The sequence below is a fragment of the Hippopotamus amphibius genome, chromosome 3, assembly GCF_030028045.1.
Source record: "Hippopotamus amphibius kiboko isolate mHipAmp2 chromosome 3, mHipAmp2.hap2, whole genome shotgun sequence".
NCBI classification, from domain to species: Eukaryota; Metazoa; Chordata; class Mammalia; order Artiodactyla; family Hippopotamidae; genus Hippopotamus; species Hippopotamus amphibius.
The window spans coordinates 95,237,520-95,309,608 of NC_080188.1; positions in this window are offsets into that span (position 1 = coordinate 95,237,520).

The following is a 72,089-nucleotide window of genomic DNA, read 5'->3' on the forward strand; positions in this document are numbered from 1 at the left end:
GACCTTGAAAGAGGCTATTGCACAATGCAGACAAGAAATGGTGGTGCTCCTAGTAGCAGCAGTGGTGATGGTGAGAAGTGATCAGATTTGAATAACACACACAGGATTTCCTGGTGGTGGGATGGGAGTGAGAGGCAGGAGACAAGGATGACTACAAAATTCACAAATCCTTGAGCGTGAACCCTGTGACACTTGCTCACCCACTATCTTCATGTGGCTTCTACAAAACAAATGCAAGATAGAAAAGAGCAGTGATAGCATAATGCTAACTGGCAAAAGGCTCACGCTGTAAAGAAAAAAGATGGACCTGGGCTATTTGTCTTCGAGAGGATGGGTGATTGCTATTGCTTTTATTTTATTTCATTTCATTTTCTCTACAAATTGTCTGTTTTACTTCAATAAGGTCACTATGATATTTGAGAGTTTCTCTCATGTGTAGTCCTTCAGCTTGTCTTCTTATTTACCTTATGCAAAAAATAAGAAGCCAAGGCTTCCTAGGTGGCACAGAGATTAAGAATCCGCCTGCCAATGCAGGGGACATGGGTTCGATCCCTGCTCCAGGAAGATCCCACATGCCACAGAGCAACTAAGCCCATGTGCCACAACTATTGAGCCTGTGCTTTAGAGCCCGTGAGCCACAACTATTGAGCCCATATGCCGCAACTACTGAAGCCCACGCACCTAGAGCCTGTGCTCCACAACAAGAGAAGCCACAGCAATTAGGAGCCCATGCACCACAACAAAGAGTAGCTTCCACTCTCTGCAACTAGAGAAAGCCCAAGTACAGCAACAAAGATCCAACACAGCCAATAAATAAATTTATTTATTAAAAAGTCACAAAGTTATATACAATTCTTCACAAAGATATTTTGTTTCAAAAATATTCTGGGTGAGAAAAATTCTGTCTGAATAATCTTGAGGGATGTATATGCTGTTAAGCAGAGGCATCTCTTATATTATGTCATTTTCTTATTGACCAAGCAGCTCTTGCTTGCTTTCTGGCCATTGGTAACCCAACCAGCTTCTTTTCAATGACTGAACAAAAGAACATTCCTCCCACAAAACAAAAATTTACATAAAAACTACTGACAGTATGTTTACTACCTTGATTTTGGTAATGGCTTCAAAGATGAATACATGTGTCAGAACTCATCAGGTTCTACACATTATATGTGTGCAGTTTTCGGTACCAATTATACTTCAATAAAGCTGCTAAAAAAAAAAGGAATATTAACTGGACAATAGTTTCTAAAACTGGTGGTCCAGAACCTGAGGATTCTTGGAATCATTCTTCACATATATTTTTGCAAAGGATTCCCCACTCCCATGAGGATAAATGCACAAAGAATCACAATTTCCATCTTACCTGCCATTCTCCTATATCAGGCCCAGGCTGGGTGGCCATTTTCCCAAGTACAAAAGGTCATTATGTGACCACATTTCAGAGCTTTCCCTTTAATGACTGCATGAAACATGCACTGGATACTTTTAAAAAAATTTTATGGACATACATTTGATTTATAATATTATACTAGTTTCAGATATACAACATAGTGATTCAATATTTTATACATTATACTCCATTTTGCACTGGGTATCTTTAACTCCTGGAGAATGGAGCCTTTGGAATTTCATGCTTTGAAAATAAGATTTCATGAAGATATCTCACTAGCAAGCTCTCTGGAACAATGATAATATATGGAAACTGTATTGAAAAGATATGCCAGATAGGAGAAAACTACACAAATGCAGTAGTTCTTTGATCAAAAAAATAAATAATATTAACAAAGTGCTTTCCATTTTTGCAATTCAGAGCTGCCAAATGGACAAATTTGTTGAAGGGAAGCATGTATTTTATAAACATACTGCACGTATGGCCCAGATGCATCAATCTCTCTTTCTGTATTATTATGTATGTCAAAGCAAAGAGAAGTCTCTGATACTCTCCCAGTGTCAGAGTATCCTTAAAATAAACCTTGTTATAGGCAACTTCTAACACAAAGAGCTAGATTTGCATAAGGCAGAAGATAAATGTATAAAAATAATTAAATGAAAAAAGAACAAAGATAACCAGTAATTTTGGATTTTACAGCAAATGAAAAATATGGAATAGAGAAAAGTTGTCCTTTGTAATTGCAGGATAAGCATAATTAGGTTTTAAGTAATGGAAGGTGTCAATCGTAGTCCTAGTCTCAATGAAATTCAAGAAAATATTAAAATGTTATTTGTTCAACAAATATTTAAGTTCACATTTCTTTCCAGGCACTCTTCTAAGCATGAGGATACAACAGTGGACAAAACAAGACAAAAATGTATTACCTTCTTGGACTGTACATTCCAGTAAGAAGATTATAATCCCCCAAAGTGATTTCTGATTCCAAATTATAATTTTGAATAAGAAAACGATGTAATTTTCAGTTTTTGGTGCTGAATAGTAAGAGATATCAGATAATAAGCTTCCTAAAAGCTATTAAAAGGGAAAAAGGAAATCAGATTTTCACTCAACTAATGAGGTAATGAAAAGGAAGCCACACTGAATATACACTACTTCTTAATCCAGATATAGCCCAGAAATGTTCATCTTCTGGCTGTGTAATAAAGGGCAATTTCATTTCTCTGTAACTCAGGCTCCTTATACTTATAATGAGAATGAATTATATCTACCTCTTAGAGATTATATGAGCATTTAATAAAGTGATAAAGACACAGTGACACTGAGCATGATTCCAGGGTATGAGATCACAGCTTAACTTTTCAAAAATGCAAACCCGGACTTGTAAGTACATTACATTAATGTACATGTAAGTAATGTAAAACACATTACTTCACAAGATGAAGTGGTACTTGACTAGACTTCCCAGAGTATGCAACTAAAAAACTGGACAAAATGCACAAAACAGCTGCCTTTCAGGCCTCAAACAACAGAGAGTACAAGGATGCAATCCAGGAAAGAAGTGAAGTTCACAAGACAAGGTCCACTATTCTCCCCCTGTCTGCCTGGGGACAATTTCCCAACCATAGTACAAAGAGCAACAGATATTGCCTGCTAATATTTGAGTAGCTGTCATGAAAGTTGAGTTTATTGGTCATTTATAGCCAATAAACTATGAACAACTGAGGAAGGCTTCAAAAGACAGAGTTCAGCTCAACAAAATGAAGCATCTAGCTTTGACTCTTGTCATCTAAAGACAGAATAGTCTGTTTTATAAGGCATGGAGTTCCCTGTCATTGGAAATAATCAAACAAAGGTAAGAAGCCAGTGCTGTAGGGTGGAGTGGTGAAAAATATAACATCAAAGGAGTGAGTAAACAGGGTGAGTTGCTCTTGACTCAGACTTCCCATGACCATGTCTCTGGGAAATGCATAACATGGGTCCTGAAAGTAGTTGTTACTGTGTATACCTTTAAAAGCCTACCTATTCCTTTCCACATTTCCTGCCACAAACTCTTGGTAGGTGCTAATAAATTTGCTTTAAAAAGTATGATTGTGAAGTTACACACATTAATCTTCATTCTGTTCTCCTATGTCTCCTAAAGAAATATGAGTGCATTTAGAGAAGAGATATAAAAACAGGCTTTGTAGAAAATGTCCATCCAGGATAAACTTGCACTGAACTAGACCTCTACAGTAGGCTACTCTAAAACTGGACAAAATATAAATGACAACTGTTTCAGAGAGGAAACAATAGACAGTACAAAACTGCAATCCCAGATAGAAGGGAAACTCACAAGACAAGCCCCGCTATTACCCCCACTTTCTGCCTGGGGACAATTTTGCAATCAAAGCACAAAGAGCTGGAACCCTAGCAGAGCATGACATGCCTACTAAATTGAGGAAGCAGAGAATAGAATTCAGAGTAATTGCAATGTAGGAGATCTGCAAGGAAAGACATTAAACAGGAAGGAACTGAGAAAGACAGGCACAGAAAACTATGTTGAGAGAGCCTCCTATGATTCCATGGCTGAGAGCTGAGCTGTCTGTTCAGGGAGAGGCCACACAGGGCCTAGGAAATATTGGCTGCTTTGGGAGTAGAAAAGAGTTCCCAGATGTGAAGCAGTGCCTGGGAAAGAGTGCTGTCTAGCCCCACCAGAGTGGAGAGAGTTTGTTAACAACCACCCTAGCATGCAGCTGAGATATCAGAAATACCACACCTTAGAAGAAAGCACCATGCCCTGATAATACCTGCTCTAAACATGCATAAGAAAGCATAAAACCAAGTTCCAACAAGAGCAGCAGAGGGGCAGATTTTGGAGATTGATTCTTTCTAGTTTAGAGGAAATAACTTAAGCTTTTCCCAAATATGCAATAGCTAAGCACAAATAAAGTCTAAAGAAATTCAAAGTGTTCAACAAATGAACTGGCTTATAAAATGAATCAATGTTTTTTAGAATATAACAGAAGCCAAAACTTAAAAAAAATACATTTTCCATATACTCAATATTCAATTCAAAAATCTCTGGACATAAAAAGAAAAAAAAATGTAATCTGTAGCAACTTTTTTAAAGAAGCAATCAATAGAAATGCAATCTAAGATAAGCCCATATATTAAATTTATCAAAGATTCTAAGTCAGTTATTACAAACATGTGCAAGAATGATAAGAAAACATTTTGAAAGAAGTAAAGGAAAAAGTGTTCTTAATGAATGAACAGACAAAAAAACCTCAACAGTGATGTATAAACTATAAGAATAATCAGAGTGAAATTCTGGAATTAAAATTCCAGGAAACTATTAACTGAAATAAACTATGAAGGGCAAGCAATAAAAGGTATGTTCTTTTAGAAATAAAACACTGAGAGGCATGATAAAGTACGAAAATCGTGCCTAAGGTTTCAATTAACGTCTTTCTACTTTCCTAACAAATGTAGCCTAGACTGGATACTTTTTAAAATGTTGATTTAAGATATTTCTTGATAAGACTCCAATGTAAACCCCACAATGCATTCATTTTAAGACTTTTTGGGTGGACCCAAATTTACCAGGAGAAGATGAAAATTTCCAAATGAAATGAGAAATCCTATCATAAAATAAGGTAAAATTAGTACATATATATTGAAGGTGAGAATGATAACTGATAAAATCTCCACCCCAAAATTTACAAAATGAAAGTAGTAAAAATTTTATACTTTTTGACAAGAATTATACAACCAGAAAATTATTATAAGGAATTGATTGGAGAAGTACAAAAATATTGATATCCACAATCAGAGAACTATCCCTAATTTCAGCATTATTTTTAGTCAGGAAAAAATAATAGAAGAAAAATCAAGGAACCAAGGAACCAATTAGGGTATATATATATATTGTAATACTATGTGCTACTTTTCAATGATGCTTTTTAATGGTGCTTTTTAGTGACAGAAAATATTAATTATATATGGGATTTTGTATATATGTTTTCTTAAAGACACTTTAAAAAAAATTAATATCAGATGAAGATGGCAGAATAGGAGGACATGGAGTTCAACACCCCAGTGAACACATCAAAACTGTACATACATGTGGAGCAATTTTTAATTAAAACTAACTGTAGACTGGCAGAGAGACTCCTGTATAATCAAAGCTCTAGGAAAGATTCACATGGAACTGGATAAGAAGGGAAGAGAAGCAAGTAGGTAGAGACATGTGTCCCTGGGAGGGGACACAGAAGAAGAGGGGAATTACGTGGGTGGAGAGCCTCCCTGGGGAGTAAGTGGTTTGGCATCACAACCCTGGGGTCCAACACTGAGAAGATGAGTTCACTTAGCTGGTTTAAAAACCATTGGTACTAACAGGAGGGCTGTAAGAAATCTAGACACCACTTATGGAGAGCATGCATAGACTTGCTTACTCCTGAAACAAGGCAGATGAAGGCAATTGAAACTGCCCAGGACTCTGGCTGGTTTCCCACAATTACCCCAGCATGCACCCCAGCCTAGGCTGAGTGGCTGCTTTGGTCCTACTTGTTCTGCAATGCAGCTCCACCTTAGGGTAAAGGCTGCCAAATGTGAGGTTAGCATCAGTTATGAGGGACAGAGTCACACAGAGCCAGCACAGCATCTGAAATGGGGTGGTGTGGGGAGCTAGGCAACCATTACTGCCACTGAGAAGGCAGCACATCAGAAGTTGTCTGTGACTCTGACTATGGCTGTGACCATCACAACCCACACACAGACATGCCAAGGGCCTGCTCAGCTCCTCATGCTCCAGCACTGCTCCACTCTGGGGCAAGGGTACCAGTGCTGGGACAGAGAAAAGCACAAACTTAGAGGAAACAGAGCCAGCTTAGACCTGAAACACAGGGCTCCTGCTCCAGAAACTGGGGACCTGCCCTCTCAGTAGGAAGTGACAGTCATTGAGCAGAGGAGAAGCTAGCTTCACATCTGGCTACAGCCAGAGCCCCTCCATCTACAGCCCCACCTCCTATCAAGGTGAGAGCTGCCAGCAATCCCTGAGGAAAGACATGACCTGTGCTCACATCAGATCCTGCTCTCCCACCAAAGGCATTGGGCATATGCAGACTGCATAGTGATGCTCTCATGGAGGAACACCTCTTCAAGACCACAATAGAAAATTATATCCCCAAATTTCATAGAGTCAGAGAAAGATAAGCAAAAGGAAAACACAGAGGAGTTTGTCTCAATTGAGAGAGCAAGAGAAAACTCCTGAAAAAAAAAAAAAAAAAAAACTAGTGAAACAGAAATAAACAATTTACTGGATAAAGAATTCAGAGCATTAGTAATAAGAATGTTAACTGAAATAGGAAAAATAATAGAGGAAAACAGTGATAATTTTAACAAGGAACCAGAAAATATTAAAAAGAACTCATCAAAACTGAATAATATAATAACTGAAATGAAAAACATACTAGAAGGAATTAACAGCAGACTAGGTCATACAAATGAATGCATAAGTGATCTGGAAGATAGAATGATAGAAATCACCCAATAAGAACAGAAAAAAAAAAAAAAAGAAAAATAGAAAAATAAAATTTAAAAAATGAAAACAGTTTAAGGAATCCCTGAGAAAACATTAAGAATAAAAACATGCACATTATGGAGGATCCAGTAGAGAAGAAAGACAGTAAAGTGTCAAAAAATATTCAATAAAGTTATGACTGAAGATTTCCTGAACCTGAAAGGGGAAGCAGATATCTAGGTAAAGGAAGAACAGAGAGTTCCAAACAAGATGAACCCAAATATACCCACACCAAGATATATCATAATTAAAATGGCAAATTTAAAGACAAAGAGAGAATTCTAAAGGCAGCAAGAGAAAAACAAAGAGTCATATAAAAGGGAACCTCCATTACGCTCTGAGGTAACTTTTCTGCAGAAGTTTTGCAGGCAAGAATAGAATAGCATGATATATCTAACATGCTGCAAAGGAAAAACTTGAAACCTAAGATACTCTACCCAGCAAGATTATCATTCAGAATTGAAGGAGAGATTTAAAAAACTTCTCAGACAAGTAAAAACTAAAAGAGTTCATCAGTACAAAACCTACAGTAAAGGAAATTATAAAAGATTCTTCTCTAAGAGGGAAAAAAGAGGCTATAACAAAAAGTGTCTATAAGGAAGGAAAAACACTACCAGAAAGGCAAAGATTTTGTAAAGGCAAAGGATAAATCACTTAAATTGGTTAGTTAAAAGATTAAAAGACAAATAATTGAAAAATCAACTCTAACCACAACAAACAGGGAAGGAATAAACATGAAGATGTAAAATATGACTGTAAAAGCACAAAAAAGTGGGTGAAGAAATTTAAAAAATGTAAATCTTATATGTGCTTAAACTTAAATGATCACCAATTTGAAACAAGTAGATATAGGTCAACATACTTAAACTACATGGTAACCACAAATCAAAGCCCTGCAACAGATACACAAAAAATAGAGAGAAAAAAAAACACAGCATATCACTAACGAAAATCATTAAAACCACTAGGGAATACACTAAAAAAACAAAAGAACAGAGAAGAATTACAAAAGAAACCAGAGAAGAAGTAACAAAATGGCAGTAAGTACATACCTATCAATAATCATTTTAAATGTAAATAGATAAAATGCTCCACTCAGAAGACATAGGGTAGCAGATGGGATGTTAAAACAAGGCTGCTCAATATGCTGCTTACTAGAGATTCACTTCAGCACTAAAGACACACACAGACTGAAAGCAAGGAAATAGAAAAAAATATGTTATGAAAATGGAAATGCAAGAAAGTGGGAGTAGAAATACTTATATAAGAAAAAATGGACTTTAAAACAAAGTCTATAACAAAAGACAGAGAAGGACATTTATACAATGATAAAGAAATCATTACAAGGAGAGGATATAACAGTCATTAACATAAATTCACATAATACAGGATCACCTAAATGTATAAAACAAATATTAACAGACATAAAAAAGAGAAATAGACAATAATGCAATAGTAATAGAAGACTTTAACACCCCCACTTACATCAGTGGACAGATCATCCAGAGAGAAAATCAGTAAGAAACAGTGGCCTTAAATGATACATTGTATAACAAAGAACAAACCTGACTCCATATTGGATCTATTCCTTTAGCTTTAAACTTTGGGATCAGTTGCCTCTACTTAGTCGTACTGGATCTGCACCTTTGTAAAACAATGCTGACTATAGCCTGAAATATACATGATAGCCCATTCTCAAGGCTCAGCATCCCATGCTTGCCATTTAAAGATATAACAGTTTTTCATTTCATATAGAAATAAAAAGATGCAGAACAGAAAATAACAATTGTCTTGTTGTAGGTGTATAGCAACATTATGACCAGACCTACATGGACAGTGGCAACAAGAAAGGATTCCACCACCAAGAAGTTTGCAAAAACCAGTCATACCTTTTAGTATAACAGAAGCCTGATTCCAATTCATGTGAGATGGTTCTCTGAGACACTAGTCCATGATCTTCCTGGTCTACTGACTTTCTAAATAAAGTCACTATTCCTTGTCCCAATACCTTATCTCTTGATTTCTTGGCCAGTAATGCAGCAAATGGCATGATCTTGGACTTGGTAACAATTAGACTAGCTGTACTTAATAGATATGTACAGGATATTCCATCCAAAAACACCAGGATATGTTCAAGTGCACATGGAACAATCTCCAGGAGAGATCACATGCTAGGCCACAAAAGAAGTCTCAACAAACTTAAGGATATATAAATTATATAAAGCATTAATCAGTTACAGGAAGAAAATGAGAAAAACACAGACATGTGGAGGTTAAACAATATGCTACTAAAAAAAAAAAATGGGTCAATGAAGAAAATAAAGTGGAAATCAGAAAATACCTCAAGACAAAGGAAAATAGAAACACAAGTTTGCAAAATCCATAGGATGTAGCAAAAGCTTTCCTAAGAGGCAAGTTTATAGTGATACAGGCCTACCTCAAGAAACAAAATCACTGTTAACACTTATTCTTCTCAAAGTATTCCAAACAATTGAACAGGATGGAACACTCCAAAATTTATTTTGTGGGGCCATGATTACCCTGATAGCAAAAACAAAGACACTACAAACAAACAAACAAAACAAAAACAACAAAAAAGTTAAAAAAGAAAATTACAGGTCAATACCTCAGATTAATATAGATGCAAAAATCCTCAACAAAATATCAGTAAACTGAATTCAACAATATATAAAAGAAACATGCACCCCAATGTTCAATTCAACACTATTTACAATAGCCAAAACAAGGAAGCAACCTAAATGTTCATTGACAGAGGAATGGATAAAGAAGATGTGGTACATATATACCATGGAATATTACTCAGCCATAAAAAACAACAAAATAATGCCATTTTCAGCCACATGAATGAACCTAGAGATAGTAATAGTAAGTGAAGTAAGTCACACAGAGAAAGACAAATATATATTATCACTCATATGTGGAATCTAATTTTTTAAAAAATAATACAAATGAACTTATTTACAAAACAGAAATGGGCTTGCAGATATCAAAAACAAAACTTATGGTTACCAAAGGGGAAATGTGGGAGAGAGGTATAAATCAGGAGCTTGGGATTAACATGCACTCACTATTTTTATAAGATAGATAACCAACAAGGACCTACTGTATAGTACAGGGAACTATACTTAATATTCTGTAATAACTTATATGAGAAAAGAATCTGAAAAAAATGAATATATGTTTATGTATAACTGAATCGTTTTGCTATACACTTGAAAATAACACAACACTGTAAATCAACTATATGCCAAGAAAGTTAAATATATATATATATATATATACACATATATATACACATATACATATAAATTATATACCATGATCAAGTATGATTTATTCCAGGGTTAGAAGGATAGTTTGATATCTGCAAATTAATCAACATGATAAACCACATCAATAAAAGGAAGGAAAAAATGACGTGATTATCACAATAGACACAAAAAAGACATTTGACACTATTGAATATATATATATATATGATAAAGACTCTCCTCAAATAAGTATAGAGAAACCATATATCCACATAATAAAGGGAATTTATGAAAAACCCATAGCTAACATTGTACTCAATGATGAAAAGCTGAAAGCATTTCCTCTAAGATCAGGAACAAGACAAGGATGCCTACTCTCACCACCTCATTCAACATAGTATTGGAAGTCCTGGACACAACAATCAGATAAGAAAAAGAAATAAAAAGAGTCCAAATGAGAAAGGAATAAGTAAAACTGTCACTGTTGGCAAATGATATAATATTATATATAGAAAATCCTAAAGATGCCACTAAAAACTACTGGAACTTATCAATGAATACAGTAAAATTTCAGGATACAAAATTCTTATACAGAAATCTGTGTCTTTTCTATACGCTAATAATAAACTATCAGGAAGAGAAGCAAGAAAGTAATCCCATTTAAAATGGCATCAAAATGAATAAAACACCTAGAAATAAACTTAACCAAGGAGGTGAAAGACATACTCTGAAAACTGTGACATATTGAAGAGGATTATGCAAAAAATAGAAAGATATCCTATGTTCATGGATGGGAAGAATTAATATTGTTAAAATGGCCATGCTACCCAAAACAACTTATGGATTTAATGCAATCTCTATCAAAATACCCAGGACATTTTTACAGAACTAGAACAAATAATCCTAACATTTATGTGGAACCACAAAACACCCCAAATAGCCAGAGCAACCTTGAGGAAAAAGAAACAAAGCTGAAGATATCACACTTCCTGACTTCAGTCTATACTTCAAAGCTATAGCAATCAAAAGAGTATAGTACTGGCACAAAAAGAGACACACACATCAATGGAAAAGTATAGGTAGCCTAGAAATTAACCCACACACTCATGATCAATTAATCCATGATAAAGAGGTAAAAATATGCGAAGGAGAAAAGACAGTCTTTTCCCAATAAGTGGTGCTGGGAAAACTGGACAGCTACATGTAAAAGAATGAAATTAGAACATTCCCTCACACCATATAAAAACATAAACAAAAAACGGTTTAAAGATCTAAATATAAGACATGAAACCATAAAACTTCTAGAAGAGAACATAGGCAGAACACTTGACATAAATCATAGTGATATTTTCTTGGAACAGTCTCCTAAGACAAAATACATAAAAGCAAAATTAGACATATGGGACCTAGTTAAACTTAAAAGCTTTTGCACAGCAAAGAAAACCATAGATAAAATGAAAAAACCTACAGAATGGGAGAAAATATTTGCAAATAATACGACTAATAATGGGTTAATATCCAAAATATATAAACATCTTATACAACTCAATGACAAAAAGACAAACAACCTGTTTAAAAATGGGCAGAAGACCTGAATAAACATTTTTCCAAAGAAGATATACAGATGATCAACAGGCATATGAAAAGACACTCAGTGTTGTGAACCATCAGAGAAATGCAAATCAAAACCACAATGAGATATCACTTCACACCTGTCAGAATGACTATCATCAAAAAGTCTATAAATAACAAATGTTTATGAGGATGTAGAGAAAACAGATCCCTAGTGCATTATTGGTGGGAATGTAAATTGGTGCAGCCACTATGGAAAACAGTATGAAAACTAAAAATAGGACTACCTTATTACCCAGAAATTCCACTCCTGAGTACAAATCAAACAAACAAAAAAACAAAACAAAAACACTAATTTGAAAAGATACACTTACCCCTATGTTCATAGCAGCATTATTTACAATAGCAAAGATATGGAAGCAAACTAAGTGTCCATCAACCATCAACAGATGAATGGATAAAGAAGATGTGGTACATATATTGTGGTATGGGTATAAATATAAGGACAATGGAATATTTCTCAGTCATAAAAAAGAATAAAAATTTGCCATTTACAATAACATGAATGGATTTAAAGGTATTATGCTAAGTACAATAAAATAAGTTAGAGAAGAAAAATACTGTTGATATCACTTAAAAGTGGAATCTAAAAAAGTAAAATACATGAATATAATGAAACAGAAACATACTAGCAAATATGGAGAACAAACTAAGGGTTACCAATGAGGAGAAGGAAAGGGGGGAGGGGCAAGATGTGGGAAGGGAATTAAGAGATATAAACTACCATGTATAAAATAAATAAGAAAGGGACTTCCCTGGTGGTGCAGTGGTTAAGAACCTGTCTGCCAATGCAGGGAACGTGGGTTTGATCCCTGGAGTGGGAAGATCCCACATATCATGGAGCCACTAAGCCTGTGTGCCACAACTACTGAGCCCATGTGCTGAAACTGCAGAAGTCCATGCCTAGAAGCCAGTGCTCTGCAACAAGAGAAGCCACCACACTAAGAAGCCCATGTACCACAATGAAGAGTAGCCCCCACTTGCGACAACTAGAGAAAGCCCATGCACAGCAACAAAGACCCAATGCAGACAGAAAAAAAAATTAAATTAAAAAAAATTTTTTAAATAAATAAGAAAGGATATATTTTATAGCACAGGAAATTATAGCCATTATTTTATAATAACTTTAAGTGGAATATAAGTTATAAAATATTTAATTACTATGTTGTACACCTGAAACTAATATAATATTATAAATTAACTATGCATCAATACATACATACTACATACATACATATGCACATAATTTAACATCTCTGAAATTGAGATTTTTAAAAATTGAAGTATAATTGATTTACAATGTTGTGTTATGGGGCTTCCTAGGTGGCGCAGTGGTTAAGAATCCGCCTGCCAATGCAGAGGTCACGGGTTCAATCCCAGCTCCAGGAAGATCCCACATGCCGCGGAGCAACCAAGCCCGTGTGCCAAAAAAAAAAAAAAAAAAAAAAAAGTTAAAATGTTACAATGTTGTGTTAGTTTCTGGTGAAGAAACTAGCAAAGATTCAGTTTATATTATTTTTCATATTGTTTTTTCATTCTGGTTTATCACAGGATACTGAATATAGTTCCCTGGGCTATACAGTAGGGCCTTGTTTTCTGTTTTATATGTGATAGTTTGTATCTGCTAATCCTCAACTCTTAATTTGTCTCTACTCCCTGGCCCTCCCCCTTGCTTTCCCCTTTGGTAACCATAAGTTTGTTTTCTATATCTGTGAGTCTGTTTCTGTTTTGGAAATAAATTCATTTGTTTATATGTTAGATGTCACCTGTGATATTATATGCTATTTGTTTTCTTTTTCTGACTTACTTCACTTAGTGTGATATTCTCTAGGTGGATCTGTATTGCTGCAAATGGCATTATTTCATTCTTTTTTATGGCTGAGTAGTAATCCACTTTTCTTTATCCATTCATCTGTTGTTGGACATTTAGGATGCTTCCATGTCTTGGCTGTTGTAAATAGTTCTGCAATGAACATTGGTGTGCCTATATCTTTTTGAATTATAGTTTTCTCTGGATATATGCCTATGAGTGAGATTGCTGGACCATACCGCAACTCTGTTTTTAGCTTTTTTAAGGAACATCCATACTTAGCGGCTGCTTCAATTTACATTCCCACCAATAGTGTAGGAGGATTCCCTTTTCCCCAAACCCTCTCCAGCATTTGTTATTTGTAGACTTTTTAATGATGGTCTGACTGGTGTGAGGTGTTACCTCGTAGTTTTGATTTGCATTTCTCTAATAATTAGCAATGTTGAGCATCATTTGCATTTCTCTAATAATTAGCAATGTTGAGCCTTTTGGCCATCTGTATGTCTTCTTTGGAGAAATGTCTATTTAGGTCTTCTGCCCATTTTTTAATTGGGTTGTTTGTTTTTATGTTATTGAATTGTATGAGCTGTTTGTATATTCTGATAATTAAGCCCTTGTGGCTTGCATCATTTGCAAATATTTTCTCCCATTTTGTAGGTTGTCTTTTTGTTTTGTTTATGGTTTTGTGTTGTGCAGGAGCTTATAAGTTTAATTAGGTCATATTTGTTTAGCTTTGCCTTTATTTCTATTGCCTTAGGAAACTTTAAGAAAACATTGCTAAGATTTATGTTAGAGAACGTTTTGCCTGTGTTCTCTTCTACGGAGTTTTATGGTGTCTTGTCTCATATTTAAGTCTTTAAGACATTTTGAGTTTATTTTTGTGTGTGGTGTAAGGGAGTGTTCTAACTTCATTGATTTACATGTGGCTGTCCAGTTTCCCCAACACCACTTGCTGAAGAGACTGACTTTTCTCCATAGTATATTTTTGCCTCCTTCGTTGAAACTTAGTAGACTGCAGGTGTGTGGGTTTATTTTGGGCTCTCTATTCTGTTGCATTGATCCATATGTGTGTTGTTGTGCCAGTACCCACCTGTTTTAGTTACTGTAGCTCTGTAGTATTGTCTGAAGTCTAGGAGGGTTATGCCTCCTGCATTGTTCTTTTTCCTCAGGATTACTTTGGCAGCTCTGGGTGTTCTACAGTACCATATCAGTTTTAGGAGAGATGTGTGTTTTAATCCATGGTGTCTTACAATTATAATTGGTAGCTCTTTTTCTTCCTTAGTGACACATAAAATAGTGGTGCAACTCACAGTAGATAATGCCTTAGATTAAAAGAAATATAGTGGTGTGAAATTTTAAAAGTTTATCTCTAAATTATCACAATGAGGGAGAGACAATATCGTCTCAGGAATGAGAGTATAATCCATGCAGCAGATGCCTGGATTCAAACCCCACCTCTACTATTACTAGCTGTGTAATCTTTGGCAAGTTTCTTAACCTAATGTGCATCTGTTTTCACAAAACAAATGGGAATTATAATAATATCCATTTCTTAGGGCTGTTCTAAGCATTAAAAGTTTTTAGAATAGTGTTTGGTACATAGGACACATTCCATAAATGAGATCTATTGCACACAAACACATATATACATGTGAAAAACTGTAAGGAAAAGTGTTGGCTATGCTTATCTAAGGTGGTATGATTACCAGTCATTTTTATTTGCTTCTCAGGATTTTCCAAATTTTCTAACTTGGAAATTAGAAATTTCTAACTAATAAATGTATATTAGTTATAAATTAAAAAAACATATTATTCTAAGACAAACTAAAACCCATTGGCAATAAAGTGCAAGACTGAGAATTCCAGCCCTGAGAAAGTCTATAAAAAGTCATCTTCATGTTTTAGAAAAATGATATTTGACAAGCCCTTGTCAGCTTGAACTGCATGTCCATGAATGTGGCCAAAGTGTGGTTTAAATATGGCAAACTGTGGGAGCAGTGGCCCTCATCAAAGGGCCTGAAAACTCAAGCAGACAGACTGCACCACTAGCCAGGTATATTGCACCACAAAGTGTGCCTTTTACCTTTATTTAAACTTATAGTGAGAACAGAAGTGATTTTGAAAACCTGCTCTATTATGGAAATGTATGCTGAAGAGGCTAGGGAGAGGTGATGATCTGATCTTGACCTGTAGCTGTTCCCCTTTAATGAAGAACAACTCTCAAAATGGACTTATTTATCAGACAATATTTTTAAAGTAAACATCTCATTTCAGGATTGCAAAGAATAAATGAATGCCTTCAATACATATGGCTTGATCACTTTAATGAAAATAAGTTTAAACATTCAATGAGAGGACGCTGTGAAAATACAGTCCTCATTTTGTTCTGGTACATGTGGATTAAAAACTACTATAGCATTATTATTTAAATAATTAGTATCTTATCTTTCTTCCCTATAAAAATTCCTTGCCAAGTTCATTGATGATTCTGGAACAGTGCCTGTCACATGAAAAAAATATTTATTGAGGTAAAGGAATAAAGGATTTCCCTAAGAGCAATAAAACAGTACAAAGGTTTTTTTAATCCAGCAAATGACAAGAAGATACACTTATCAAAATTTCCACCAAAGTGGGCTGAAAGCATTGCACCCTGCTGCCTTTTTGGCAGCTTCAGAATATCTCTCCCAAATGTGGCAAAGCTTGAAAAGCAATTAAAAAACTAATACCTTTGGTTCATATGAAACTGGGTTCTCAAAACTGTCAGGACTCTGAGCCTATTAGATGAGGTTGCTTTTATTCAGTTCAGCACCATGTTCTGAAATTGTTTAACTTATTGCAATAGCATATTTCTGGCAAACTACTTGAAATTTTCTTTTTATTTGAAAACAAACATGGCCATAATAGGGGCTGAGATGCTTTTGATTTCTTTTTCAAAGTAAAACAGGATCTTTCAAAGAATTTTTAAACTTTCACCTTGACGTGTGAGAAGGTCACAATGCTCTGGACTCTCCCAGGCTACATGTTTGCTCCTCTACACTCTCCTTAGAGGTACACAAACAGGAAGCTTGGGAAGCCCTCCAGCCAGTGGTACAAAAATCTGCCTCTGTCTCTGCCTCTGTCTGTCTTTGTCTTTCTGTCTCTGTCTCTCTGTCTCTGTGTCTCTCTCATGCACATACCCATCTTCCACAGTCTCACCTGTAAAGAAACCCACGTGCATGCCTGTCTCACTGATCCTGCCAGTTCTGTAGCCCCTCTCTTCCAAAGACTGTTGGTAATTCTAACAATGGGAGCAAAATTGGGTGACATTTTTTGCACAAGCATTAATTGAAAGAGAAACTATGTGTCATAACGTTATTCCTTTCAAAATAAATACATTTTCATTGTGTTCATGACAGGAAGAGAAGAGAGAAACTGTACTCTCGAATTTTAGAGCATCATTAATGAATAGAAGTTTTATTTTCTTTCAGTTTTTTTAAATTGAGATATAATTAACATGCCGCAATGAGTTCAAGGTGTACAACATTATAACTTGACTTACATATGTTATGAATCATTACCACAATAAGTTTAGAGAATATCCATCATCTCATATATGCACAAAATAAAAGAAATAGAAAAAATTTTCCTTGTGTTGAGAACTCTTAGGGTTTACTCTCTTAACAACTTTCATATATAACATACTGCAGTGTTAATTATACTAATGATGTACATTAAATCCTAATGCTTATCTTATAACTGGAAATTTGTATCTTTTGGTTTCCTTCCTCCAGTTCCCCCTCCCTACAACGCCCATCTCTGGTAACCACAAATCTGATCTCTTTTTCTATGAGTCTGCTTGTTTTGTTGTTATTTGTTTCTAAGGTATAATTGACCTTCAACACTATGTTATTTCCCGGTGCACAGTATAGTAATTTGATCTTTCTATACATTTCAAATTGATAACCGTGATAAGTCTAGTTACTGTCTGTCACCACACAAAGATATTAACTAATTATTGAATATATACCTCACACTCAACATTTCATACCCATGACTCATTTATTTTGCAACTGGAGTTTGAATCTTTTAATATCCCTCACCTATTTCCACCTTCCTTCTTTCTGGTAACCACCTATTATTTCTCTGTATCTATGACTCTGTTTCTATTTTGTTGTATTTGTTCATGTGTTTTGATTTTTAGATTCCACATAGAAGTGAGATCATATGGTATTTGTGGTTCACTGTATGATTTATTTCACTTAGCATAATACCCTCTAGTTCCATCTATGTTGTTGCAGATGACAAGATTTTATTCTTTTTTATGACTGAGTAGTATTTCATTGTGTATATTGTGTGTATGTTTGTATATTTTCTAGACAGAATATACAAATTTGTACATATATATACACACACACACACACATAAATCACTTCTTCTTTATCCATTCATCTATAATGGACTCTTAGGTGACATCTATATCCTGGCTATTGTAAATAATGCTTCAGTGAACATAGAGGTGTATATATCTTTTTGGGTTAGTGTTCTCATTTTCTTTGGGTGAATGCCCAGTAGTGGAATTGCTGGATCATATGGTAGTTCTATTTTTAGGTTTTTGAGAAACCTCCATACTGTTTTCCATTGTGGCTGCACCAATATACATTTCCACCAACAGTGGATGGGGGTTTACTTTTCTCCAAATTCTCACCAAGACTTGTTACTTGTTCTCTTTTTAATAGTACCTAATTTGACAGGTGTGAGGTGTTATCTTATTGTGGTTTTGATTTGCATTTCACTAGTGATTAGTGATGCTGAGCATTTTCTTCATGTGTCTGTTGGCTATCTGTAAGTCTTCTTTGGAAAAATGTCTATTCAGATCCTGTGCCAATTCTTTCATTGAATTGTTTGTTTTTTTGATGTTGAGTTGTATCAGTTCTTTATTTTGGATATTAATATTTTTGGATATATAATTTGCAAATATCTTTTCCCATTCAGTAGGTGCTTTCTGTTTTGCTGATAGTTTCCTTCACTGTGCAGAAGCTTTTTAGTTTGACGTATTCCCATTTGCCTATTTTTGCTTTTGCTTCTTTTGTCTGAGGAGACATATCCAAAACAATATTATTGACTGATCTGAAAGAACTTACCTCTTATGTTTTCTTCTAGAAGGCTTATTGTTTCAGGTCTTACAAATATATTGAGTTTATTTTTGTATATGGTGTGAGAAAGTAGTCCAGTTTGATTATTTTTTCATGGAGCTGTCCCATTTTCCCAATGTCACTTACTTAAGGCTGCCTTTTCCTCATTGTATATTTTTGCCTCCTTTGTCATAGATTACTGACCATATAAGTGTGGTTTTATTTCTGGACTGTCTATTCTGTTCCATTGATCTATGTATCTGTTTTTGTGGCAGTACCATAATGTTTTGATTATTAGCTTTGCAGTAATGTTTAAAATCAGGGGGAATGATACTTCCAGCTTTGTTCTTTCTTGATTGTCTTATCTATTCAAGGTCTTTTGTATTTCCATACATATTTTAGAATTACTTGTTTCAATTCTGTGAAAAATGCTATTGGTATTTTGATAGGGATTGCATTGAATCTGTAGATTGTCTTTGACAGGGTCATCATTTTAAATATATTAATTCTTCCAATATATGAGGATGGTATATCTTTTCATTTGTTTGTGTTATCTTCAACTTTTTTCATCAGCATCTTGTAGCTTTCAGTACAGGTCTTTTACCTCTTTGGTTAGATTTATTCCTGGGTTTTTTATTCTTTTTTGATGTGATTGTAAATGGGATTGTTTTCTTAATTTCTATTTCTACTTGTTCATTGTTAATGTATAGAAACATGATAGATTTCTGTATATTAATTTTGTATCCTACAACCAAATTCACTGGTGAGCTCTAATTGTTTTTGGTGGTGTCTTAGGATTTCCTATGATTACTCTGTATCATCTGCAAACAGTGACAGTTTTACCTCTTACTTTCCAATTTGGATTCCTTTTATTATTTTTTCCTGTCTAACTGCTGTGGTTAAGACTTCCAATTGTATAATGAATACAAGTGGTGAGATTGGGCATCCTGATCTTGTTCCTGATCTTAGAGGAAATGTTTTAAGCTGTTCACAGTTGAATATGATGTTGGCTGTGGGTTTGTCATATATGTCCTTTATTATGTTGAGGTATATCTCTCCATACACACTTTATAGAGTTTTCATTATAAGGAAATATTAAATTTGCTTTATGTTAAAATTGTTTTTTGTCATCTATTGAGATGATCATATGTTTTTATTTCTTCAATTTTTAATGTGTTGCATCACGTGGATTTATTTGTAAATATTGAACTATCCTTGCATCCCTGAGATAAGTCCCATTTGATCATGGTATATGATCCTTTTAATGTATTATTGTATTCATTTTGTTAATATTTTCTTGATGACTTTTCCATCTATTAATATATTCATTGGTGATATTGAACTGTAATTTTCTTTTTTGGTGGTTTCTTTGTTTCTGAAATCAAGATGATGCTGGCCTTATAGAATGTTTGGAAGCATTCCTTTCTCTATACTTTTTTGGAATAGGTTGAGAAGAATAGGTATTAACTATTCTCAAAATATTTGGTAGAATTCACCTGTGAAGTTATCCAATCCTAGGCTTTTGCTGAATTTTTTTTTTACATTACTGATTCAATTTCATTACTGGTAATTACTGGTAACTGGTCTGTTCATATTTTCTATATCTTCTTGATTTACTCTTTGGAGACTGTATGTTTCTAGGCTTTTCCCTTTCTTCTAGGTTGTCCCTTTTATTTAAGTGTAATTGTTTATATTAATCTTATGATTCTTTGTATTTCTGTGGTTTCATTTGTAATCTCTTTTCCACTTCTGATTTTATTTATTTAGGCCATCTCTCTTTTTCTTGATGACTCTGGCTAAGAGGTTGCCAATTTTGTTTATATTTTCAAAAAACTAGTCCTTAGTTTCATTGACCTTTTCTGTTTTTTTCTAGTCTCTATTTTATTTATTTCTGCTATTTATGTTTTCTTTCCTTCTACTAACCTTGCATTTTGTTTGTTCTTCTTTTGCTAGTACCTTTTGGTGTTTATTTGAGATTTTTCTTTTTCCTGTGATAGGCTTGTATCGCTGTAAATTTCCCTCTTAGAACTTCTGTTGCTGCATCCCCTAGGTTTAACATAATTTAGTTTTCATCTTCATTTGTCTCTAGGTATTTTTAATTTCCTCTATGATATCTTTGGTGATCCATTGGTTGTTTAGTAGAAAATTGTTTAGCCTGTACATGTTTTGTGTTTTTTTCTTGTAGTTTGTTTTTAGTTTCATACCTTTGTGGTCAGAAAAGATACTTGATATGATTCAATATTCATGAAATTACTGAGATTTATTTTGTAGTCTAGTATGTGATCTACTCTGAAGAATATTCATGTGCACTTGAAAAAAATGTGTATTCTGTTGTTTTTGAATGGAATATTATATATACATGTATGTGTATGTGCGTATATATATGTACACACATACATATATATACTGATATGTGTGTGTGTGTGTGTGTTTGGATGGAAAAGGTATTTTGTGCAAATGAAAAAAAATAAAAAGGCTGGGCTACCAATACTTATATCAGAAAAAAAAAATAGACTTTAAAACAAAGATTGTAACAAAGGACATAGAAGGACATTACATCATGACAAAGGGATCAATCCAAGAAGAAGTATAACAGTTGTAAATATATATGTACCCAACATAGAAGCACATAAATATAAAACAACTATTACAAAACTAAAGGGAGAAAATTATAGTAACACAATAATAGTAGTGGACAATTTTAATTACATTGTGCCCTGGTGTGGACCGCTTTGGGTTAATCTTGTTTCAGACTCTCTGTGCTTCCTGGACCTAGATATGTATTTTCTTTCCCAGGTTAGAGAAGTTTTCAGATGTGATGTCTTCAGATATGTTCTCTGCCCATTTCTCTCTCTAATCTCCTTCTGGGACCCCCTATAATGTGAATGTTAGTATGCTTGATGTTATTCCAGAGTTCTTATAAACTGTTCTCTTTTTTTAAATTCTTTTTTATTTTTCTGTTCACCTTCCATGATTTTCACTACTCTGTCTTCCACTTTGCCAATTTATGCCTCTATATCACCTAATGTATCATCTAATTTTGATTCCTTCCAGTGTATTTTTAACTTATTGATTGTATTCTTCAGCTTTTTTTGTTCTCTTTATATTTTCTAATTCTTTGTTAAACGTCTCACAGTGTTCAACCATTCTTCTCCCAAGTTCTTTGAGCAACTTTATGATCACTCTCCTAATCTCTTTAATGTGTAGATTGCTTATTTCCAATTTGCTTAGTTCTTCTTCTCAGGTTTTATCTTGTTCTTTCATTTGTAACACATTGATGTGTCACATCATTTTGCCTAATTCTGGTTTTATTTCTATCTTAGACAAGTTGGTTACTTTTCTCAATCTTGAAGAAGTAGCTTTCTGTAGGAAACATCCTATGGGGCCCAGCAGTGCACTTCCCTCTGATCACCAGAGGGAATGTATGCTCCAGGGATGCCCTCTATGTGGGCTGCATGGGCTTTTTTGTTATGGCAGAGCTAACTACTATGGGTGGCCTGGTAGGCTTGGCTGGCCCCCAGCCTGGTTGGTAGCCAGGCCCTGACTATTGCAGAGGCTGCCAACTGCTGGTAAGTGTGTCTGAGTCTTCATACAGCTAGCTGCATGGCCCAGGGAGCACCAGTCCTGGTGCTGGGCCACCTGTGGGTGGGAGCAGATCCCTGGGCAGCTGGCTGAGCGGTCCAAGGTGTTTCATACCTGGTATTACTCTGTGGTAGATGGGGCTATGGCCCAAATGGTCCCGAAGCTAGTGTTGGCCTGATGGTAGGTCAAGGGCTAGCTCTGAACAACTTGTGGGTGGATCTGGTCCCTGAAGTCTCTGTCTGCAGGGCCCAAAGGGCCCCTGAACTAGTGTTGGCATGCTGGTATATAGACCTGGTTCCCCTTTTGGCTGTTTGCAGGATGCCAGTGGGTCCCAGGGCTAGTGCTGGCCCACTGTTTGGTGGGTCTGGGTTCTAGGTCCTCTGGTGAGCAGGGCTAGATACTAGGGCACCTCAGGGGATTGGGGAGGGGTGGCTATAGTGATCTGCTGGTGGCTGTTGCTGTGTTTCCATGAAGCTAGGTGCTTGGCCTGGAAGGTCTCAGGACTGGTGCAACCAGCTGGTGGGAAGAGCAGGTCTTGGGTTCCAATAAGTTAGAGGGAGGATTCCAGAATGACTTTTGCCAGCATCAGTGTTCACATGGTAGAACAACCTCCCAAAAATGCTGCTGCCAGCCTCTATCCTCAAGATGATTCCCAGCTGCCTGCTGCCTTCCCAGGAGGCTCTCTCAAATCAGTAAGTGGGTCTGACCCAGGGTCTTTTTAAATTACTGTTTCTGCCCTGGGTCTCAAAAAAACAGAGTGGAGTTTCTATTTCCTACAGTCCTCTGGCTCTCCTGACAGCAACCCACTGGCCTTCAAAACTAAACATTCTGGGGGTTCATCTTCCTGATGTGGGATGTTCAAGCTGTAGAGCCCAGTGTGGGGGTGATCACCTCACTTCTTGGGGAGGACCTCTGCAGTCGTAATTAACCTCCTACCTCTGGGTCACCTACATGAGGTGTTGGTCTTGACTATACTTCATCTCCACCTTTCCTATTGGACTCACTGTGGTTCCTTCTTTGTATCTTTAGTTGTAGAAGGTCTTTTCTGCTAGTCCTCAGCTTGCTTTCATTGATAGTTCCTCTGTAAATAGCTGCAATTTTGATGTGCCTGTGTGAAGAAGTGAGCTCAGGATCTTCCTACTCCACCACCTTCTAGGAGAATGTTTTTGAGGAAAAGATTACTAGCTTGTATCAGACAAAATGCTAGTATCTAAGCATACGTGAGAAACATTATGGAGACAGCTTTCTGATCTTCAACCCTAAAATTATAGGGTCAACTGAATATAAAACTGAGACTCCATGTAAGACCTGCCCCTCCCCCACAGCATATTGGCTTTAGCCCTTATGCTCCTTGCTCTCTGCTCGTCTTCTACATTGTCCCCTGGGCTGCAAATTTGCATGGCTTCTATGCTTTCACAACTCTGGCTGTTCAGATTTTGTGATTCGTCCAAGGATGATAACTGAAATAAGGGTGAATATGCAGAGTAAAATAAAAGTAAGTTCTGGAGGCTACTACAGGATAGACTAAAGCGATTAGAAAAGAATATAAAGTAGTAGCCATTTCAAACAGGATTAGTTATGTTATGGAAACCAAAAGCCAAGAGAAATTTGAGGGACTGGGAATGACTGATAATGTGAAATGCACCCAGGAGGCCAACCAAGACAGAAAAATGTATTGGACTTTGTTTTTGATAAATGATGGGTTTGACTGAGGGGCAAAAGTAACGTGAAAAGTGGACATAACAAGTCATTGTATCTCAATTATCTGTTGACACATCTGTCTCCTCCAGGGCATTGCTTTTGTCTGACCCATATCTGTTACCCTTGAGGTCTGTACTTATTCCTTTTGAGCAAAAATGGAGAGACTAAATTGTAAATATAAAGATCTGGAAAACGAAAGAGGAATTTGAATTGATACACCTATTATTATTGTAGATGTCAGTAAGAATAATATGGATTGGTATTTTGTGTTCATATTAAAAGCAACACCATTGGAAAACACCATTACCCACTCTCTGATGGGAAACCAACTCAATTAATGACTGCCTTTTCCTGACAGAGAAGGCCATTATTGAAATTTCACATACATTATTACATTATACTGAGGATATAAGAGTCTTCTGTTTGCTGATAATCATGCTATTACATTAGCACTCTCTGGATAAATGCACTATTCATTTGATTACATAAAACAAGTATCATATTGAACTGTAGTTATTTGACTATACTGTGTGTGCTTTATAAAAGCCACAGGGATAAGGTTTTCCATACAGATTTTCTGTGTGGCTGAATAGTTTCCATTCTTGATTGGTCAAGCACATAATATTTTAATGCTCCAAGTATGACAGACTTCAGATTACTCAAGTTAGAATAAATAAAAACATTCTTCTTTTTCCAGAGAGGGTTACTTTCCTGCATCTGATCTAAGTTACCATCTCAGGGAAAAATCAAGCCATGAAAAGAGAAAAAGAATTAATAGCATACTTTGTTCAGCCAACCAGATGAGAACTCTCAGTCCCCAAAGGAAATATGAATTAAGGATAGGCAATGATAGACCTTGGAAACTCCAATGATTCAGTAGGTCAAAACAGACCTGCTGCTTCCTCTTGTATCTTAAAATGCAGAAAAGGATTAAACACATAAATCTTCCAATTTTATTCTTCAATTCCCATACTTTATAACCTGTGTAAAACACGAATAATCAAGTCAATGGATGCTTCTGATGTCCAGAAATACAGACTAAAGAACTACAATTAAAATTTGAAAATCATTTGTAAGTATTGACCCTGGATTCCTTTAAGTATGTTTATGTTAGCTGCTATCATGTGGTTTTTGAGAGTGGGTGAATGGAAATGTTGATAGATATAAGACCTCACTTTAGTTTGATTTTCAATCTTTGGTTTTACCTGATATTAGCAAAAGATTATTTACTGTTTTGTCTCATCTTGTGCATATTATAGTGGCTGAGTTACATATAAAGTTAGGAGGACTATAAATAGACAAAAGTGTAAAAATCCTGGCTCTCCCGTTTAGAAACTGTAATCTTGGGAAAATTACTTAACCACACGAAGCTTCAATTTTCTCATTTGTAAGAGAAGAAAGTACAGATGACTCTCCCTACATCATGAAATAGTGGAGGACACCTGCTCACACCACGGAGAGGTCTATATGGATATAGATTCAATTTTTCCTAAACATTAATATAATTGTAGACGTATTAATTCAAGTGCTGTGTGGCATGAGAAGAGATGGAGACGGTTCTCTCCTTACACACAGGTACAGCTTCACTGCAACATCGTCCTTGCTGTAGTCTCCATGCATAGAATGGTGTTTCCTCTCTGGTCCCTACATCTACTACAGACACAAATGGCCCTAGATCTTCCTCAGTCTAGAGAGTGGGGACAAATACAAGGTTTGGAATCCAAAGGTTTGAGTTTGGATCTCATTTTTCTGCTTAGAGTACTGAAGTTTACTTGGTCTACATTCATTTCAACTTTAAATTTCCAGAAATCTCAGGTCTCTTATTTTAATTTTGAATTATTTAAAATTAAAAATAGAATAATTCCTACCACATTAATAAAGGAAATTAAATAAGGTAACACTAACTCTTGTTACTGGGCAAAGTGTCAGATTGGAAAATTTTTCCCTTTACCACTTCCAGGTTCTTTGGCTGGTCTAATAATTAAATTGACGTGAGACAGATTAACAGGAGAAAAGCAAATTAAATTTTGTATGTATGGGTGCCCCAAAGATATGATACCCAAGGGGAAGTCAGGAAATTGAGGTATATATGCTATCCTGAGGCTCAGAGAGGGTAAATATCATGGCCCTGGTCTCCTGACATCAAACCCAGGTCTTCTTCATTGGTTCTAAATTGTCTTACCAATCCTAATGATCCATGAAAAAAGAATCCAAAGTAAGACTGAAGAGGGAAAAGTATTTCTGAGAAGTCATATTAAATTGAGTGGATTTACTCTTCAAAATAATTTGAGATATGGAACAGTGCTATGTATAAAATGTGTATATAAAAATTCAAAAGAGAGAGATAAAAATAGGCTGTGGCAAAAAAAGGGCCTTTAAAGGTGACCTCCTGCAAACAAACTGTTTTAGACCAGAAGCAGAGGAATGCCTTAAGAAGGGGGAAAATGAGAGGAAAATGCAATGCTCTCTGCCAGAATGGACTTATTTTGAATGAAATCATGTTGGACTCACTGAAATTATGTCATTTCAGTGAATTTCATGACATTACCTTTAGCTATGTGAACTTCCTTGGTAGATGAAAATATATATTGAAAGTAAAACTGTAAAGTATGAGACAACTGTGCTTATTAGGGTTATTTTAAACATTTGAAGAAAATAACTAAGACTAGCTGAAGCCTGAAAATCACTGATCACTTGAATTAAATGTTTAGGATAACCAGGTGAAAGGAATTTAGAGAAGAAAGTAGAGGAAGTTCAGAATCTCAGAACTCCAGCAGCATTCTCCCAGAAACACAATAGAAATGGCTCCATTTTCCTCAACATTCACCCTTAACACAGTCCTAACACAACACCCGATGGGCATCACACGGGATCACTTCCTGATGACAGTTCCACTGCCCTCCTGGTGTTATATCCACCACAGCACCAGTTATACAGTGAGGGCACCAGGAATTAGCTGGAGAGGAAAAATGCTCTCACTCCATGTGCCCTGGCTGACCTAGAGAAGACATCATGCCAGTCATACGTGTGGTCACTGGGTAGGGTAGGATGGAGCCCTGCCCCTTGCCAACTGTGTGGTTTGGACAAACTGATCATCCAGTCCATGAGAACGGTCAGTCTATAACAAAATGCAACAATGAGTGCCTGGGGTCCACCTCAGGGAAACTTTATTTCTGGTGCTTAAGGTACATGAACAAAGGTGTTTGAGGCAGCATTGTTTACAATTGCAAAAAACCAATGATACAAAGTACATTTTCAGCAGTACCAAACAGATATTTCAGTTGTGTACACACAGTGGAATAGTATGCAGCCTTTAAAATCTATATATACTGACAGGGAATAATGCTCAGAATATATTAAATTAAAAAAAAGTTTCAAAATAATGTGTTTAGCATAATACTAGCTTTTTAAGCTACCTATGTATGAGTGTTTGTATAATCATAGAATGTTATCTAATAGTACACATAACAAACTGGGAACAGCTACTGATACTACCTGCTGGTATGTAGGGACTTCACTTCCTGTTTATAAACTTATGTTTATTTAAACTTTTGGAAACAAGTTAGAAGTAATGGTATTAAACTGTGTGATATCACTTATATGTGGAGCCTAAAAAATGCAACAAACTGCTGATTAAAGCAAAAAAGAAGCAGACTCACTGATATAGAGAACAAACTAGTGGTTACCGGTGGGGGGGGGGGGGGCAATATAGGGGAGGAGGAAAAGGGGTTATTATAGCTTATGTGCAATCATGTGTGTGAGACTTGAAAATTGTAAAGCCCTATAGAGTTTAAAGAATCTTCTATTCAATTAAAAAAATGAGGGAAAAAAGTCATCAAAATAAAACAAGCAAACAAAACAAAACAAACAAAAAAAGCAAACCAGTGTTGTAATAGGACCAAAAAAAGCAGTGTGTGTATTAAAAGTAAAAACAAATAAAGTTTTAAATAGTGTTATAATAATATCCTGTCCTCTGTGTTGTTATTATTAATATTCAAAGCATCACACATGCTGGGAAATCATTTGTATTCCAGTTCTGGAGAGTATTCAGTAGGATTTTATTCTTCAAAATGAATATAGAATTTTCTAAGTCCTTGATCCTTTATCAGTTAAAAATGAGATAGTAATAAAACTGCCTCCTTTTAGTCAGCAGTGTTGACCAAATAATTTGTTCTCCGGATGCTGCAAGGATATGTCTAGTGATTCAAGACATTGACTTCAACATTCATTATTTTATGCTTCCTGAATTTGGAACATTGATATTTATTGTATACAAATTGAAAGGCACATTGGATATATTTGTGACTGTTCTTTCATTTCAGTTCAGAAGACTTGACAACCAGGTATTGTAATAAGATGAAGCACATATACACATGTGAACACATGCACATTCTCCAATACTTATGCATCTAAATGGGTGTACTTTTCCTGTAGTCAGCTGTGCAAAGGTGGGAGCTGAGACCAAGGGTATCCAGAGTGCAGGCCTCACTGAGGTGCAGGGGAGGCTGCAGAAGGTGAGGCACCGTCTCGGCAAATTTGATCTTAGCCCCTATCAGCTATTTTATGACTTTTCCTCATCCCTTGAACAAAATCACTGTCTGATCTACAATATTCCTCACACTCCAATTTAAGACCTCTCAAACCTTAGATATTATATAGCTATTCCTGGGGTTCTGCCAGAAATGTTCGGGCTTCCTTTCCTGAAATAACCGTCAAGAATAGTTTTTAAGACACATACACACATAAATCACCTGACTTACTTTATAGTTGCATTTTAAAAAGGTAAAACCGTACTACCCCACTTGATCACTGACTTCATTCATCTCTCTCTCAGTTACTCTCACTGCTTCTGAAATTATGAATGAAAATTTACTGACAATGAAACGTATTTTATGAAAGACGTTTTATTGGTTTTTATAGATGTTCTAAAATAACAGTTCCAAGAAAAACAAAGTTTAATAACAACTACACTATTGTAATACTTACTCTATAGCCTATTAGAAAACAACTTTGGGAAAAATGCACCCAATTAGACTGCTAATGGAAATAATGATTATTAAAGAGAAGTCACATGTATCTTGTAAATAATTTGATTCACATTCTAAGACAGTACAATCAGTTTCTGTGGTTGGCTTTTTGCAGGTGACTCTCTGTCACAATGTCTTCTAAGTCACCAATGAGTGCATAAGGGCCTGGGAGGCCTCATGAGATCTAAAATAAATGACCTATTCCTGAAATGTTTTCATGAATGCTAGTTCCTTGAGATGCTCTAATGCACTACGTGTTGTGGTACCATACAAAATTTGGAAAAGCTGCATATTATATTTTCTTGGAGAGGTACAAAGTATGTAGGCATTTTTAAAGCTCTGAAAAGTATCCAATAAAGAAAAATAGTTACCTTTGTCTCACCAAGGTTTTTCATATTTATTTTCAACTAATGCCAATTAACTTCCCACAAAGTTAGTATTCTTGTACAACATACATTGGGAAACACCTGATCAAAATCTCTAATTTAAAAACTAAAGGTTTAAATGGTTCTGTATAGGAGCCTGAGTAAATGTTTGCCTTGTCATCTCATACATCCCTTATCCCTATTGGTCTCATGTCATTCATAAAAGCTGTAATAATCATGCCTCCCTTTGACTTTTTTAAGCCACTGATATGCTTACAGGATACATGAAATGATTTGGGGGAAAAATTTATGTTATGATCTGAAAATTATAGATTAAAAATAATTTCATCCCTGGCCTCTGGAGCCTGAGTTCCACTTAGTAAATTGCAGAACAGAATATTGAAAATAGCACAGAATATTGAAAGGAGAGAAAAAGTAACTTTACAGTGGAGGAACCTAGAAAACACTATCTTGGCCAGGTGGTCAAGGTCAACATCATCAGTTGGTAGTATGTACCCCTGGAATGATGTGATGAGTACCCCAAAATTCATAATTCCTGTCTAATAGTGATAAAGAAAATCATACAAACCCAAACTAAGAAACATTCTACAAAATGCCTACCAAGAACTTCTCAAAACTGCCAAAAGTAATCAAAAATAAGGGAAGCCTGAGAAGCTGCCACAGACCAGCGAAGACCAAGGATGCAGATGACCAAATGTAATGTGGTATCCTAGATGGCACCTGGGGACAGAGAAAAGGGTATTAGTGGGAAAACTAATGAAATTCTATTGAAGTCTGGAATTTAATGAGTGGTAATACATCAGTATGGGTTTTCTAGTTTTTACAAGTGGTTACGTGAGATGTTAAATAGGTAAAATGTGGTGCATGATTTATGGGAACTCTCTGTACTTATTTGCAACTTTCTTGTAAATCTAAAATTATTCCAAATAAAATGTTTCTTTAAAAATAGTAAAAATTGCATCTATAGTTTTCGAGTATGTAAATCAGTTGGTATAGAAAGAGTAACCACAAGATAAGAGCATGAGTGAGGACTTAACTTTTTTTTTAATTGAAGTAAAGTTGATACACAATGTTGTAGTAGTTTCAAGTGTACAGCAAAGTGATTAAGTTACACATACATATATATTTTTTCAGATTCTTGTCCCTTATAGGTTATTACAGAATATTGAGTATAGTTCCCTGTGCTATATTGTAGGTTCTTGTTGGTTATTTAACATATAGTGGTTTATATGGGTTAATCCCCAGCTCCTAATTTACTGCTCCCCCCTTTCCTATTTAGTAATCATAATTTTTTTTCTGTGTCTGTGAGTATGTTTCTGTTTTGTATATAAGTTTGTTTGTATCATTTTTTCTAGATTCCACATATAAGCGATATCATATGATATTTGTATCTCTCTGGTTTACTTCACTTAGTATGATAACATCTAAGTCTATCCATGTTGCTGTGAATGGCATTACTTTATTCCTTTTTATTGCTGAGTAATATTTCATTGTATAAATATGTCACATCTTCTTTATCCATTCATCTGTCAACAGACATTTAGGTTGCTTCCATGTCTTGGCTATTGTAAATAGTGCTGCATTGAACAACGGGGTGCACACATTTCTTTGAATTATGTTTTTCTCTGGGTATATGTCCAGGAGTGGAATTACAGGATAATAAGGTAGCTCTAATTTTAGTTTTTGAAGGAAACTCCATACTGTTCTCTATAGTGGCTGTGCCAATTTACATTCCCACCACCAGTGTAGGAGGGTTCCCATTTCTCCATACCCTCTCCAGCATTATTATTTGTAGACTTTTTGATGATGGCTATTTTGATCAGTGTGAGGTGATACCTGATTGTTGTTTATTTTTTTTTTAATTTTTATTTACTTAAAAAATATTTTTTTTTATGTGGACAATTTTTAAAGTCTTTATTGCATTTGTTACAATGTTGCTTCTATTTTATGTTTTTGTTTTTTGGCCCTGAGGTATGTGGGATCTTAGCTTCTGGACTAGGGATCAAATCCACACCCCCTTCATTGGAAGGCAAAGTCTTAACCGCTGGACTGCCAGGAAAGTCCCCTAATTGTAGTTTTGAGTTGCATTTCTCTAATAATTAGCATTGTTGAGCATCTTCTCATGTGCCTGTTGGCCATCTGTATGTCTTCTTTGGAAAAATGTCTATTTAGGGCTTGTGCCCATATTTTAACTAGTTTTTTTTTTTTTTATTGAGTTGTTTGATATTGATCTGTTTGTATATTTTGGAGATAATCCCTTGTTGGTAGTATCATTTGCAAATATTTTCTTCCATTCTTTAGGTTGTCTTTTTGTTTTTGTTTATGGTTTCCTTTGCTGTGCAAAATCTTTTCAGTTTAATTAGGTCCCATTTGTTTATTTTTGTTTTTATTTCCATTGCTCTAGGAGATAGATCAAAAAATATACCACTGCATTGAAAAGAATAAAATACCTAGGAATGAACCTATCTAAGGAGGCAAAAGACCTGTACTCTGAAAACTATAAGGTGCTCATGAAATAAATCAAAGATGATGCAAACAGATAGAAACATATACCATGTTCTTGGACTGGACGAATCAATATTGTCAAAGTGACAATACTATCCAAGGAAGTCTACAGATTCAATGCAATTCCTATCAAATTACCAATGGCACTGATTCACATAACTAGAAAAGAAACATTTTACATTTGTATGGAAATACAAAAGCCCCTGAATAGCCAAAGCAAAATGGAAAGGAAAACAGAGAAAGAGAAATGGAGCTGGAGGCATCAGGCTCCCTGACTTCAGACTATACTACAAAGCTACAGTAATAAAACAGTATGCTACTGGCACAAAAAACAGAAATATAGATCAATGGAACAGGAAAGAAAGCTCAGAAATAAACCCATGCATCTATGTTCAACTAATCTACCACAGAGGAGGCAAGAGTATACAATGGAGGAAAGCCAGTCTCTTCAACAAGTAGTGCCTGGAAAACTGGACAGCTACATGTGAAAGAATGAAATTAGAACATTCTCTAACACCATACACAAAAATAAACTCAAAATGCGTTAAAGACCAGATACTATAAAACTCCTAGAGGAAAACATAGGCAGAACACTCTTTGACAGACTGCCCTAACTTTTTTTTAATCAATTAATTAATTAATTTTATTTTGGGCTGCATTGGGTCTTTGTTGCTGTGCAAGGGCTCTCTCTGGTTGTGGTGAGTGAGGGCTACTCTTCTTTGTGGTGCGCAGGCTTCTCATTGCTATGACTTCTCTTGTTGTGGAGCTTGGGCTGTAAGTGCTCAGACTTCAGTAGTTGCGGCACTTGGGCTAAATAGTTGTGGCTTGCGGGCTCTAGAGCACAGGCTCAGTAGTTGTGGCATACGGGCTTAGTTGCTCCCAGAGCAACTTCCTAGGATCTTCCCGGAGCAGGGATCAAACCCATGTACCCTGCATTGGCAGGCAGATTCTTAACCACTGCATCACCAGGGAAGCCCAAGACTGCCTAACTTTTAATCCCAGTTCTGCCACCTGCTAACTTCCTGTGTAATATCTAAATTTACTCATTTTTAAAAGTTAAAGAGGGCTTCCCTGCTCTAGAGCCCATGGGCCACAACTACTGAGCCCACATGCCACAGCTACTGAAGCCCTCGCACCTAGAGCCAGTGCTCCACAACAAGAGAAGTCACCGCAATGAGGTGCTCAGGCACCACAACGAAGAGTAGATCCCACTCGCCATAGCTAGAGAAAGCCCGTGCACAACAATGAAGACCCAACACAGCCAAAAATAAATAAATAAATAATAAAATATATCTTTAAAAAAAATGAAAGAATATCATACCTAATTCATAAGGTTACTGAAGAAGTAAAATTATTAATCCCATGGAAAGTGTTTAAAACAGTTTTTGTCAGCTATTAAGCACTCTATTAGCTACACTGCTTTGGTTATTACTCGTTAATGTGAGTTAAAATACCTTAAGAGCTCTAGTGAACTGTAAATAAAATATAAATAAGTGATAGGTTGACAAAATAAACCAACTAATATAAATTCTACTAAATTAGTAATAATAGTAAAGTGTATCAAAGGTGGAAAATAAAATCTCTGATTCATTAATCAGACCTTATTAAGGGTATTCTACATGGTTCTAGGTATTAAACTTTAAATCAGATATTAGCAAACAGGTTTCTTTAGGCAAAGGCAATCGGAATAGTGAAAACTCTGTTCGTAAACAGGCAGTTGGAAACCCTGAGAATATTTAAACCTGGAAAATAGCAAACTCAGGGGGCTAAGATGTTTGCTTTAAATGTGAGACCTTCTCACATTCAAATAATTCAATATTTATGTAACAACTGTAAAACAAAAGTTGGAAGAAAATTAAATAACTTATTCATACAAGACAACTGCTAATACTTAGCAAGGAGGGGAAACACGGTTGATGCCGCACACAAAGAACATAAAAATATTAACAGAACTGCCTCCTTAAGAATATAATACTCTATTACAATAAATTCACACTTTTAATGTGTCTGTAATAGGCATCTTTTACATCTGTTTATTTATGTCACTCATTAATGTACTAAGATGTCTTTAAGGAGACAGCATACAAAACGTGTTTAAGTGGTGAGTTTTTAAAAATTGAGTTTCTTAAGCTCTACTTTTACTTAGAGCAGTAAATATGTTATGTTCTTTAAAATTCTAAGGTATATTTTAAAGTAGGTAAGATTATAGGGGAAAAATAAATGTGAAAATGCTTCCACAATTCTTTTTCCAAATTATAACCTAAGATATTTTTTTCTTAACATTACACCCAGCATGGTGTCTTACTCTACTAGATGTTAAATAAATATGTTCTAAGAAGATTTGGAATGTTAGACACCATCTGTAGCACATGGATGCAAATAACAAGTATCATCCTGCCTCTATGAGTCAGTTTATTTCGATAGTAGGACCCCAATTATCTTGTTTAGTTCAGTATTGCTTTCTCCCTCAAACTAGAATTATTTCCATGAATTTAAGCTCATTCATTAGTGGTAGACAACTTTTAGTTTTAGAAATAACACCTGCAAACCCTCCATCAAAGCAGAGTTTTTAGCTATTAGGTCCTCTATACTGTGCAAAGGGAAGGAAGTAAGTGTTTTAACATGTTGAGTGAAAGGTAGCAATTAAATTAATAGAACACTCATGGAGAACTTCTGAGAGACACTGCTATCATTAGAATAAGGAGAGGAAGAAGAAAAAGGAAGGAGGGAGGGACAGGGGAAGAGCTAAGTTACTTGAAAGGATAGAAAAGAGAGAATGGATCCCTTTTTTGTCATTTAGATAACCAAATTTTCCTAGCTCTTCCTCTGAAATATCTGAAATTTAATCACTTATCCAAGCAAAGCATTGAAAGTTAAATAAAAGTTGAGGGTGAGGTTAAGGAGATAGAAGCAGGTAATTTGAATTTTGCGAAGAATACAGACTCTCAAAGGAGGAAATGAAAGTCACCTTGAAGAACACTTAGAAAATGAATGAGGTGACAGAGGCCCCCTAGGTGAGAGCGGACACCCGGCATCCCCTGAAGAGATGATCAATGGGGCAGAGACAATGTTTAGAAGTGAACAGTAATCTTGATCAAAAAGACAAAAGTCTTACTGCATCCTTCCCTGCCTCCTTCCTGCCCCAGAATATATTCTCTAGAAATTCAGTTATGGGTTTCCAAACTCTCCTAATGCCAGCTTTTACTCTGGAAACTCCACCCCACTCCCTCACTCCCTGGCCCTTGCTGAGACTGGCTTTACCTGGTGGCTCCATACCCCCTGCAGCCCTTTCAAGCAGACACTGCACTTTTCCCAATTCCATAGAATCTGAAGGTTGGGTCACAACCTTATCCAAACCATACTGCTGCTTCAAGTCCCCTTGTCCTTCATGCTCCCTCTCCCCTCATTCTTTTGTTTGAGAGCTGGCCACTATTCCTTTTCCTTTTCCATCATTTTTCCTTGCTGTTTTCTGTTGAACTCCAGATCACTCCTGCATATGTGTTTAAGACTTTGAAGTCCTTCCATTGTCCTGGATGATCAAATATTTGAGTAGATGACTTGCCCTGTAACCTGGCTTCTAAGTTCTTTAACACACTTAAATGAACTTAAACCCACATCAGCAAGCCACTCCAAAACCACATTGGGCTCACTGTTGAAACCTGCAACCTGGAAGAACCTTCGTCCTTTCTGTAGTCACAACCTCCTCTTCTACCTCTCAATCAACTTCTTTCAACATCCATTTATGACAAAAACTTTAGAAAGCAGGCATAGAGGGAACATATGTCAACATATATGACAAGCCCACAGCTACATAATTGTCAACTGTTAAAAGTTAAAAACCTTTTCTCTAAGATCAGGAACAAGTCAAGGATGCCCATTCTCACCACTTTCATTCAACCTAGTTTTGGAAGTCCTATCCACAGGAATCAGAGAAGAAAAAGAAATAAAAGGAATCTAAATTGGAAAAGAAGAAGTAAAACTGTCAGTGTTTACAGATAACATACTTACCTAGAAGATCCTAAAGAGACCACCAGAAAATTACTAGAGTTCATCAGTGAATTTGGTAAAGTTGCAGTATATAAATTAATACACAGAAGACTATTGCATTTCTATACACTAACAATGAACTATCAGAAAAAAAAATTAAGAAAACAATCCCATTTAAGATGACATCAAAAAGAATAAAATACCTAGGGATAAACCTACCTAAGACCTGTACTACAAAATCTATAAAATGCTGATTAAAGAAATTGAAGACAATACAAACAGATGGAAAGATATAGCATGTTCTTGGGTTGAAAGAATCAATATTGTTAAAGTGACCATACTGAGACTCCCCTGGCAGTCCAGTGGTTATGATGCTGCACTTCCAGTGCATGAGGCACAGGTTCAGGCCCTGGTCAGGAAACTAAGATCCCGCATGCTGCATGGCCTGGCCAAAAATATATATAAATAAGTAAATTAAAAAAGTGATAAGAGAAATACCTACTTAAAATATAAAATAAGATAAAATGACCATTCAACCCAAGGCAATCTATAGATTCAATGCAATCCCTATCAAAATACCAACTGAATTTTTCACAGAACTAGAATGAAAACTTTTAAAATTTGTATGGAAACACAAGACACTGAATAGCCAAACCAATCTTGAGAAAGAAGAACAGAGCTGGAGGAATCACATATCCTGACTTCAGACTATAGTACAAAGCTATAGTAATTGAAACAGTATGGTACTGGCTCAAAGACAGGCATATAGATCAATGGAACAGGATAGACAGCCTGGAAATAAACCCAGTTAACCTATGACAAAGGAGGCAAGAGTATACGATGGAGAAAAGCCTGTCTCTTCAATAAGTGGTGCTGGAAAAACTGGACAGATGTATGTAAAACAATGAAATTACAACATTCTCTAACACCATATATAAAAATAAACTCAAGATGGATTAAAGAACTGAATGTAAGACCAAACACTGTAAAACTCCTAGAGGAAATCATAGGCAGAACACTCTTTGACATAAATCACAGCAGTATTTCTTGGATCTGTCTCCTAAATAATGGAAATAAAAGAAAAAATAAACAAATTGGACCTAATTAAACTTAAAAGCTTTCACAGCAAAGGAAGCCATTGACAAAACAAAAAGACAATCTACCAAATGGGAGAAAATATTTGCAAATGATATGACCAGTAGGGGATTAATATCCAACATATATAAACAGCTCATACAACTCAACAACAAAAAAACATACAGCCAGATTAAAAACTGGGCAGAAGAACCAAATAGACTTTTTTTTTCCAAAGAGGAAATGAAGATGGCCAACAGGCACATGAAAATATGCTGGACATCACTAATCATCAGCAGAATGCACATCAAAACTACAATGAGACCACCTCACACTTGTCAGAATGGCTATCATCAAAAAGAACACAAATAAGAAATGTTGGCGAGCATGTGGAAAAAAGGGAACCCTCATAGACTGTTGGTGGGAATGTAAATTGGTGTAAAAAAACCTCAAAAATCTAAAAATAGAACTACTTCCAGCAATGGAAGTGACCACCCAAGTCTCCATCAGCAGATGAATGGGTAAAGAAGATATATATCACACACACACAATGGAATACTACTCAGTCAAAAAAATGAACATTTGCCATTTGCACAACATGGATGGACTTGGAGAGCATTATGCTAAGTGAAATATATCAGACAAAGACAAATAGTGTATGATACCACTCATGTGGAATCTAAAAAATACAACAAACTAGTGAATATAACAAAAAATAAACAGACTCAAAGATATAGAGAACAGACTAGTGGTTACCAGTGTGGGTGGAGGGGAAATACATGGGTGGGGGGAGCTGGAGGTACAAACTATTAGGTATAAGATAGGCTATAAGGATGTACTGTACAACACAGGGAATCTAGCCAATAGTTTTTAATAACTATAAATGGAGTGTAACATTTAAAATTTATATAAAATTTTTTAAAAATTTAAATTAAAATAAATGGAAAAATATCAACTTCTGCCTTAGTTATTTAATCTTATCACAGTATTCTATAGTCCCTGACACTTTCTGCCTTCTGTCCTCATTCTCATCTGCTCTGCACTAAATCCTACAGCTGGTCACACACGTGTGTTCAGTTTGTGAGAATTCACCCCAGTGTCCTTCCATAATACGTGCACCTTTCTGTCTGCGCTGTAGATGTCAATAGAGTCTACTTTTTTTTTTAGAACTTTTATTGAGATACAGTTAACATGCAATAAACTGCATATATTTAGAGCATACAATTTGGTATCCCAATCTCCCAATTCATTCCTTCCAACCCTCCCCGCTTTCCCCACTTGGTACATCTGTGTCTCTATTTCCTCTTCCTTTAGTTAAGATGGAAGAAATTCATGGCTGTACTAGGGGCAGTTCCTTCCCATGTGCTCAGATCCTGTCCCTGCCTACCTTCTTAGGGACCTCAGGACTTTGCGGATGTCCTTTCTGCCCTCTGTCTTTGACCTCCCTCTTTCTACTGGCTCTGTCCCATCAGCATTCAGCATTCAGGCATGCTCTTCTCTCCCTGTTTATTATACAAACTCTCCTTTGTTTATGCTATTTTCACTGCATTCATTCAACAAATATTTATTAAGCAACTGTGATGCGCCAGACACCAGTGACCCAAACAGGCAAAAATCCTATCTTCATGGCGCTTATATTCTAATCATGACAGACAGATGGATACATGAATAAGTAAACAATCATAATGACTTCAGAGACTAGCATTATGGAGAAAAATAAAGTAGGAGCAGGAGAAGGGGAACAGTAGGAGAGAGCAGGAGTTTAAACAGGGTGCTCAAGGAGGGCCTCGGAAATGGGAGTGAAGTCCAGAAAGAGGTGGGGGCTCTTCACTCTCAGTTCAGGGGCTTCCCAGTTTGGCAGCTTCCCTTGAGGATGTGAAAAACCAAGGCAAAGTAAACAAAACAGTGTTGCGTACTACAAAATTATGCTGCAAATCATATAACCTTTTGAGTATCATTAAAGAACTTTCTCATAGAATTCTGAGCAGGAAAGAAATCTAGTACTTATAAAGCCCCTGCCACCTGCCCACCGCTTTGATAGGAGCATTTTGTGGATGGTTTCACTTAACCTTCCCAAGAGTCCTGTGAGTCGAATAGTATTATTCCCAAATTACAGGTGAGGAACTAAGAACAGACGTTCAGGGAATATAGTAGCTTCCCGAAGTCTTATACACTGTGAATGCAACATCTCAATTAGAATCCAACTCTGTCTCAAAGTAAAGTACTCCCACCTCCTGAGCAAGAAATTCTTTTTAAAAAGTGTCCACAGCTGCTAATGGGCCCTGAGGGTCTCTTCCGCTGCACCACTTGCTGGTCCAAGAGTTCAAGGCCTTTCTTCAAAAGAGTGCTTTTATTTTTATGTGCTACTTGAGGATAGGGAACTTCATGAGTTGTTAAGTATATTAAAATCTGGTGTTTTAAATTAAAATCAGCACATTACTAAAGTTCACAGAGAACGTGAATTCAGTGTTCCACTAACAGTGAGCTATGCCCCAAGGCTCTTGGTGTATTGCACACAAAACAGCAGGAGTCCCCACCGTCCACACTTGTGGCTCCTGATGCATCATCAGAGCAGCTTTCTTCCATGGGGTCATAGTGCCTAGTTGCTACTCCTCTCCCTTTTCACCTATAAAACTTCTCATCATCACTGGGTATTAGCAACACAGCTTAGAGTACATAGGCTCTGGGGTGGACAGCCACTGGCTGTGATTTCCTCTGGGGTTTCCTCTGGGGCTGCTTCTCACAGAATTAAAGGGACATGTCAGGCACTTCTAGTAAGGGCTGGAACACAGTGGTTTCTTAATAAAAATGATTACACTTCACCTTAGTTTTGTTAAGATTATTTGGTTAAGTTGATAGTGGGTAGTAATGTATATTTGTGCAAATAATTTGGTTCTTTATTTGTCCACTAACCAGAATTTAGGACTTGTATTTTTCATCATTCATTACATCACTCTTAAAACAGATCATTTTATAATCTCAAAATTTGCTTGTACACTGATACGTCTTTAGTCTGGTCTGTGAATCTGCCCTAGTTAATAATTTATCACATATTATCAAAGAACTATAATAAAACTATTGTCATTTTATAGAGAATTGGTATATAAAATTAAATGCATGAACTCATATCATCATAAATATAAATAATGAGAGATTCATATATATTGGACCCAGCAGGTTTTATTTAGTTCTCGTCCATGTCTTTTTTTTCAACCCATTCTGTTTTCCCTTGGAAAGTAACAGTCAATGATCTTGGGTTGGTGGTGGGGGGGAGAGGGGGCGGGAGGGGGACAGTCATGGAGAATTTTGCCCTTAAGAAGTGGAAGGCAGTCAAAAACGCCTGTGAACCAAAACAACGCCTCTATCACTACAAACCTCCAAAATTATCGCACACCTACTTGTGTTATAGTTTATATCTTCCCATACACGCTGTAACTCCTCAACAAGACGGCAGGCCTGCGGCGCAGAGACCCTGCAGGGTCACGCTGATTAGCGCCCCTGTGCCTCGGACAGCCTTGCACAGAGATTAGCATTAAGAAGTGAGAGGACGGTTGCAGTTAGTCTTCGCAGATGGGCATATTCTTTCATCAGACTGGGAGATATGAAAATGATTTCCTTTGTGACTAGGTTTTGGGTGGGAAATTGCTGGGATTAGAACACCACTAGACTTTTAGACATGCTCCATGTCTGAGCTATTTCTCTGAAAACAACAGTAGTATTGGAAAATTAACTATGAATTCATAAATAGTCTTCTAATACAGGAATTTAATAAGACTTTTTAAACGACTAAGGCCCGGAGTTAAAGGTCACAGGGAAGATGAGGGCCTGACGGGTTCTAACCCCCCCACAGGTGGACCAGCCTCCGAAGCTGTCCTGCTTTTCACCAAACTCACGCAGGCTAACATTGATTGGCAGGAGTTCCTCCATTGGTGGGAATTGACTTAAGTCACTCGAGATCTTTATTTTAGTGATGACTGACACCTAAAGTGTCTCTCTAGCAAGAAGTTTTCCTGCTCTGACATTCAAAACTGTATGTCACAAGCTCCAAGAAAATGTGCCAGATGGTAAAGACCAGCAGGGAATTGAATGCTGCTAAGGACAGCTCTGCCCATTATTAAGTGAGATTTTGAAACTGCAGGGTATGCGGAAAACACCTGCAAAAGATCAAGTCTATTTATTACATAAGAATATGAAATAACTATTTGGCTTTCTTTTATGCAAAACATACTTATATTTGATAAGGACATCTATACTGAGTAAATGGGTAGGACCAAAGCTAGGTAATTGTCTTGGCTATAGAAGAAGTTAATGAAAAACAAAGAAAGAATAGAAAACATTATCCTTTATGTTGATATTTCTTTTCACTGCAGTATGTAGGCTCATACTATCCTAAAGTTTAAGGTGTATTTACTTGTATTTATATGAGACAGGGGAAAGTGACAGGAAAGATGGAGCATTGTGTGCTAGAAGTAATTATTTTTGTACAATATTAATTATGTGTTCCCAGATGCATTGTTTACCTGTTGAATATACCTGGAATTTTTTGTTTATTCTACTTCCATAAAAGCTATTATAACTGCCATTGAAGAAAATTCAATTTAACTCAAGAAATCTGTTAGGCCCTATATAAAGCTCACAGGGAACACAGAGAGGGGTAAGGGAGGTTTATTTGTCAAAGAGTTTATGAGGAGGTGAGAAATGTTTAAGAGTAATCACATCACAAGGAAGAAAGAGGGGTCACTGGAGCCTGACTGCAGGGGTGCTGATTCCTGGCCTGCGGATGCTCCAAGTGTGGGCAGGCTAGGCGCCCTGGTGGTGGCCCCCTGCCTTCATCCCCAAAATGGGGAAGATGGGAGAGTGTGTGTTTCAGGCTTTGAGTGAAGAGTAAATGAGTGAACGCATGCAAGTTCTTAGTACTGGCACTTTAGAAACTCTCCATGTTAGCTATCAATTTGATTAGTGATACTATTTAGATGCTATGAGATTTCAAAGGAACGAGACGTTGAATTCCATTGAAAGGATCAAAAAATGCTTGGGGAAAGAACATGTAGCATTTGGAATGGATCTTAGACAAATGGGTGTGATTTTGAGGAGGGAGGTGTAAAGAAGAGCTTTAAGTGTGAACAGCGTAGCGGCACCGAGTCACAGAGGGCAGGTTCCTGCCAGGAGAATGGGGCCCGAGTCTGAGAGGCTCGCAAGTGCTGATGGGAGGATCCACGTGTCAGGTCTGGAGGGTGGATGCCTGTCAAGACATTCCTAACACGATACCGAGGAGAGGCAAGAAAACCCAGCACATCTTCCAGACAGTGAGACGGCAACACGACTCACTAATCGAAGCCTGAATTTGTGGATCCTGGATGTGTCTTGGGAGAAGTGGAAACGTGGATTTGAATAACCTGAGAGATGTCAGTAAGATATCCATGTAGGCAGTTGGAAATGTTTCAAGCTGACACATTTAAAAGTCTAAATGCCAAATTGTGACCAGAAACAATTTGTAGGCATGTAGTTTTTGCTTCTAAAACTTTTTGGAAACTGAAATGCTAGTCTATTAAGTAACTTTCCTATAATCGCATAATTCATGATTTCTGATTTATTTTTAATCAGACTTTAGAGATTCCTTTCATAAAAGTAAAGTGAAAAATGTTCAAAACATGCGATTTCCAATCAGAGTGTCACCGTAGACAGAGTTCCTAGATATCTGAGTCTCTCTTTCTAGTAAGTGATGTTCTGTGGTCCTTTTTACTTTGGGAGAGGCACCATCTGAAGGGAAGATGCCTGTAGTGTGACCTGTTTGAGTTCTAATCCAGACTTGTGACCCCACAATCACTAACAGGCAACAATAAGTATGGCCCCCTAGGCTTTTTTTAAAGAAATGGGTATGAAGAAGATAAGTTGTCACATTAACTTACATCACATCAATAGACTAAGGGGCTGTGTAGCTCGGTGCAAGATACCAAAACAGAAAGTACCATCGTTTCCTTATTTGGAAAAAAGAGATAATAATAGTGTCTCCTTCATAGGGTGTTGTGAGGATGAAATGAGGTAACCCATGCAAAGTCTGAGTACAGTGCCTGGGAATGAATACACCCAGCTATTTTGACCTGCTATTTTGGTTTGATGCCAGCTGACTATGATATGTGTGGCATATAAAATTGTCACCAGACAGAACCACAAGCTAAATGATTACACACTAAAAGGAAACAAAAATGAGTGAAACTGCTAAAGAAATATAGGGAAATTTCTCAGTTCAGACATGGGTGTGTCTACATTGTATGTGCGGTATTGCAAATAACCAAATCAAGTGCTCTTGTTTTCTTTTCAGAAAAATAAACGTATTTTATAAATGCAAATAATCTCTTTCAGATCTAAGAGTTTTGTGAGGTTCGATGATTCTATGTTGAGGGCATGTTTGTGTTCTATTTCATGACTAAAGTTTAAATAGGTTATTTTCCACCTGAAAAATAATTTCAAATATAAATTGTCCCCCAAATCAGTTGAAGGTTTTGAAGTCATTTTGTGTTGCAGACCCACCCCCTCCCCACTGTCAGACTGTAAGCAACCAGCGACGTTACTTTGCAATGCAGTGACCTACTTCATTCAAATCACCCTACATCACTTTGATTTTCAAAAAAGCGTATAATGGTAGAATTCTATTTTCCATCAATTTTATAGCAGTGTCTTAGAAAAACCCTCAGTTTTGCATCATTTAAATTTGAGTCTAGTACTGTTATAAATATACTAAGATTTCTCTCTCATAAAATAGGACTACTTGTGTTTTTTGATCTATGTAAAGTGAAGACGAGAAATGACAGAATTAAATAGCTGAAAATACCCCTAATTTAGCAAGAATGCAAATAATGATGCATTATTAGGGGTATTTTCAGCTATTTAGTTCTGTCTCATTTCTGTCCTACCTTGGCTACAGGAATCAATATTATCAATGCATTTCCCATTCTGTATTCTGTCACACACATTATTTTCAGTGAAAAGCAATGCTTAACACAATTCCCTCTTCTTTTTTACAGCTAAGAATTAGAGGATAATCTCTAAGCAACTTATTCTGCCTGATAGTATTTTCTTCTTCTCATTCTCCTATTATTATGAATTTTTGTAATTACATTTTTAATTTCAAGATAATTTAGAGTCACATCAACTGTGAGAAATAATGGAGAGATTCCATGTAAACTTTACTCAGTTTTACCCAACAGCAACATCATGAAAAATCATCGCACATTATTGCGATCAGGTTGCTGACATCTGTGCAGTCAAGACACACAACATTCCACCTCCATGAGAGCCCCCTTCCCTCCCTCCCCCCATCCTCTCCATAACTCCTGGCAGTGTGCTCTCCGTTTCTATAATTTCATCATTTCAAAAATGTCACATAAATGCAATCATGCAGTATGTGACTTTGGTAATTGGCTTTTCCATTCAACGTAATTCCTGAAGACTCACCCAAGTTGTGTGCATCAGTAGTCTGTTCCTTTTTGTTGCTGAGTAGTGTTTCATGGTGTGGATGTGTAACATTTGTTTAACTCTTCACCTGATGGAAGATATCTTGGTTGTTTCTATTAACTGATTGTAAATTCTAAGTTCACATTTATAAAGCTTCTACTATATAATACTGATCCTCTACTGTTTCTACAGCCTCCCAGGGCTTTAGGTTATCATGTTCCACAAATGCAGTGTCTCCTATACTTTTCAAACATGTGGTTTTTCTCATTTAGTAGCATCTCTCTTGACTTACATGCTATCGGACTATCTTCTTGCATCCATGAGGGTGTTATTTTAATGTATCTAAATCAGGAGAGATAATGTGCATGTTTCCTGTTGTGGCTTGGCCTGGACTTGGAGGGCAGGGGGAGAAACCATAGCCACAGACAGCATCCAAAGGAAAGCTCAGCTGGTCCTACAGACAGGCCTCTGTCTCCTGTCTCCTCCTCCTCCTAAGTGCACTTTTCATGCTTTAGTCCTAGATGCTAAGACAGCATCACTCAATTGTAAGTCCCCAAGGTGTCACCTTTTGCCAAAGAGGGCGTGTGTATTGGTCATAATCCACCAGCAGAAAAAGCAGGAGGAAAACTACCCATGTGTATCACAGAGGCAAAAACAGTAAAAGAGACAAGCAGCAGTTTCTTGTGCTAGACCAAAGATTTCCCAAATGTTTCCATTCATTGCACAGTCATGGAGTGAACAAACGCCCTGCTGAATATCGTGGGTGTGGGGTATATAACACCAAGATGACATAGTTCTCTAGCCTGACAAAGGCAACTCAGACAGAAGGATCTGATGAGAATAATGATATTACTGACCAGTGATTGAATGTCAACAAATGACACCCCCCCCCCAAAAGAGAGCTCCTCAACCAACGTCACCTCAGAGAAAGGGACAGATATAAAATTATCACTATTCACAACTGCTTTCTGACAAGTTATATGCTCATCTGGGAGAATATTTTAGTTAGGGTATACATTAAGTATCTAATGTGGTACTTGCAAGGTATTATGCAAATGCTCTCTTTAACCTTTTTTTAAACAAGTTTCAAAACCATTGAATATGAATGTTATGTAAGTCCTAAAAGTCACTTATTTCATTTAGAAAATATTGAAATGGCCACATGATCTTACTTGGTTTCAGTCTTTTCAAATTACATTGATTCATTATTATTTAGTTGGTTTAAATTCAAATGGACAACTCTGATGATTGCTCTACCTGATTCATCCAGATTCACATAATTTGGCTTATCTACATGCATTTAATGATTGCAATATCCAATCAGGAGGCTGCAATATTCTTGACCTAACACTGGAGCTGAGTCTCTGTGTCAGTTCTTTCGAATGTTGTGGAGAAACACACCCTGGGGAGGAACAAAGGAAAACCACTAACTGGAAAATTTTTCCCACAAAATTTATGTCTTATTTTATATTATTTTATTATTTTATTTTATTTTGTTTTGTTTTATTTTATTTTATTTTATTTTATTTTATGTCTTAGTTATAAATTAAACAAGAATATACTATGATTATTAAAGATGTTTCTTGGAGATTTATAAGATGCTCTATCTTCATGGCTTTTAAATGATCCATTAGTTGGGGAAGAAAGTGGGGAAAGAATAACAGTCTTCTAACTCCATTTATCTGAAGAAGACATCCATCCTCTGCATGATTGCATAATAATGGAACATTATCAAGCCCACTGTTTCATGGGCCATAACAAAAGAAAGTACTCAGAGGGCTGGTGAGTGTGAAACCCAGAGAAAAATCACAGCCACCTGCTCTGAGCACCAATACATCAAATGGAAAAGAGCCCACTTTTGGAGGGATTAATTTGTGAGATAGACAGCCAACCAGAATTCTTTTGGCAGGGTTATCTTTTCTTTAAACATACTAGTTTTGTTTTGGGCACAGAAAACATATTTGCATGCAGCAATCATTTAGTAAAAGAATTAAAAAAACAAAGAGTAAGGCTCAGAGATACTGTCTACTTTCACATACTGAGGCTGCAACTAAACAAAACAATTCAGGTACAAATATAGAATCTTCAAACCAAATTAGAGAGGGCCATTATCATGCTTACAAAATTGTTGCAGCTTACAGAAACTTTGTTACTTCACTTTGATGGGCAAGCTGTTTTTTTTCTAGAAAAGAAAACAGAAAGTTATAGATCATGATACTCTTACCAGACATCAGACTTTTAAATGCATTTTTTTTCTGTGTGTCCAAAGCCCCTTGTTTTTATTGTCTCATTTGCCTATAATAATAACTAACCTGCAGTGCTTACTGATTAATTTCCATGGTCAGCACAGTGCTAGGGGAGGTAGGGAAACAGAGAAAGCTCAGGCAGGATACAATTAAATACCAAGTGTGTGGTAGAGAAAATTTTCTAGAAAACAGGGGTGCATGAAAGCTTCACAGGGTGGGTGGGAACTTGCGTTTGGCCTTGAAGTTTCAGATAGAACAAACATTGTGAGAAAGATGGAAGGCTTTCCAGCACCAGGGAAGACACAGAGGCAAGAATGTACATGTCTGTATGCTCACTAGCTTACTCCGATTGCCAACGTAGCGCCTGGCACATACTTGCCACTCAGTAAGCAACCCAGGCTGTTACATGGTTGTAACGTAAGCAGATGATATTGATGTAGTGATGGCCCTGGACCTCACGGTCTTCTGAAGCCATGCAGAATTCTTTAACGTGAGGCAGTGAGCAAGGAAAGGCACCACTATCAACATCCACTGATCTGCTCAAATAGGCCAATTCACCCCCAAGAGTGGCAGTGACATTGCTGGAACTTGACACAGCAAGAATGTTAATTCTTATTGCAAGAATTTCCCACTGGATAGTCTGGATGGAGCTGGGGAAGGGGCAGGTCTAGAAGGGGGGTCAGAGGGACCTTGAGCTCATCTGCTTTTTTCCAGCCCTTGTCTTGCGTCCAAGCACCGTAGCAAGTGTCCAATGATGTAGCATCCCTGTATCAAAATCAGTATATCCAAGAGAGCTCTGCCTTGAGCTGACTGGAGCTATTTTTTCCAAACCAGCCTCTCCATGTAAGAATAATATTAGTTAAAGAACTGTGAGCCAAGGTTGGTAAGAAAGCTATCATTTTCATCTGCCTGGGTACTAGGTGGTGCTTGAATTCCAGGCCCAGCCAGCTGGGGTGACAGCACAGCTCCCTAGGCACCTCAGAGCCTTGGATCTTCTTTGCTTTTCCGTTCCTCTTTCTTGCCTTTAAATGGTACCCGCAGAGGATCGAAATGTGCTTTTTAGCATTTATGGGATATATTGGCTAAAGGCTTATGTTTCTGCTCCTTGATTTTATAGCAGATGGTTAATGAATGTTCTTGTGTGTGTACATGTGTATTCAAACAGCTTTCTTTAAAAAGTGAGCCAGAATTTAAATACATTATTTATCTGTGGCTCTAAGTGATGTCATCACCCATGTGCATCCAGAGCTCTCCAAGAGGGCTGTGATCGCTCAGACAGTTTTAATTTCTCTACTATATTTAAATCCTATATTAATACATGGTAAACATTATGCATATAGAAACAGTAACAATTCCACTTGGCTTCTGCAAAATGCTTCCACCAGAGGAATAATGTCACATAGGCTCTGTCATCTTCCCCACTTCTTCTCCCCTTTCCTCTCACTCTTCATCATCAAAACTGCTTCTCTATAAGTTTATTAGGAAAAAAAGTAGGTAGGATGCAGCATGTCCTTTATACCTTCTTTCCCACCTGTACTTATTAGCATGAACCAAATTTACTGTTTTTGTAATTCCAGTACCAAGGGACAGGATAATGTCAACATAATGGACTACATTTCATTGCTCCGTTCCCCAGGACCTAATCTAGTCTGCAACGTTTCTAACAAACTGTTATGTGAAGTATCGGCAGGAATGTGGAGTTAAAAAGCCCATTAAACCTCACTGGAAAAACCAAAAGCACCCCTGGTGACAAAAATAGGAGAAGAGTAATACATTTTTATTTCACGTTTTAAGTGTGTCAGTGTAGTATCATAGAATGATATATTCTTCCCAAAAGTTCATATGACATTGAGGTGTGGCATACACTGTAGAATGTGTCCTGGCACCTACAGACATTTCTAGGGTTATCACTGAGGTGGCAGGATATACACTGATAAAGAGACAGAGACAGAGAGAGTACATAGTCACTCATCCACGATATGGTAAATCAGCCTGAATAGAAGCGCTTACCTGAAAGCCAGCCAGGAAGCCTGTTTGTGGGGAGACCTCTCATCATCAGGTTCTTGACTCACCCACATCACTTGTCACCTTCAAATCTCATCACCCACACAGTAAACCTTTTCTAATATGTTTTCTTCTCTCTATTCCAGTCTACCAGGGCCCAATAGGTGAGAGCTCTGCTCTTTTGGTATTGCGTTTCCATAATTCATTTTTTTGTCTTTGTGAATATTATTTGCAGTTTTTAAACCTAACTGAATACTCAGTGGTGGGAAGACATCCAGAAAGACAACACAGCAGGCTCCCCCAAGATTTCCTGAGAGCTGAGTACACCTGAAATGAGTGGGTTCAGCCACTGGAGGGAACCATTGCTCCACTTAAGTGGGACAGCATTTTAGAATCCCCTCGAAGTGTGGGAAGTAGGCAACACCACCTCAACGGGCATCGCAAATGAAACAAATTACCTCCACAGTTTTCCAAGCTTCAGTTGTATCTCCACAGAGGTTATATCAATTATACCAAATACACATAAAAACTAGTATTGCCTATACAGAGAGTACTTCAAGTTAGCTATCCCAAGTTGCTAAGGGATAAATGTGGGTGGAACCAGAAGGAGGCTCACTGTCTATAGTACATTTTCATAGCTTTAAACCTGCTCAACAGGTACAAGATATTGTATATATTTAAATTCAGGATTATTTAAAAGTGGCTTTCAGTTTAACTTTTAACTATTCCTACTCTTTCTAAACAAGACATGGGTTGGTAACAATATAAGAATAGTGACAGAGACTGTGTCTTTGTTTTTGTTAAGTTCTTTATTGGAATATAATTGCTTTAAACTGCTGTGCTGGTTTCTGCTGTACAACAAAGTGAATCAGCTTTATTTGTACATGTATCCCCATATCCCCACCTTCCCATGACTCCTTCCCACACTCCCTACCCCAGCCCTCTAAGTCATCACCCATCGTCAAGTTGATCTCCCTGTGTTATGCAGCAGCATCCCACTAGCTATCTATTTTACATTTAGTTGTGCATATACATCAATGCTACTCTCTCACTTTCTCCCAGCTTCCCCTCCCCGCCCCACGTATCCTCAAGTCTGTTCTCTACATCTGCATCTTTATTCTTGCCCTATCACTGGGTTCATCAGTACAATATTTTTTGTTTTTTAGATTCTATATATGTGAGTTAGCATACAGTATTTGTTTTTCTCTTTCTGGCTTACTTCGCTATGTATGACAGACTCTAGGGCCCTCCACCTCACTACAAATATCTCAATTTCATTCCTTTTTATGGCTGAGTAATTTTCCATTGTATATATGTGCCACATCTTCTTTATCCATTCATCTGTTGATGGGCATTTAGGTTGCTTCCATGTCCTGGCTATTGTAAATAGTGCTGCAGTGAACATTATGGTACATGTATCTTTTTGGATTATGGTTTTCTCAGGGTATGTGCCCAGTAGTGGGATTGCTGGGTCATATGATAGCTCTATATTTATATTTTTAAGGAAGCTCCATACTGTTTTCCATAGTGGCTGTACCAACTTACATTCCCACCAACAGTGCAGGAGGGTTCCCTCTTTCTGCACCCTCTCTAGCATTTATTGTTTCTAGATGTTTTGATGATGGCCATTCTGACCAGTGTGAGGTGATACCTCATTGTGGCTCTGACATGCATTTCTCTAATGATTAGTGTGTTGAGCATCTTTTCATGTGTTTGTTAGCCATGTACATGTCTTCTTTGGAGAAATGTCTACTTAGGTCTTCCACCTATTTTTGGATTGGCTTATTTGCTTTTTTGGTATTTAGCTACATGAGCTGCTTGCATATTTTGGAGGTTAATCCTTTCTCAGTTGTTTTGTTGGCAAGTATTTTCTCCCATTCTGAGAGTTGTCTTCTTGTCTTGTTTATGGTTTCTTTCGCTGCACAAAAGCTTTTAAATTTCATTAGGTTCCATTGGCTTATTTTTAATTTTACTTCCTTTATTCTAAGAGGTGGATCAAAAAGAATCTTGCTTTGATTTATGTCGTAGAGTGTTCTGCCTATGTTTCCCTCTAGGAAATTTATACTGCCTGGCCTTACATTTAGCTCTTTAATCCATTTCGAGTTTATTTTTGTGTATGGAGTTAGGAAGTGTTCTAATTTCATTCTTTGACATGTAGCTGTCCAATTTTCCCAGCACCACTTATTGAAGAGGCTGTCTTTTCTCCATTGTATATTCTTGCCTTCTTCGTCAAAGATAAGCTGCCCATAAGTACATGGGTTTATCTCTGGGCTCTCTATTCTGTTCCATTGATCTGTGTCAGTAACATACTGTCTTGATCACTGTAGCCTTGTAGTATAGTTTGAAGTCAGGAAGCCTGATTCCTCCAGCTGCATGTTTCCTTCTCAAGATTGCTTTGGCTATTCAGAGTCTTTTGCATTTCCATACAAATCGTAAAATTTCTTGTTCTAGTTGTATGAAAATGCCATTGGTAATTTGATAGGGATTGTGCTGAATCTGTAAATTGCTTTGGATAGTATAGTCATTTTCACAATGTTGATTCTTCCATTCTAAGAATCTGTCCCTCCATCTCTTTGTATCGTCTTCAATTACTTTCATCAGTGTCTTACAGCTTTCTGCATATAGGTCTTTTGCCTCCTTAGGCAGGTTTATTCCTAGGTATTTATTCTTTTTGTTGCAATGGTAAATGGGAGTGTTTCCTTAATTTCTATTTTGATATTTTGTTGCTAGCATATAAAAATTCAAGAGATCTCTGTGCATTAATTTTGTATTATGCTACTTTACTAAATTCATTGATTAGTGCTAGCAGGTTTCTGGTAGCTTCTTGAGGGTTTTCTATGTATAATATCATGTCATGTGCAAAGAGTGACAATTTTACTTCTTCTTTTCCAATGGGATTCCTTTTATTTCATTGTCTTCTCTGATTGCTGTGGCTAACACTTCCAAAACTATGTTGAATAATAATGGTGAGAGTGGACACCCTTCTCTTGCTCTTTTTCTTAGAGGGAATGCTTTCAGTTTTTCACCATTTTGAATGATGTTAGCTGTTGCTTTGTCATATATGGCTTTTATTATGCTGAGGTAATTTCCTTCTATGCCATTTGCTGAAGAGTTTTTATCATAAACGGATGTTGAATTTTGTCAAAAGATTTTTCTGCATCTATTGAGAGGATCATATGGTTTTTACCCTTCAGTTTGTTAATATGATGTATCACATTGATTAATTTGTGTATATTGAAGATTCCTTGCATTCCAGGGATAAACCCCACTTGATCATGGTGTATGATCTTTTTAATGTGCTGTTGGATTCTGTTAGCTAGTATTTTGTTGAGGATTTTTGCATCTATATTCATCAGTGATATTGGCCTGTAATTTTCTTTTTTGTGTGACATCTTTGCCTGGTTTTAGTATCAGGAAGATAGTGGCGTCATAGAATGAGCTTTGGAGTTTTCCTCCTCCTGCAATTTTTTGGAAGAGTTTGAGAAGGATAGGTGTTAGCTCTTCTCTAAATGTTTGAGAGAATTTGCCTGTTAAGCCATTTGACCCTAGGCTTTTGTTTGTTGGGAGATTTTTAATCACAGTTTCAATTTCAGTGCTTATGATTGGTCTGTTCATAGCTTCTATTTCTTCCTGGTTTGGTCTTGGAAGATTGTACTTTTCTAAGAACTTATCCATTTCTTCCAGGTTATCCAATTTATTGGCATATATTTGCTTGTAGTCTCTCACGATCTTTTGTATTTCTGCAGTGTTGGTTGTTACTTCTCCCTTTTCATTTCTGATTCTGTTGATGTGTGTCTTCTCCCTTTTTTTCATGATGAGTCTGGCTAATGGTTTAACAATTTTGTTTATCTTCTCAAAGAACCAGCTTTTAGTTTTATTGATCTTTGCTATTGTTTCCATCATTTTTTTTTTCATTTGTGATCAGATCTTTATGATTTCTTTCCTTCTGCTCACTTTGGGATTTTTTTGTTCTTTCTCTAGTTGTTTTAGGTGTAAGTTTAGGTTGTTTATTCGAGGTTTTTCTTGTTTCTTGAGATAGGACTGTATTGCTATAAACTTCCCTCTTAGAACTGCTTTCGCTGCATCTCATGGATTTTGGGTCAGTGTGTTTTCATTGTCATTCGTTTCTATTTATTTTTTTGATTTCCTCTTTGATTTCTTCCATGATTTCTTGGTTGTTTAACAGCATATTGTTTAGCATCCATGTGTTTGTTATTTTTTACAGTTTTTTTCAATGTAATTGATATCTAGTCTCACAGCATTGTGGTAAGAGAAGATATTTGATACGATTTCAATTTTCTTAAATTTACCAAGGCTTGATTTGTGACCCAAGATATGATCTATCCTGGAGAATGTTCCATATGCACTTGAGAAGAAAGTGTATTCTGTAGTTTTTGGATGGAATGTCCTATAAATATCAAAGTCGATATGGTCTAATGTGTCATTTAAAGGTTATGTTTCCTTATTTATTTTCTGTTTGGATGATCTGTGTTTTGGTGTAAGTGGGATGTTAAAGTCTTCTACTATTACTGTGTTACTCTGGATTTCCCCTTTTATGGATGTTAGCATTTGTCTTATATATTGAGGTGCTCCTATGTTGGGTGCATAGATATTTACAATTGTTATATGTTCTTCTTGGATGGATCCCTTGGTCATTATGTAGTGTCCTTCCTTGTCTCTTGTAATAGTCTTTACTTTAAAGTCTAATTTGTCTGATGTGAGTATTGCTACTCCAGCTTTCTTTTGACTTCCATTTGCATGGAATATCTTTTTCCATCCCCTTACTCTCAGTCTGTATGTGTCCCTAGGTCTGAAGTGAGTTTCTTGTAGGCAGCATATAGAAGGGTCTTGTTTTTGTATCCATTCAGTCAGTCTGTGTCTTTTGGTTGGAGGATTTAATCCATTTATATTTAAGGTGATTATTGACATGTGTGTTCCTATTACCATTTTCCTAATTGTTTTGGGTTTGTTTTTGTAGGTCTTTTCCTTCTCTTGTGTTTCCTGCCTAGAGAAGTTCCTTTAGCAATTGTTGTAAGGCTGGTTTTGGTGGTGCTGAATTCTCTTAATTTTTACTTGTCTGTGAAGCTTTTGATTTCTCCATCGAACCTGAATGAGATTCTTGCTGTGTAGAGTATTTTTGGCTGTAGGCTTTTCTCTTTCAGGACTTTCAGTATATCCTGCCATTCCCTTCTGGTGTACAGAGTTTCTGCGGAGAGATCAGCTGTTATCCTTATGGGTTTTCCCTTATATATTATTTGTTGCTTTTCTCTTGCTGCTTTTAATATTTTTTCTTTCTGTTTAATTTTCATTATTTTGATTAATATGTGCCTTGGTGTATTTCTCCTTTTGTTTATTCTGTATGGGACTCTCTGTGCTTCTTGGACTTGATTGACTATTTTCTTTCCCATGTTGGGGAAGTTTTCCACTTTCATCTCTTCAAATATTTTCTGAGACCCTTTCTTTTTTCTTCTTCTTCTGGGGCACCTATGATTCGAATGTTGGTATGCTTGATGTTGTCCCTGAGGTCCCTGAGACTGTCATCCATTCTATTTATTCTTTTATCTTTTCCTGCTCTGTGGCAGTTATTTCCCCCATTCTATCTTCCAGCCCACTTACTTGTTCTTCTGCCTCAATTATTCTGCTGTTGTTTCCATCTAGAGTATTTTAATTTAAATTTTTGTGTTGTTCATTACTGTTTGTTTGCTCCTTAGTTCTTCTAGGTGCTTATTAAATGTTTCTTCTATTTCTCTGTTTTGTTTTCAAGATTTTGGATCATCTTTACTATCATTACTCTGAATTCTTTTTCAGGCAATTTTCCTATTTCTTCATTGTTTTAGTCTTGTGGGTTTTTATCTTGCTCCTTTGCCTGCAAGGTGTTTCTTTGTTTTCTCATTTTGCCTAATTTACAGTATTTGATGTCTCCTTTCCTTATGCTGCCTAGTAGTAAGTCCTCTTGTTTCTGTTCTCTGCCCCCTGTGGTGGTGTTGATCCAGTGTCTTGAGTAGGTTTCCTGATGGGAGAGTATGGTGCCTGCTTTCTGGTGTGTGGATCTGAGTCTTTTCCCTCTGATAAGTAGGGCCATGTCAAGTGGTGTGTATTAGGGTGTCTGTGAGCTTATTATGGCTTTAGGTAGTCTGTGTGCTGATGAGTGGGTATGTGTTTATGTCTTTTCGTAACCTGGTGTGAGGTATCCACCACTGGCTGTTGCAGGCAGTTGGTTGAAGCCAGGTCTTAGACTCTGATAGAGGCCTCCAAGAGAATTCTCTGCAATTAATCTTCCCTCTGGTGGTCTAGCATCCTGGACTTTGTGTTCCCAACCAGAGTCTCAAACTTTCCATCTGGTCGAGGAATCCAGACTCCTCAGGTCACTTGTTCTGGCATTAAAGGGGATTAAAAAAGACTATCCAAGCCCCGTTATAATGGTAAAAGATTAAGTCAAATAAACAAATACTGAATCAAGGAAACATGTACATGCACAAGAAAACAAAAAGCAGAAGCCAAGAGAACGTAAAGAACTAGAACAATCAGACAGAAGAATCCCAGAACTCAATCAGACAATTAAAGAGAAAACCAACAAAAATTCAAAACCAAAAAAAAAAAAAGAAAAAGAAAAAAAATGAAAAAGAGAACACATAAACTAAGTAGAGTGCCAACTAAAGACTGATGCAAAGAAAGAACACAAACCAACAAGCCTGGAAAAAAAAAGTCAAAAAAAAAACAAAAAAAAAAAGAGGAATTGTGAAAACAAGGACCATATATAACAGGGACCAGATAGAAACAAGCACCAAATATAATAAATAGCAAGAGAAGAACCAGATAGACTGAAGATCCCCAAAAAGAAATCAAACAATTGTAATTAGAACTAAGATAAAAACAAAACCTAAAAACAAGAACCAAAGCAGTGTGTCATCTGAAAAATAAAGCAAGGAAACAGAGCAGACCAATAATAATGATTAAAAGTATGATAAGATAAAATAAAGTAAATTAAAAAAAATAAAAAGGGATAAAACACAGAGCAACAGAAGAGCATAGTATAAGTGGAAATATAAAAAGAAAAAAGAAATAAAATAAAATAAAAATGTATTAAAGGTAAAGAAGAAAAGAAGATACTTGAGATAAAGTCACCACTACAAAAAAACTGGCTAGAAATAGAAACATAAAAAGGATAAAAATAAAAATAGAAGTAAAAAATAGAATAAAAAGTATGTTATAAAACGTGAAGATCCCTTAGGACTAAGATCACAATTAAAAAAAAAAAAAAAAAAAAAGCCAGAACTGACAACAGAATGGATCAAATCAATAGAATTAATAATAATATTTCTGTTTCCTTAGGGTCTCAGCTGTAAGTGTCCTTGTACACGTCTTGGGCCTCAGGCCACCTTCATCTCCCCAAGAGGCCCTCCTCTGCCTCTGGGTTGGACCCTGGACCTGCTGTGGGTCCTATGGGGTCCACTTAGGCTCTAATCTGGTCCAATTCCTCTGTGTGCTTGCTCCCTTAGTCCAGATGCCAGAGCTAGACCTTTTTCCTTTGTGGGAACATTCATTGTTTACTCAGATATTCCAAAGACGTAGGGTCTACCTAGCTGATTGTGGGGAGTTAGTCTGCAGCTTGTATAGCTGATGGAAAGATTTTAGAACCTCTTTCATAGTCCCCCATCTCTGGCATTTGGCTTTGGCTTTGTCCCTACCTCTGCATGTGGTCCAACCACCAGAGTTTGGTCCTGAGGCTGTCTTGGAGCTCTTTGGATCTGCCTCAGTGAGGGTTTCCTTTATTGTTCATCAGCACATGCAGGTGTGTGGGGAGAGAGAGGCTTTGATAGCGGCCCCTCTCCCTGCGTATGACTCAATGGTAGCACCCTGCTTGGATGGAGGGAGCCCCAGGTGTGATGCTGAATGCATGGGGATGCCTGTGGCCATGGGTATAGGAAATCTGATCTTAGTGTGCTTCTTTACTGGTGCCTGACACAAGACGCCTGAGGGCCAGCCTTCGGGGGCTTTTTGTATTGCTCTGTGACCAACAGAGCTTCCTTTATTATTTATCTGTAGGCGCCAGTGTGTGGGAAGAGAGAGGGTACAATTAGTGGCTCCTCTCCCCGTGTGTGAGTCAGCAGTTAGATAAGATAAAATACTTTTCTGGTGTCCTGCCTGGGTCGCAGAAGCCCTGGCAGTGGTGGTGGTGCCTAATGCACAGGGAAGCCAGTGAGCTCGAGTGTAAGAGGAATGTCTCCATAGCTGGGCCACTCTGCCGACTTCTGGCTCTTGGCAGCAGGTACACCAGGCCAGCCCTTGACGGGGCTTTTCCTATCCCTTCTTGACAGCCAGGCCTAGAGCGGGCCTCCCTTTGTTTGTCACAGGTGTCAAGAGAGAGGCTACAACAGTGGCTTCTTCCCCCTGTTTGTGACTCAGCAGAAGTGCCCGTTTCCATGCCAGCCCAATTTTCTGCAGTAGGAATTCCCTGCTGTGGATTTCTTCCCTCCTGTTCTCTCAGTCCATCTCCCCACAGCCAACAATGGTCCTCACCCCAGGTCAGTTCTCCGGCTCCCACATTCCAGCTTCCAGACACCCTGTACAGCTGTGAACCCAAGTCTCAGTCCGGGACATGCAGGGCTGTGGTACGAACCATCTGTGTGTTTCTCCCTCTTTCCCATCTGCCACAGATTGGCCACTTTACCTTCTTTGGAGAGTCCCAAATGCTTCCCTTCTGACCCATTCAAATTCCCCATTGGAGAGGGGCTTTTTCCATCAGATAAGGGAGGTTTCCTGAATTTGATAATCTCTCCTCTGTTTCAGCTCCCCACACCCCAGGGTGCAGGACCCATCTCTTTTTTTTCTCTTCCTCTTTCTCCTTTCTTTTTTTTTTTCCACCCTACCCAGTTATGCTGGGATCTTTGTAGTCCTTTCTGGTGTCCAAGGTCTTATGCTAGTGTTCAGCTGGTTTTCTGTGGGAATTATTGCACCTTTTGATGTATTCCTGATGCATCTGTAGAGAGAGATACACTCCACATCCCTCTACTTCACTGCCACCTTCCTTCCTCCAGGTACTATGTCTTATTCACACTGATACCCACACCCTGGCCCCTTAACTGGCATTCAATATAGTTTATTGAGCAAAAACATAAATGTATGAATTCATGAATTGATGAGTGAATGAAAGATAATGAAGGAAATCACTTGGAAGTTAGTACAAAAAGTTGGAGAAGATGTACCCTAGTGAAAAGCTCTCTTTGCAATAATTTTAACACATTAAAGTCATGGCCTATAAATGGGGATCCTTGATACAAAAATAATTTTATTTATATAATTCCACACGTTTCTTCCAAAAACAATGGCAAAAACACCACAAGATGGGGAAATTTATACAATCACTGCAACATTCTATAGTTAATTAAGATACTTATCCAAGATTAAAAAAAATAGTATCATTAGGTCAAGGAGAAATATTCACATTTAGGGAATTGGTGAGGATGGGTTAAGCAGAGAAGCATAAGGTTATGCCACATAACAAACAAGCCCCAAGTCTTAGTGCTTTAAAACAACAAAGGTGAGAAATAATTTCTCCCATATGTGACACATCCACGTGAGTTTTCTGCTTCATGTCTTCATATGCTAGGGCCTGGCTGGTGGAGCAGCCACCATCTCAAATGTGACCAGTCACCATGACAAAGAGAAATAGAGCTCATTGCAATGGCGATTGAATGCTCTGGTGCAGAAATGAACAATCTTCCTGTGTGTCCAGCAGAGAAAGGAAGCTCAAATAATACTTCATGGGCAATGACCACCATGTTTTAGAAAGTAAATCCTGGCTGATTTCCATTAAAACAGTAAAAACCTGCATATGTCTTTAAAGAATAATGAGCTGAAATGTATTTAAACCCTAGTAATTTCATTTTCTTTGTTTGTAATAAGTAAAAGAGTCCTGAAGACTCAGCAAGGACTCTCATGCCTTCTGTGACGTTTCCAACATGGGAGGCACCGGCAGGCAAGGTCTTAGTGCCAGTAGAGAACATGCAATGGAGAATATGGGTACTTATAGCAAGCAGTTTTTTGCAAGGTATAAGGAGCAGGGGCACTAGAGGACAAAGAGTTTAAATGCTAATACTGATGTACAAGGATTTCTAGAATTTCTAGAAGGGAGAGTGACATGTGTGTGTGTGTGTAGTGTATACTCACAGTTCACCTGGCTGCCCTTTCAAGGAACCAAGAGAGATTATATACAGCCCAGGAAAGAGAAAGAAGAGGGTGACTTAGGTTGTAAGTTCAAGGAACTTCTGGAAGAACATTTACATACTGAATATTGAATATCTCTTTACAGGAGTCAACAAAGATTGTTGAACAGACAGTGTGAAGGGGACAGGATTTATCACCGATGAAGGTACCCAGCCTTCACCCACCCCAGTGAGCAGACTGTGGGCCCTCCCGTGCCCCTGCCTCTGCCTTCTGACAAACTAGTTCAAGGACTCTCATGAGGCTGAATCGGCAAATGGGCCAAGAAGGACTGAAGCTAGGAATGCGAAAGAAAGACTACAGAGAAAAGGAAATTAAGTAGGATAGTGACAAAGAGACAAAGCGAATGAGGTGTGAGAGGAGAATAGCCGTGGGGTTTGTAGGAAAGGGGGGTTTACTCTGTGACATTTGGCCACGTGCTGGGAGTGGAGGGTCACACACAAGGGGCTGTACATAATGTGGTATGAAAGAGAATTGTGAGAAAGAGAAGCAGAGGACCTGAGAAGCACCACCTGGGTTTATGCATTGCATTCCCTCTATTGTTTTCCAGAGGCTGAATATTTTTATGAATTTTGGTTATTTGGGCATGCCTGTTTGACTATGACTCTCTAAGGTTTGCATTTATTTTTAAAAATACAGATGAGAAACTGCTCTACTTAGAAATGCACAAATTAATATATCAGAGTACATTGAAGAAATATTAAAGTTTTGAGTCTTTTGTCAACAGGAAAAAAGAAGCTTGTTTGCCACCATCTTCTTAAGGGCTCTCCTTTTGCAGACAGGAAAGAGCCACAGATGTGTTTTGCAATGCTCTTCGCGTTGTTCTGTGTCAGTTATCAGTCTATTGCCTCACGAGTCCCAACACATCCTTGAATATCATGCTTTATGACCACAAATTCCTTTCAGTGTTTCTCCTTTGCAGAGCGTGATGTTAAGCAAGAGGAAGAGGCTTCTGGCAATTCTCAGCATGGGAATTGTGGAAGGAATTCCACTGCGGAAGCAGCCTGCCCAAGCTGCAGGGGCAGACCACAATCCCCCTGCCACCTTGCCACCGTGGCCCAGTGATGCCCACTCAGGGCCCCGTGCATCCTGCCCTCTGAAGGCCTCTGCCCACCCCACCCCTGGCATCCAGACCCCCACTGCACCCCCACACGACCTGCTGCTGGTCACCGGCTCCCCACCTGGGTAGACAGGGCTGCCTGCTATTTGCCCCACAAATCCACTCCAGCCAACCTCTCTGCTATTGGGGGACCAAGGCACACTTTATCCAAGAAGTCCTGCCAAGTGTGGCCTTCCTTGGGTCTTCTCCCGCTGTCTTTTGGTGCTAGATGGAATTTCCTTGTATCTTACAGTTATTCTTTAATTAGAGTCAAAATTCTTATAGTAATGTCAACTGAAAAAAAAACAAGCACAACCTAAAAGTTGAGAATTATGTTTTATTTGGCAGACAAAACTGAGGACTTAAGCCCAGGATGCAGCCTCTCAGATAGACTGCTCTGAAGAGGTAAGGGGAGAGCCAGGATGTATAGGAGTTTTTGCAGCAAAGACCAGATAGTCAGCAATTTCAAAAGATTACTCTTAATTAAAGGAAACCAGACATCTCAAGTTAAGGAATTTAGCACTTTTCTATGTATGGGAACATGTAAGAATCTGGGCTTACTGAAATCGTTCCTTTGATGTGCACCTCAGCTATCCGGGGCCAGTGTCCTGTGCTCTCCCATCCTGAGTCCCCTCAGGTGCACTGTCTGGGCTGCAGTGGCTGAGGGCATGGCAGTGGGCAGCCTGTTTGTCTCCATCCTGAGTGCCCTTAGGTGCACTGTCTTGGGGGTGTGGGGGGAGGTGCTATAGTGTCTTGAAGACTGCAACACCCTTTGGTTGCCGATATGGCAGGCAGTATTTTTCATTTGCACTAAACTTCCCCAGTTTAACCCCCTCTGTGGTTTCTATCTCCCAGGTAGACTCAGGCTGCTACAGACCCTTCAAGTCATTTGGTGAGCCAGCTCCACTCCTGATACCTTCTTCCTTGAGGGAAAGTGTGACTGCCTCGCTACTTGGAAACATCCATTTTAAAAATGATGAAAAATGGGCACATAGAATAACTTATGTAGAACAACAGGGGTCTATAATGGGTTCAAAATTAGACATTAGATGGCTAAGGAATTCCCCTCCATCTACTGCTGAGTAAACAGTAAGGGATGAGTCATAGATACAGGGCAAATCGTGTTCTAGGGAAAGCAAAACACGGAGATGAAATAACGTGTCCCAAAACATAATTGCGCTTTGAGTCCGAGTCTTGTGACTTTTACTGTATCCCGAGTCTGGAGGACACACCCCCATGGCATCAGAGCATCTGCCAGCCGGTGGTCCCTTCCTAGGGAGCTCTCAGGCTCTGGTTCTTTCCCCTCTGTCACCAGTGCTTCAGAGATTTGATGTTTCACCCTGAAAAGTTAACAGCGAAAAGTTGAAATGGCTTTTCTCACCTGCACCACTGTCACACACACGCACAGAAAGTTTTGGTACATCTGTGTTCTGAGTTGCACTTATTCTTGCATCCTATCAATCATTTCTTTATTTTTCCCCTTCTCTCATTTGTAAATACCACCATTGCTTTTGGAAATCAGGCTATAATTCACTAAATTCAAAAATGTCTTAATTGTGGGTCTTGCAGCTGCCCTGATCTGTGTCTCCTGGGCAGTTATCTGAGGGGTTTTTCCATGTTTGCCATGGCATATGCCTAAGATTAGAATTTAAATTAACAGTTCCCAAGCCTACGAGTCCCAGACTGAGAAGAGAGAGTCTACGGTTACATTAGCTTTTGACAGATAAAATAACATCTGATCGCAAATAGCTTTGAATCAAATTTGTCATTCTCTAGATGTCCCATTTCCTTCAAAAGTGTGAAACTCAGAAGACCAAGGAATGGAAGGAGAAAGTGTGTTCTTGAATGTGAAATATCTGACTGCAATGGCTATGCTAAATACTCATAAATTTCAAAGCAAGTGAAATTTCCCTAATAATCACCTCGTGGTCACAAACTAATGTATATCTCATTAATCTCTTAACAGAAACAGGACAAATATAAATTTGAAACACATGAGTCCAATTACTGTCTGATCTGCTTTTCTTAAAAGAACATATCAAAAAAATTCAGTGTAGGAGGAAAAAATAAGAATTTATAAGAAAACACAGGTTGAGTCAAACCCTGGAATATGCTATCAATTGAGAAAGGTTTGAATGCATTTTCAGCAAGATGTATGATGTTACAAATGTAAATCAAGTTACCCGAAAGGCACCAGATGTAGAAATTGAAAAATCTATTGCTTGGAATGTCAGAAACCAAAAAAAATTTAAAATGTGGGGCCAGGAGTAATTCCTATGTTAAGATACTTGTCAATCACTGGTTTCATATCAACCACGGATCTCTGTTCTTTCAAAGTTCTCTACAATTCTTATTTTTTTACTGAAATTTTACCATCATAAAAATTTCCACATAGCCGTGGGCAGACTATTTTGAAGACATTTCCATCCATTCACAAGGTTTTTTCTTTTTTTCCACGCTCATGTAATCTTCCTCCCCTGAAGGCTCTTTCCTTATACCAGTTCCTTGGAGGCAGTGGTTTTGCATTCTTTCCCACCATCTCCTAAACTGCCCCTAAACCCCCCACCACCTGTGTTGCTGTTGTCCTGGCCCCAGTTCCAGTAGATTCTGCAGTTTTTTCCCTTCCATCCATTCTTCCAAATACCTCCAGAGTTATCTTTAATATTTTGATTGTATCAATTCCTTGTAAAAAATATACAAATTCAACATAGAAAAAGGAACATGATAATACTTCCACGTACTAGCAACAGATGATTTGTGTATGTGAGCAGAACTTTCCAGGCTCATTCTAGATTTGCATGGGAATGGAAAAAACCAGGAATTGCTAAGACTCTCTCTCCAAGATGAACTAGGTGTGAAGATACACTCCAACAAATATCAAGACTTATCATAAAGCTGTGAGAATTACGAGAATGTGGCCTTAGTGCTAGGATGGAAAAGTGAACCAGGGAAGCAGAATAAGAGGGCCAGAAGTGGACACACAAGTACCTGAACACTTGATTGACAGCTAAGATGGCAGGACTGGGCAGAGGAGGAGACGTGTTCTTCTCAACTAATGGTTCTGGAGCAAGTGTGTCTCCATGTGGCAAACAATGAAATCGCAGCTTTATTTCATAAACGTGCATAAATCCACACCTGACTTGTTACACCTTCGATGTAAGACACAACTGTGTAAAGCTGTTAGGAGAAGATACAGGAGACTATCTTTGTGACGTCAGCGTAGTAAAAGTTTTCTTAAATAAGATATAACAAGCAATGAGGAAAAAAGACATATATTAATAAAGAAAAAGAAAACAAGAACAGGAAGAGCTATTGCAACACATAAAACCCGACAAACTTCCATATTCAAAACATGTGTTTAAGAAAAACAGTGCAAAATATTAAATAAAAGACACATGCAATAGGAAAAAAGTCTTGAACAAACACTTCATAAAAAAGAATTCCAATGGCTAAAAACATGTTAAAATGTGTTCAGCCTCATTAATAAGTAGAAAAACGCAAATTAAAATCATATGGAGATTCTACCACACACTCACCTGATGGCAAAAGTTAAAAGTCTGACAATAGCAAGTGCTGGCAGGAATGTGGTGCACTGGGGACACTTGTTGCCTGTGGCAAGCAAAATGGTAAGAGAGCTTTAGAAAATATGTTGGTCTCAGGATTAAGATGGCAGAGTAGGAGGACGTGCACTCAGTCTCTCTTGCAAGAGCACTGAAATTACAACTAAATGCTGAACCGGGAAGAAATAGAAACTATGAACAGACCAATCACAAGTACAGAAATTGAGGCAGTGATTAAAAATCTCCCAACACACAAAAGCCAGGAACAGATGGCTTCACAGGCAAATTCTATCAAACATTTAGAGACGAGCTAACACCTATCCTTCTCAAACTCTTCCAAAATATTGCAGAAGGCGGAGCACTCCCAAACTCATTCTACGAGGCTACCATCACCCTGATACCAAAACCAGGCAAAAATGTCACAAAAAAAGAAAATTACAGACCAATATCACTGATGAATATAGATGCAAAAATCCTCAACAAAATACTAGCTAACAGACTCCAACAGCACATTAAAAAAATCCTACACCATGATCAAGTGGGGTTTATCCCTGGGATGCAAGGGTTCTTCAATATATGCAAATCAATCAACATGATACATCATATCAACAAATTGAAGGATAAAAACCATATGATCACCTCAATAGATGCAGAAAAAGCTTTTGACAAAGTTCAACATCCATTTATGATAAAACCTCTCCAGAAAATGGGCATAGAAGGAAATTACCTCAACATAATAAAAGCCATATATGAGAAACCAAAAGCCAACATCGTTATCAATGGGGAAAAACTGAAAGAATTCCCTCTAAGAACAGGAATAAGACAAGGGTGTCCACTCTCACCACTATTCAACATAGTTTTGGAAGTGTTAGCCACAGCAATCAGAGAAGAAAAAGAAATAAAAGGAATCTAAATTGGAAAAGAAGAAGTAAAATTGTCACTCTTTGCAGATGACATGATATATATAGAAAACCCGAAAGACTCTACCAGAACACTGCTAGCACTCATTGATGAGTTTAGTAAAGTAGCAGGATACAAAATTAATGCACAGAAATCTCTTGCATTCCTATACACTAACAATGGAAGAGCAGAAAGAGAAATGAAGGAAACTCTCCCATTCACCATTGCAACCAAAAGAATGAAATACCTAGGAATAAACCTAACTAAGGAGGCAAAAGATCTGTATGCAGAAAACTTTAAGACATTGATGAAAGAAATCAAAGACACAAACAGATGGAGGGACATACCATGTTCCTGGATTGGAAGAATCAACATCGTGAAAATGTCTGTACTACCCAAAGCAATTTACAGATTCAATGCAATCCTGATCAAATCACCAATGACATTTTTCACAGAACTAGAGCAAGAAATCTTATGATTTGTATGGAAACACGAAAGACCCCGAATAGCCAAAGCAATCTTGAGAAGGAAAAATGGAGTTGGTGGAATCAGGCTTCCTGACTTCAAAGTATACTACAAGGCCACAGTGATCAAGACAGTATGGTGCTGGCACAAAAATAGAAAGGAAGATCAATGGAATAGAATAGAGAACTCAGAAGTAAGCCCAAACACATATGGGCACCTTATCTTTGACAAAGGAGGCAAGAATATACAATGGAAAAAAGACAGCCTCTTCAATAAGTGGTGCTGGGAAATTTGGACAGCAACATGTCAAAGAATGAAATTAGAACACTTCCTAACACCAGACACAAAAATAAACTCAAAATGGATTAAAGACCTACATGTAAGGCCAGACACTATAAAACTCCTAGAAGAAAACATAGGCAGAACACTCTATGACATCCATCAAAGCAAGATCCTTTTTGACCCACCTCCTAGAATCATGGAAATAAAATCAAGAATAAACAAATGGGACCTCATGAAACTTAAAAGCTTTTGCACAGCAAAAGAAACCATAAACAAGAATAGAAGGCAACCCTCAGAATGGGAAAAAAATAATTGCCTATGAAACAACGGACAAAGGATTAACCTCCAAAATATACAAGCAGCTCATGCAGCTTAATACCAAAAAAGCAAATAACCCAATCCACAAATGGGCAGAAGACCTAAATAGACATTTCTCCAAAGAAGACATACAGATGGCCAACAAACACGTGAAAAGATGCTCAACATCACTCATCATCAGAGAAATGCAAGTCAAAGCCACAATGAGATATCACCTCACACCGATCAGAATGGACATCATCATAAAATCTGGAAACAACAAATGTTGGAGAGGGTGTGGAGAAAAGGGAACTCTCTTACACTGTTGGTGGGAATGTAAATTGGTACAGCCACTATGGAAAAACAATTTGGAGGTTCCTTAAAAAACTACAAATAGAACTACCATATGATCCAGTAATCCCACTACTGGGCACATACCCAAAGAAAACCATAGTCCCAAAAGAAACATGTACCATAATGTTTATTGCAGCACTATTTACAATAGCCAGGACATGGAAGCAACCTAAATGCCCATCAACAAATGAATGGATACAGAAGATGTGGCATATATATACAATGGAATATTACTCAGCTATAAAAAGGAATTAGGGAGCTATATGTAATGAGGTGGATCGACCTAGAGTCTGTCATACAGAGTGAAGTAAGTCAGAAAGAGAAAGACAAATATTGTATGCTAACTCACATATATGGAATCGAAAAATGGTTCTGATGTACTCAGTGACAAGACAAGAACAAGGACGCAGATGCAGAGAATGGACTGGAGAACTCGAGCTTTGGGAGAGGGCGGGGGGTGAGGGGGAAGCTGAGATGAAGTGAGAGAGTGGCACAGACATATATATACTATCAAGTGTAAAATAGATAGCCAGTGGGAAGTTGTTGTATAACAAAGGGAGTTCAACTCGAGGATGGAAGATTCCTTAGAGGACTGGGATGGGCAGGTTGGGGGGGGACTCGAGGGATGGTGGGGGGGGAGTCGAGGGAGGGAGGGAATACGGAGATATGTGTATAAAAACAGATGATTGAACTTGGTGTACCCCCAAAAAAATAATAAATAAATAAATAAAATTTTTAAAAAAAGTCCCCCCCCTCAAAAAAAAATGCTGAACAATCATTGTCAGAAAGACACTGGAACTCACCAAAAAAGAAACCCCGCATCCAGAGACAAAGGAGAAGCTGCAATGAGATGGTAGGAGGGTCACAATCGCGTTAAAATCAAATCCCATAAATGCTGGGTTGGTGACTCTCAAACTGGAGAAAAGTTATACTGCAGAAGTCCACCCACTAAAGTGAGCGTTCTGAGCCCCATGTCAGGCTTCCCCACCTGGGAGTCAAGCAACAGGAGAAGGAATCCCCACAGAATCAGACTTTGAAAGCCAGCAGGATTTGATTGCAAGACCTCCAGAGGACTGGGGGAAACAGCAACTCCACTCTTGGAGGGCGCACAAAAAATTGTGATCACCAGGACCCAGGGGGAAGGAGCAGTGACCCCATAGGAAACTGAACCAGACCTACCTGCTGGTGTCAGAGGGCTTCCTGCAGAGGTGGGGGGCAGCTGTGGCTCACTGAGGAGACAGGGGCACTGGCAGCAGGGGTTCTGGGAAGTGCCCATTGGCGTGAACCCTCCCAGAGTCCACCATTAGCCCCACCAAAGAGTCTGGAAGCTCCAGTGCTAAGTATCCTCAGGCCAAACAACCAACAAGGTGTGAACACAGCCCCACCCATTAGCAGACAAGCAGATTAAAGTTTTACTGAGCTCTGCCCACCAAATTGGATTAGTCTTACTGAGCTGCGCCCACCCAGCCTTACCCACCATCAGTCCCTCCCATCAGGAAGCACACAGGAAGCTCCTAGATAGCTTCCTCCACAAGAGGGCAGACAGCAGGATCAAGCAGTATCAGCAGCATTTTGTCTTGTGGAACTGAAAACCACAGCCACAGAAAGATAGAGAAAATGAAAAAGCAGAGGATTTTGTACCAGATGAAGGGACAGGATAAAGCCCCAGAAAAACAACTAAATGAAGAGGAGATAGGCACCCTTCCAGAAAAAGAATTCAGAGTAATGATGGTGAAGATGATCCAGGACTTTGAAAAAGGACTGGATGCAAAGATTGAAAAGTTTACCAAAGACCTAGAAGAATTAAAGAGCAAACAAACAGAGATATGCAACACAATAACTGAAATGAAAAATACACTAGAAGGAACCAATAGCAGATTAACTGAGGCAGAAAGGCTAGTAAGTGACCTGGAAGACAGAATGGTGATAGTCACTGATGCGGAAAAGAATAAGGAAAAAAGAATGCAAAGAACTGAAGACAGACTAAGAGACCTCTGGGACAATGTTAAACGCACCAACATTTGCATTATAGGGGTTCCAGAAGGAGAAGAGAGAGAGAAAGGACCTGAGAAAATATTGGAAGAGATTATAGTTGAAAACTTCCCTAACATGGGAAAGGAAACAGCTACCCAAGTCCAGGAAGTGCAGAGAGTCCCAGGCAAGATAAACCCAAGGAGAAACATGCCAAGATATATAGTAGTCAAATTGACAGAAATTAAAGACAGAGAATTGTTATTAAAAGCAACAAGGGAAAAATAACAAATAACATACAAGGGAACTCCCATAAGGTTAACAGCTGATTTCTCAGCAGAAACTCTGCAAGCCAGAAGGGAGTGATATAATATATTTCAAGTGCTGAAAGGGAAGAACCTACAACCAAGAATACTCTACCCAGCAAGGATCTCATTCAGATTCGAGGGAGAAATCAAAAGCTTTACAGACAAGCAACAGCTAAGAGAATTCAGCACCACTAAACCAGCCCTACGACAAATACTAAAGGAACTTCTCTAAGTGGGAAACATAAGAGAAGAAAAGGACCTACAAAAACAAAAACAAAACAATTAAGAAAATGGTACAAGGAACATACATATCAATAATTACCTTTAATGTAAATGCACTAAATGCACCAAAAGACACAGGCTGGCTGAATGGATACAAAAACAAGACCCATATATATGTTGTCTACAAGATATCCACTTCAGACCTAGGCACACATACAGACTGAAAGTGAGGGGATGGAAAAAGATATTCCATGCAAATGAAAATCAAAGAAAGCTGGAGTAGCAATAGTCACATCAGAGAAAATAGACTTTAAGATAAAAAATGTTACAAGAGACAAGAAAGGACATTACATAAATATCAAGTGATCCATCCATGAAGAGGAGATAACAATTATAAATATATATACACCCAATATAGGAGCACCTCAATACATAAGGCAAATGCTAACAACTATGAAAGAGGAAATGCAAGGCAGAAATAGAGACACAGATGTAGAGAACAAACACATGGACATCAAGTGGGGAAAGCGCTGAGGGTTGGGGGGGGATGAATTGGGAGATTGGGATACCAAATTGTACATTCTAAATATATACTGTTTATTGTCTGTTAACTGTATCTCAATAAAAGTTCTAAAAAAAAAAAAAAACAAAGAAAAGAAAATACGTTGGCCTCTTCTGCTAAATTTGAAGATATGCTTATCTTATCACCCAAAAGGGCACTCCCTCAAAAAACGTGTGTGTGTGTGCACAAGGAGATAAGAACACTCACAGCATCACTGCTTGTAAGACCCAAACATTGGAAACCATGATGTGTCTTTCCACAGTAAACTGTCCAGTGTGTTCATACAATGGGATACCTGTCAATGAACATGAGTAAACTACACCACAAAGCAAGAAACAGCATTAAGCAAAAGAGGCAAGATGAAAAAGAGTATATAGAGAATGACTTCAATTATATAAAATTCGAAACAAGTAAGACTAAACTGTCGTGTTTTGGGATACACATATAGATGGGAAAATGCTGCAGAGGAGATAAAACTATCCAGCTGAGCAGGGACTTGATCGCCACACAGGTGAGGAGTGCGGTTAATGTTGGGTGTGATCAGGAAGGGCGTCTGGTTTGAGGGCAAGTGTCCCTGTCCAACCTGAGTGTGGTCACAGAGGTGTTTGATTTATAACTTTTCAATAAACAATACTCCTAAGTTTTGTGCACTTTTCTCCATATGACCTATATTTCACAGTAGAACCAGAGTATAAAAAAATACTTGTCCACTAGACAAACGTGAATCAAAATACACAAATCTATCCCTTATACACCCAATAGGGTCTAGTGCGTTTTTGGCTGAGGAAGAATTTGCCCCCGTTTGAGTAATTCTCATTGACTGACTTTGTATTCCTTGTGTTGCCTGCAGACTAGAAATCTTTTTCATCGTCTCTAAGCTGGGCCCTCGAAAGTGTTTTACTATGGAGTCTGTGACTGTTCCCATGGGAACGGCATTCAGAAAGAATCCAAATATGCTGAGTAGTATTTTTAAAAAAAGATAAAGGTCAAATGACTGACAAAAGGTTAACATCAAAGGGAAACACATGCACTCCCATGTTCGTTGCAGCACTATTTACAATAGCCAGGACATGGAAGCAACCTAAATGTCCATCAACAGAGGAATGGATTAAAAAGATGTGGTACATATACACAATGGAATATTACTCAGCTGTAAAAAGCAATGAAATTGGGACATTTGTAGAGACATGGATGGACCTAGAGACTGTCATACAGAGTGAAGTGTGTCAGAAAGAGAAAAACACATATCGTATGTTAACACATATAAGTGGAATATAGAAAAATGGTACAAATCAACCGGTTTGCAAGGCAGAAATAGAGACATAGATGTAGAGAACAAACATATGGACACCAACACCAAGTGGGGAAAGCAGGGAGGGTTGGGGAGAATGAACTGGGAATTTGGGATAACAAATTGTACACTCTAAATATATGCAGTTTATTGAATGTTAACTGTATCTCAATAAAAGTTCTTAAAAAAAAAAAATCAAAGGGATAGATGGCAGCTGGCAGTGTCCTTCTGACCAGGGTGAGAAACTTGGACAAATTTCTGCTGGTCAGCCTTGTACCAGGGAGGCCGCTGTCCTGCCCACCATGCACGCAGAGCATCTGACAGCTGTACCTGCCTCGCCTTCTCCCCTCAGCGCTGCCCTCAGAGCCCTGCCCGTCACAGCACATTCATTACCCAACTTTCCAACAAGGCCATGGGGTTAGGCAGGGAGTATGTTGTTACTGATTGTTTATGATTTTTAATTGGACTTTGTTACCTTTTGCTATGAACAACCCACCCCAAACTTAGTGACTTAAAGAAACAACCATTTATTTAGCTCTAATTCTGTGAATTAGCTAGGCAAGTTCCTCTGGTTAGGGTTAGCTCAGCTAATCTTAGGTAGACTGGCTAGTGAGTCAGCCAGCAGCTGCTGACTAGGATGACCTTGCTTATGTCTGGCTGGATGACAGGACACCTGGTTACACATGTGTCATCGCCCTGCAGGCCAACCCGGGCTTCTTCACCTGGCAGTCAGAACTCCAGGAGAGGAAAAGGCAAGTAAGTCATATGTGCAGTCATGCTGTGTGTCTGCAGTGTCACCTTTGCTCAAGTCCATCATTCAAAGCTAAGCATGTGGTCCAGCCCAGGATACGTGTGGGAGGGCATGACCAAAGGGTGTGAACGCAAAGGATGCTGCCTCTGGCTATCTCTGCCACCCACACAGCACCAGCATGTCTCTCCTAGGTCACACAGCTAGCATGTGACATTGGAACCACGGCTCACGGTTCCCCGTGTCCCGGGCAGTGTTCTTTCTGACAGGGCAAATAGACACAGAGGTAGGGTTGAGGAGGAGCAGGGTGGTCCAGGAAAAGTGACTAGGGAGTCACATTTTGTTCAATTAGAGTGGTTTGGGTGGTGCACGTAACCGAGTAATTGCTACATGCTTGCTCTGTTTTACATATCAGGAATCGCTTTTAGAGTATTTAGATCATCAGCAACATCAATGTGAAGACAGGCATTCATCTCATCCTCTCATATCCTTTCACCCTCTTCCCATCTACCAGGGACACCATCTCAGGACAATTTGCCAGAGGTCAAGCAGTGATCCTGTATATCTCTTGCAACTGCACACGATATTTAACTAGTCTTCACAAAGTGGATGTGCTCTAAATCTGGTTGAATAAATGATCAGTAGGACAAGGAACACATTAAAATACCAAACTGTCACCCCAGGAATATTTATTTTACTAATAGTTCTGTTAATGCTATGCAGCCCCAGCAGGCCAGAGGAGCTCCTCAAATGTAACTTCAGTTTTTCATTATGCTCTCTTCACACTCAGACACTGAGGCTCAGCCCACAGTTTGGAAAAGCCAACCAGCAGACGGAGGGACCATGTCTGGTTTGGCTAGCACCTCTGCACCTACAGCTCTTTACCTTGAACAGACTGTTCACGCTGGGATGCAGCACCCTTGTCTGGTGCCTGCTCCACAGGCGATGTGAAGGGCTGCACAGGACTGATCTACGTGCAGCATGCTTAGGGCAGAGCCTGGCTCTGTGGACACTCTGTAAATGACCGTCTGTCCCATCACGAACCACGTGATCGTCGT